The sequence below is a fragment of the Triturus cristatus genome, chromosome 6, assembly GCF_964204655.1.
Source record: "Triturus cristatus chromosome 6, aTriCri1.1, whole genome shotgun sequence".
Classification (NCBI taxonomy): domain Eukaryota; kingdom Metazoa; phylum Chordata; class Amphibia; order Caudata; family Salamandridae; genus Triturus; species Triturus cristatus.
The window spans coordinates 389,129,512-389,201,600 of NC_140589.1; the positions used below are offsets into that span (position 1 = coordinate 389,129,512).

The window sequence follows — 72,089 nt, forward strand, 5'->3', positions numbered from 1 at the left end:
ACACTGTGCATGCATGGAAAGGGTACCCCGCGCGCCCCATTCGGAGACCCCCGGGTGAATGGGGGGCCTGCGAAGGGCCCCTAAAGTCAGATTCTGACTGCCGATCCATGTCGGTACAACCGATTTGGAAAGGCTGTATGAATCCGACATCCTAATCGCTAAGTCGGAAACGAGGTCCGTAGACTGCTATAGTTCGGCTCCGACCGACTCAGTTACTCCGAATGCTGTTCGGAATCAAGTCAGAAAGTTAGAATGGTTTCCAACCATGGTAATCAGTCATTTGGAAAAGTGTCTGAGTCATTTGGAAAGGTGGTTTCTGAATCGGATTCTGACGAACCAGATGCGATCAGAGCCTTTCCGAACTACATTGTAATCGAACCCTTAGTTTAACTTTACTATAATACACTTTTTACTAATATATATTAAAAGCAAAAAGTTCCTGCTAATGACACAAAGGAATTTTTATTAAGTTGTGAAGTTTGAGTTTAGAACACAGACTATTGTTAATAACTTTAGAACACATTATTTAATCAGTTTGTGTGAATCACCAATAAGTTAAAACATGCCTTTAGTAATCGAAAGGTTACAACATTATAATTCAACAATAAGTGAGATACTGTGTGTTTTTGGTATCACTCCCTCATTTCCAAACAAAATTCCCCAAGATTCTAAATACAGTTGGTGTACTGTATGGATGTAGTCACAAAGCACTCTGGTGTTTCAAATCCTAAAGTTAAAAAGCCTTTTAGCAGGTTATAATACAATGTCCAAGTATGTCTTTGTAATAAATTGGGTTTTTGGTTGAATAGGCAGGACCCCTGTTCAAGCAGCAAACACAGTTCGTGTCAGGGTGAACCATAAAAGTCACTAAATGAACGTGTACTTAACCCTCTAGTGGCTTGGTACAAAACCAATTAGGCTTTACCTAGCGGCAATGTGAAAACTCCCACACCAATTTAGAAACATAGCATACATTTGAATAAATTATTCAACACCAAAACAACGTAGGCGGAAGGGAGCAAGGCGGCAGGCTAACGCCGGTCGCGAGAGCACCAGAGGCAAGGAGAGTGGCGCGGGCTGATCTATGGCGGATTTGCGGCCATGAGAGATCTTACTGATATACCGAGTAGGGCATCTGAAGTTCTTCTGCTTCTGGGTCCAGGACGGGCTAGTTTCAGGCACTGCTAGCACAGATGAGACTCGACGCGAGGCAGCATCGGGTCTCGTGGAGCTGGGCGTTGGCTCTCCTGCAGCAGTCTTGGGCTGCAGCGGCACGTGCTGACTTCCAGGTGGGCTCCAGTAGAGCCAGCACAGCATCCTGCAAGAAGGCAGCAACCCTGGGCAGAGGGGCAGAGGGAGCAAACGGAGTGCAGTGACCTCCCAAAGGACTTAGACTGCAGTGCATGGAAAAGAAAAGGATTGAGGGAAAAGGGAGCTGGCAACCCAAAAATACAGCAGGTGCAACAGCAAGTACGGATGGAAAGGAACCCTCCCCTGCAGGTAGTTTTAACCTATAAGGGATTGCTGGGGGGGCTTGAAGGGGGGGCGGCACTGGAACCTCTGGAGCTACAGCACAGAGCTTTGCCAAAATAGTAACATCTCAGGAACTGCAAGTAAAAAACAGATATCAGTTAAGATCTGACCCTGAGAAAAAGTCAAGGGTCTGAGGGACAGAGAGCGGACGGCCCACAAGGCAGTAATCATCTCCCCCATAAAAAAAACAGGGAAAAGTTATGGGAGACCTAAACGCTGCAGATTGAAAAAAGGGCACACATTTCCTAAACCCTAACCTTTGCTCAACTCTTATTTTAAAATCATGGAGCAGACAAAAGCTGGAGTCCCAGTCCAGGGGGAAGGTGGTGGGGAAAGTCAATTATGGACCATGTCAATAACGGAGAGATCAGTGGCAATTCCTATTGGCAACCATTTCTCCCCATTGGAAAACCTAACGGAAGGGGGGCTGGAATTGATCGGACAAGGTGCAGATCAAGCTTCCACAGACCAATTTACTGCAGCAAGTCCTGTTTTGTTGGAGGCTGAAAATTAGTTAGAAAACATCATTCTGAGCCTAAGGTCAGATACTCTTAAGAAATTTGAGATCTCAGAGGTCAATCAAAAGGGGATACAAGAAAAATATGTGGTGTTGGAGGAAAAGTTGGATAACATTGCAGAATGCACTGCATCTCTTGAGAAAGAGGTGAAAGTTCTGTGAGTGGGAGTGAGCGAGAATTCTCAGGACACTGAGGTATTGAAATTGAAAAATAAAACACTACAAGAACATCTGGAAACCCAATCCAAGTGGAATAATCAGAGGGTACTCAATATCCCGGAAGGTGTGGAAAACGGAGATATGAAAGGTTTCATATGTAAACTATCAGAGAAGGCATACTGCTAGGCAAGCCGGATCTCAACCTTGAGAATGAGATCCAGAGAGTGCACAGGGATCATTTCAATTTAAACCCCAATATAAAGTCCCTGAGGAAAATTCTGATCAAATTTTGTTACCTATGCAGTTAAAAAGCTGGTCCTGGGGTGTGCATTGAAGGAGAGAACCCTGAAGTTCATAGATGCAAACTACCAAATGAGGTCCGATATAGGGAAAAGAACGGCGCAGAGGCAATGGGAGTGTGGTTTCAGGATGAATGATCTACGTAGTAAAGGCACTCAGGTCCAGATTACATTTTCGGCCATGTTGAAAATCATGTGGAGGAACAAGATGTATAATATTAACGACCATGAGCGGGTGGATTCTTTCTTAGCCCAGATGGAGGAACCCACTGCTGCTACATCTAGCTCATTGGTGTCTATTTTTAGACTCGGTTGTCAAGTAGTGTTAAATGGTGTATTGATGAGACCAGCCCGATTACAGGTTTCATATATGTTTGTTTGAAAGATCTCCTCAGGGGGGGAGTTCGCAGAATGGCGTTCATCATTGCCTTAGGATAAAAGGGGGGGTTCCCCAGAGGTGCTGGGTGGAGGGGTGCACAGGGTGGTGGGAGCAGGGGGAAAAATAGAAAAAGTGTCTTCATCCTGCTGAATCTTCGTCAATATAAGACAGTTCCAGAGACCCATCAATCAACCATGTATACATGGTGCTTTAAAGGAAGAGGGCTTAATTTGACACTCGATAAGGACCAAATATGAGAAAAGTGGGAAAGATTAAATTTGTAGCCTGGACTGTAAATGTTCTTAGGTCTAAGAGGAAGTTAGCATTGATAGCAGAGTATCTTAAGAATAGCGGGGCTCACATTATAATGCTTCAAAACACTCATCTAGAATGGAAAGAGTGTAGGTCTTGTTTCAGCAAACTGTGCTGGCTACAAGAGGTAGTCACCTCAGATCAGAGAGGCAGCACTACAGGAGTAGCCCTGGTTATTAGAAATAATTCAGGGATAAAGCTATTGAAGTACGAATCTGATAGCTCAAGTAGATGGTTGGTGGCAAATATAGAGATTTGGGACAGGCCAATAGTGTGAGAAACTTATTATGGTCCAAATAATGACATGTATAAACAACAAAAGAGTGAAGCCAGAATGTCAAGGGCTATGGACAAAAATCACTCTTGTTTTTTAAAAAGGGTCCTCACTCACCAACCTGGTTGGTGACATGCTTCATCATTGGACCCCCAACAGAGAGGCCGAATGCCTCCCCGGTGTGCTTCAATGCCTGATTACATCGGAGCAGGATTTTTTGAGTGTTGAGTGCAAGTGATAGTGCAGAAAGTGATGTTAAAATAGTTTTTACTACTCCTTAAAAAAAACTGTAATGACAGGGTAGTAAGACTAGGTTAAAAATGTGTATGGTAGACGTTGTGACTGGTTAGATTGATCAGCCACATCCAAAATTAAAACATTAGGTCGACATGTTTCAGCCTCTGTGTGCCAATTCCTTTCCTCGGGACCAGGGACCATGGCGGTATGCACTCACTAAGGTGCACCCTAACCTATGGCCAATTAGAGAACCGGTTTACTCACGGTTCTGAAAGACATGCCTTCAGCATTTCTGAATGCGTAGCATATCTGCAAGGCAAAAGGAACAATAACATACAGATACTCAAGACAAGACACACATAGACAAATCGCCTCGTGCACAATTTTAACAAATGAGCAATACAGTACAATCGTAAATGCCCTTAAGAAAGCGTATGTGTGCTTTCTATGTTCAACAGATATCCAAATGGGCCCAGTAGGCGCGTGATCATACCTAGTCGTATCTCTCAAGTAGGATTCTAGGCATGATTATGCATGTGCAGCATTGAAATTGAGGTTACCGGGTGTGCCGACATATCAATTAGGTTTATCGTATGTGAAGAAACTCAACCGTCGTTGGGTAATTACCTATGACTAGAGTTGATTGTCAATGTTAGACTGGCCTCGAAAAAAAGTGCCTATACTGACAACGTGGAACAAAATGAAAAGGAGGCAGGAGGCTTACATTTCAGAATGAAGAGATTTGGCAGCATGGGTCCTGGCAGGGGGTGGTGACTCTAAATCACACGCTGGCGGGTGGGAGACAGAAAAAGCGTTAAATGCGATTTCATGCTGCAGGAGACATACTTCGTGTTGACCGGTACAACCTATGCCACTTACTGTATCAAAGCCAGCCGGCCGCGTTGCCTAGTTCTCTGCCCGTCTCCAGCACCCGAAGCTAAGAAATTCTCCTTCAACTCGAAAATATATACGGAAGTGCCGTCTCTGTCTCCGTGGCAGTGCGCAAAGCGACGGAATGACGTCTTCGCGCATGCGCGAGCCTCAATCCCGTTGAAAGAGTACACCGCTAACCCGGTGTCAGGGTAGCCAGCCATCCGGAAGTGGACACATTTGTATTTTATATTATGTTGGCACATCAGTCCAACCAGGGAAAATAACATGGTTGATTAGCAGACAGACTAGAGCACAAAAAGGAACAGCGCAAAGTACAAGCAGTGTGAGCAACCATCACTAATACTAAAGAAGATGGAACACGCTAAAAGATTATGGCACAGAATGTGCATATTAGAGTGAATGAAGGGCATCTTCCTGACCACTAAGTGAGTGAGCTGTTAGTCTACCATGACTGTGAGGTCATACCTGACATGGAGCTATTCAGAACTGACATGGAGTTATTCAGAATAGTTAATAACCCCATAGGTTCAGGACAAGCTTGTATACAGGAAGGTTCTTAAATAAGGTGCTCCCTGCTAAGGCCTATGGCGTGACACACCCGGTGGTATAAGAGTGCCTGAGAAATCAGAATTATGCCTCTTAGTGAATAGTAGCCACTCACGATGTTTAGGGCAAAGGGGTCCCTGAGTGCTGGTTAATCATTTTCTCAATACTGATCCCCATGGGATATTATCATTCATTCCCTGCTTGTAGGTGGCCAAACCATATATCCAGCGTTGCTCCTTATCAAAGAGGGAGCTTTGTACATTTTTTCTTTGCTTAAGTTGTTCAATTATTGTCCAATGCATGCCATTTGGTGTGTGGTTGGCCTGCAAGAAATGTTCAGTCAGTTTAGTCGTGTTCTTTTTACACCGGATGTTGCTCCGGTGTTCACAGATGCGCTGCTTCACTTTCCTGGTCGTCATACCCAAGTAACGTAAGCCGCAGGGACATGTGATAAGATAAACCACATTATTAGAATTACAGTTCATATGGGCTCTTTGGATCCATGTTTTATTAGGCTCGAGAGAAAGGGTCTTGGAAGCTGAAGTCAAGTGACAGACGCTGCATTGTCCACAGGGGAAATGTCCAACTATACTTGGCAGGCCCCAAGCATTCAGGACCGATGGATTGTCACTCAGCATTGCTTTTTTAGGGTGGGTATGGACCAAACAGTCCTTGAGGCTCCTTGCCCTTTTGAATGAGAATAGGGGTTTGTCCCATTTCATACTACCCGTTTCGAGGATCTTCCAATGTTTGTTGATGGTTTTTGTGACTGCATTGGAAGCTGTGCTGTACGTGGTCTCACAAGTCAGCGGTGCCTCTTCCGTGATCCTTGGGTTGTCTTCCAAGAGAGTGTCACGGTGATGGTTTCTCGCATGCTTGTAACTCTTCTTGAGGATGTGCTCCAGGTAGCCATGGGTCCGTAGCTTTTCTGACAGGTTAGTGGCCTGTGAGCGATAGTCATTAGTGTTGCTACAGTTTCTCCTGATCCTCAGATATTGTCCATATGGAAGATTTTCACGGAGCGCTCTGGGGTGAAAACTGGTGAATGCTAGTAGGTTATTTTTTGATGTTGGCTTGTAGTACGTTCTTGTAACTAGTCTCCCTTCCTCTCTCGTGATGGTAACGACCAGAAAAACCATTTCCTTCCTGTCGTGAGTATGCTCAATACAATGGTGATAGACGCGGGTGAGACAAGCATGGACGCGTGTGACACATCCTGACCGAGCCGGGCTGACAGATTGCATGCTCAATACAATGGTGTTAGACACGGGTGAGACAAGCATGGACGCGTGTAACACATCCTGACCGAGCCGGGCTGACAGATTGCATGCTCAATACGATGGTGTTAGACGCGGGTGAGACAAGCATGGACGCGTGTGACACATCTTGACCGAGCCGGGCTGACAGATTGCCTGCTCAATACAATGGTGTTAGACGTGGGTGAGACAAGCATGGACGCGTGAGACACATCCTGACCGAGTCGGGCTGACAGATGGCATGCTCAATACAATGGTGTTAGACGCGGGTGAGTATAGCATGGACGCCAGAAGCACACCCAGCCCGAGCTGTTCACATTCCTTAGCTGTTGGTCGTCATGCCAACAGACGTGCATTTTGCATCATGTACGAATCGTTGGTGGAAAAAAATCTGTTTACTTTTGCAACATATGTATAAAGGTTTATGTTGTGATGAAGAGAAGATTTTGAACGTCACGGTAGGCGTGTCCGAGGCGTGCAATGTGATGGATTGGACTAATTCATACGATGCAAACAACTCGGACCTATTGCTTTTGAGGCATGGAACTGAGTCTGCCTCTGCAGCACGGATATAAGTCAGTGTGTTAACAACATTTATCACTTGCCTGCACTAGCTGCTACTTACTGCAGATCTACAACTCTCTGCTGCAGTTTATGCATCCTATTGGAGTCACCATGACACGTACTGTGGAGAGGGCTTCGGCATTTACTGAAGAGGAGAACCAGGCCCTGCTGGACAGCCTATTCCTGAACTACAGCAAGCTGTATGGCACACCAGCGGAGCAGGTGAGTGTTGATTACACTGCATGTAAAAAATGACATGTCTAGAAACTGTCCCTCGAACACTGTGATCCCAAGGGCATACAGGCAGACATATTTGTAGTAAGTCTTACAGTGTGTAGGTAGATATGCACAGGAGAGGTAAAGTGATGTAGTAGTGTGTGTTGTGGCTCAGTCTTCCCATGTTTCTCAGGGAGGTATTCACACAGGACAACTGTCCATGATTATACTTGTCTTCCATTTAGACAGGGCATGCCAGTCTGACCATGACTCATATGTCCATGTGTGTGATGCTTAAGATGTTGCAGATGGAGTAATGAGTTATCGCCATGTCATCCTTACAGGTCAACTTCCATCAGAAGGCAGAGATTTGGCTGACCATCACCCGTGCCGTAAGATCAGTGGGGGCCTAACAACGCTGTCGCCGCCACTGCCAGAATAGGTGGCAGGACCTCCGTGGCTGGACCCGGAAGATCGCAAGGGTCCAGCTGAGACTGTCACCTCCTCGCCGGAGGGGTGGCCAACAGACACTGACTCCCCACATGCTGAGGATACTGCCGGTGGTCTTCCCTGACCTTGGATTTGTTTCCATCTTTTAAATCCAGCTGTGGGCGCAGAGTTTTTTGTGAAGGTGCTTGAACTGGAATTGAGGGCTGCTGTACATTTTCGGTTTGTTGTGATCTCCGCTGCAGTGCACGTGTTTGCCGAGGGGCTCGTGCTGAGGCAGCTCTGAAGGAGAAGCACAACAAAGTAATTAACAAAACAAAGTAATCAAAGTAATATAAATTAGGAAGGTTACACTAAATTCACCTTTCCGCGTCATGTACAATAGGGAGCAGGCACAAGCTAATTAGTGTCTGTGAGCAGAGAAACCAGCCAAGATTCGAGAGCTGAGGACATGGCTAAACTGGTTCTAAACGCATTGCTTCTGTGCAAAAACGTGCTAAGATGACAAATACGTCTATTAAAAAATCAACCTCTATTGAGGCAGATAATGATCGACCTGTCACTTTCATCACACTCAGAGGAGCCAGTAGACGTTATGGTGCTGATAAAGAATGGCAAAATGAAAACGTTGTTTTCGACACTTGCCTGAATATATTACAAGTTATGGAATAGAAAAAAGGTGGCTTACATTACAAAAACCTCTACCCGCTAAGAAACAACCTATTCTGTACAAGGCTAAGGTAAGAAGAGTTCAAAAAGAGATGTTGGATGAAGAGCATTGTATTTTTGTTGATTGTATTTTTGATCCACATGAGGACTTCCTGGGAAACGAAAGGAATGTGAATGGGAGTAAGAAAGGTGTAGTTCTGCCAGGGATGAGGAAGATGTGGTGAGAATTGCTTTATGTACTATTATGGTCAATGCAACGAAATACTTACTATCCCCGATCTAAAGTCTGGTGGGCCTCGTGGCAGCATATATACGTAACAATGAGAACACTACTTGCAGTGGATGAGTGGACCATTTTGTGCCCAGAGTCCTCTCGGCCTATTAATGTGGATGAAGTCAGTGCGACGTGGGATTTCGATCCTAAAGTAGTAAAATAATAGTTGGAAGTGGAAGCAGAAAATGTCAGATCCATGGGTCCTTAGAGCAGCTTCTGGGCATGTGGTAAAGTTCATCAGGTGGCCAGCTTAGGGAAGGTTACCAAGGGAGATGTACTTTTGCTGTCAGGAAAAGGACATTGTTTAAAAACAAACTATGAAACTAAAAAGAAAGGGAGCCATAGCATTGGCGTCTCCACGAGAGACAGCTTTCCCAAGGAATATATTTTAATCAATAAACAAAATGAGAGGAGGAGCCTAGCGCGCAACCAAGATGGCCGCGTAGGTGCGAGGCTCCCGAGGACCTCCGCGACCTCCTGAATAAATCCTGGAAATATCCTGTCCTTGTTAAGGGGACTGTGTCGGGGAACCCGAGCTGAGGCATTACCCGTTTTTTGGGCTCGAATCGGACCCCGAACACCGGTGGGAACATCGACTGAAGGTTGCGGCCTTCTCCTCGCCGGCCCCCCGGATTGGAGTAGTGGCGTGATCCGGGGACAAGGTGAATAACAGCGGCGAGCGGGGCTGGGCGACTCGCGTACCCCGCACTTTCACTTTCGCTTTTGCGCCCTCCTTGCTCTCTGGCGAGGTCGGGCTGCGGAGCGGGGTGCGGTGGTGTTGCCTTGTCCCGGTGCCCAGCTGACCCGCCTGCGGTGGATCGACCCGCAGCTCTGTGGTCGCCCCCTTGACACCCGTGATCTGGTGTGACGGCCCGTTTGGAGATCTTGGCACGACGGTGAAAGGGCCAGCATGGCCACCAAACAAGATGGCGACCGGGCGAAGGTGAAGACGACCCGCCGTGGTACGGCGCACCAGGCCAATAGTATGGACCGCTACACGCTCCAAAAGGGTTCTCCGGAGACAACGCGGTCATCCCCGGTGGGCCCGACGGAGGCACCCGCCCATCCAGTGGATCTAACCCTCCGGGACGTCATGGGCGCCATCGCTGAACTGAAGGCCTCAGTGGACCAGCGTTTTGACACCTTGTCGCAAAAAATTGACTCGGTCCTGGTGGATGTGGGACTTGTGAGGGCGGACTTGTCAAAAACGAACGACCGAGTCGACTCCCTGACCCACACCACAACGAGCCTCACGACTGACGTGGTGGCCCTCCAGAAGGAGGTGCGCCGGCTTGGCCAGGCGAGCGCCCTGATGGACCGGCGACTGGAGGATTCCGAGGGTCGCGCCCGGAGGAATAATATCCGCATTATTGGTGTGCCGGAGGGACGTGAGGCGGAGGCGGCGGACCTCTTCGTGGAAGACTTGATCCTGACCCACCTCCAGCCCCGGGGGCTGAGTAAGTTTTTTGCGGTGGAACGTGCCCACCGCGTCCCCGGGGGCCGCCCTAAGACCGGTGCCCCGCCACGGCCCCTTATTGCCCGAATCTTTAATTTTCGGGACCGAGATGCCATCCTCCAGACCTCCAGGCAACAGGGACCGGTCAGGTTGGACAACATGGACGTCAACTTCTACCCAGACTTTACCCCGGCGGTCCAGAAGCAGCGGCAGAGCTTTATTGGCGTCAAACGTCGTTTAAGGGACCTAAATCTTAAGTACTCAATGCTCTTCCCGGCTAAGCTGCGGGTGGAGGTGGATGGTCGCACGCACTTCTTCGACCGGCCCGAGGCGGCTGGGGACTGGTTGGACACCTTGCCTGGGGATCGGGGCCGGGGGGGTGGGGGGAGCGCGGCTGGCGAGGAGGGCCCGCTGGATCAGAATTGAGGGATGACTGTATTGCCTTGCTCGGGACATTGTTCCTTCACCACATACTGCTTCTGTAGGTTCCCCTCCCATGGAGGTCGTGTGGGGCCTGCTGGGGGCTTCCCTCCTCCTCTGGGGGACTAGTTAGTATTTAGCTATGGGGCGACAGGCACACTGCACTTTGGGGGGGCTGTCTGGGCTCATGCAGGGGTGCAGGGAGGGGGGAGTTTTGTTGGGACCGGGGGGTGGGGGGGGTGTGTTGTTTGTTTGTACCGCAAGGCAATCCTGCAGCTGTTTTGTTGTCTTTAGACTGCTCGGTGGGGGACGACCGATTGTTTCGACGTATGATGGGGGGTAGGGACTTGACGGTGTTGTCATGGAATGTTAACGGTCTGGGGGATAGGATTAAGCGTGGTGTGGTCCTGCAGTATTTAAAACGTATTTCACCAGATGTTGTCTTTCTGCAAGAGACGCACCTTATAGGTAACACCTTTCATGCAATGAATCGGAGGGGATATCGTTTGGCGGCCCACTCTGGCTTCACCTCGGGCTCGCGGGGGGTGGGTATTATGATTAGGAACTCGCTCCCGCTGGAGATTGATGAGGTGCACCACGATGAGAGGGGACGTTACACTGCTCTGGCGGGACGTATGGAGGGTAGAGTGTTCAGTTTTGTGTCGGTGTACGTCCCGCCTGGGCTACAGGCCACTACATTTGCGGACCTGGGGCGCCTCCTTCTGGAACTTCCGAGTGGCCTCTTGGTGGTGGGAGGGGACTTTAATGCGGTTGTTTCTGGATCTATGGATCGCCATCCCCCTAGGGACCTCCCTCGGGCACAGGCGTGGCTGCCTGGCCTTTTAGACACACTGGGCCTGGTGGATTGTTGGCGCCTAAAGCATCCCGTATTGCAACAATACACCTTCCACTCGGGGGCCCATGGCAGTCTCTCGCGGCTTGATTACATCCTTGTCCCAGCAGCCCATGCGGGGAGGGTGGGAGAGGTGCGCCATCTGGCACGGGGTATTTCAGACCACTCCCCATTGTTGTTGCATTTCGATGTCATCCCGAGGGGGGATGGCAGGGTGGCCCCGATTAACGCCTGGTATCTGCGCGACCCCTCCATTCGTGCAGACTTGATCACATCCTTGCAGCGCTATTTTGAGGAGAATGAGGGGTCGGTCCCATCTGCCCTCTCCCTATGGGAGGCTTTCAAAGTGGTTCTTAGAGGGGAGGCCCTCTCCTTTATTGCCAATGCCCGGCGGCGCGAGCGGGAGGAGGTGACCCGGGTGGAGGCCGAGATTGCGGAATTGGAGGGTGACCTGGGGAACGGGGTAACAGACGCCAAGTTACATGTGCTGCAGTTAAAGCAGGCGGCCTACCGGGCCCTCGTCACGGAGGCGGCCAGGGGCCTTGGTAGAGAGCAGCAGGGGCGCTTGTACGATGTGGGTGATAAGGCCGGTAAATTGATTGCGTGGTTGGATAAGAGAGAGAGAGCGAGCCGAGTGGTGCCTTTGATTGAGAGCGTGGATGGTGCGTGTGCCACGGAGCCGGAAGCCATTGTCTCCTGTTTCGCGGATTATTTCCGCGGAGTCTACTCCCCTGTTTCTCCCTGTTCGGAAGCGGACTCCTTTGCCCTGCTTCGGGATATTGCACTCCCCTCCCTTACGGCGGAAGACAGAGACTCGCTGGACGTCCCCCCCACCTCGGACGAAATTGCCTCAGCTATTCGCTCGATTTCATCTGGCAAGGCCATGGGCCCCAATGGCATTCCCATTGAGCTATATAAGCTACGCCCGGATGTGCTGGCGCCCCACCTGCGTGCGATGTTCCTCGCGGCTCACTCGCAGGGCTCCCTCCCGCCGGACCAGCGTCTGGCTACAATTGTGGTGATCCATAAGGAGGGAAAGCCCCGTGAACGGGTCACATCCTATCGGCCGATTTCGCTTTTGAACGCGGAGCCCAAAATCCTCGCCAAGGTGTTGGCTAACCGGTTGGTTGGCGTGGTGGGCGATTTGGTCCACCAAGACCAATCGGGCTTTATCCCGCACCGCAACACGGCGCTTAATCTACGGCGCTTGCACGGCGTGCTTGCGCGTGTTCCATTTGTGCGGGAGCCAGCCATCTTGGCGTCCTTGGACGCCACCATGGCGTTTGATACGCTCGAATGGCCATATCTCTGGGCGATGCTCGCGAAGTTTGGGTTCGGCCCGGGTTTCATCAGCTGGGTCAAATTACTATATTCGGGCCCAATGGCGCAGGTGGTGGTGAACGGGCGTGTGTCGACCCCGTTCGCGCTGGGACGGGGCACGCGACAGGGTTGTCCCCTGTCGCCTCTTCTGTTTGCCCTGGCCCTGGAGCCCCTGGCGGAGTGGCTGCGGTGGCACCCTTCCATCCGGGGTCTCCGCTGGACCCCCGAGCACGAGGACCGTGTGTCCCTCTACGCGGACGATATCCTTTTGTATCTCGCCTCCCCGCGCAAGTCCCTGATCGTCCTAGTTGATGTGTTGCGCTCCTTCGGTCGCAACTCAGGCCTAGTCATTAACTGGGCGAAATCCTGTGTCTACGTACTCTCCGGGGAGGCTCCGGTCCTGCCGCGGGACTGCCCGATCCAGATTGCCTCCCAGGGTTTCCGGTACTTGGGTATATATATCACTCTTGACCCGGAGGCCCGCTATGAGCGGAATCTGCTGCCCCCTCTCCAGCGTTTGAGGGAGGATGTGGTGCGCTGGCGGCGTCTCCCGCTCTCGCCGCTCGGTCGAGCGGCCTTGTTTAAAATGATGTCCTTGCCGCGCTTCCTCTATGCCCTCCAGAACACTATGGACATGGTCCCGGCAAGCTACTTTCGTGAGGTGGAGGGCCTTCAGCGGCGCCTGTTCTGGGACGGGAGGCCGCGTATTGCTCTGGCTAAACTGACGCTCCCGTGGTACGATGGAGGGGTCGCCCTCCCGGACATTAAACGGTATTACTGGGCCTCCCAGCTAGCTGCAATTAATCATGGCCTTTACGGGCCCGCCCTGAACCCGGCATTCGAGATGGACAAGATGCTCCTTCCCGGTGGCGATTACAATCGAGCACTGTACTCTGGCGCGCCCGACTCCCGTCTGACGGGACCGACGCGTGTCATGGTGCGGGTTTGGCACGCGGCTAATGCAGCTATGGGGTGGAAGGACCGTTTGACCCGGGCGTCTCCACTGTATGCCTCCGAGAGGCTGGGCTCCCTGTGGACATCAAAGGGCTTCGAGAAGTGGGACACGATCGGAATCAGCACGGTGGGGGATCTCTGGACGAGGGGGGGATTCAAAACTTTTGAGACGCTGCAGGCGGAGTTCCAGCTGCAGGGCAGTGAGTACTTTCGGTACCTACAGGTCCGCCATGCGCTGGGCTCCGTCTTCCCGGATGTTGCATCCATTCCGGAGTCTTCCCCCCTGGAGGACAGAGTGCTGGATGGCCATGTCCCGGACAGCACGATCTCCCTCATATATAAGAAGCTGATTAATGATAGATCGTGCCTGTTAACTAGTCTGCGCGAGGCTTGGGTGGCCGACGGGCTGGAGCTGGACGACGAGGATTGGATGTCCGCGGTGGCCTCTCCAAAAGAGGTGGCCATCCCGGCTCGCCTTCGTTTCGTCCAGCTCAAGATCCTTCACCGGGTCTACGTGACGGGGCCACGGCTTCTACGTATGGGTTTTGCCGTGGACGGACTGTGTAAGCGTGGCTGTGGTGCGTTGGCGACTTTTATGCATATACTGTGGGAGTGCCCGAAGGTGGAGCGATTCTGGCGTGGTGTGCATGAGGTCCTGCGTGTGGTCACGCGTGTAGCGCTGCTGCCTGAAGCGAGGAGGTGCTTGTTGAATGTATGGGAACCGAATGACTATTCGGCTCCGCAGACGCGGTGGGTGACTCTGGGATACATGATAGCGAAACGTGATATTGCTCAATTGTGGGGATCCCAGAGGCCCCCTGCGGTGTCGGCCTGGAAAGAGCACATGGATTGGTGTATGTTCCGTGAAAAGGTGGTGTATGTGGCGAGGGGTAAGCCTGGGGCGTGGGTGAAACTCTGGGGCCCCTGGAACGCCTACCGTGGGGGCATTTGTGAGCCGCCACAGCTGCCGGCTGCCTCGCCTGCTCCGTCTCCCTAGCTGGACCCCCTTGCTCGGCCGCGGGCACGCGGCCCCCCAGTCCCTGATCTCCTCCCATCCCCCTCTTCAGATCTTTCCTGTCACTCTGGATCCCCCACTATGGAGCAAGTGTTGTCACCTTGAATCTTGGGCTGCCTTGCGGTTGTGGTTTTTGTTGTTGTTGTTAGTCTTTAAAATGAAACCGTACTCTGTGGCAGGACGCCGTGAGGCCTGCACCGTTGATTACTCCTGTGTTTCTACTGTGCACCGCTGAGAGACTTTTACTGTCTGTATGTACTATATTTGTGATGCTCTAGCGGCCGGCCGTGCGGTTGTAGGCCCATAACTGTAACCTTTTTATGGATGTAATAAACGGTTTCAAAAAAAAAAAAAAAAAAATAAACAAAATGAAAGTTTATATGAGCAGAGTTTATGTTCATTGTGGCATTTTTGAGGGATGTATAATATTATTATTATCAGTAGCAGTAATAATATTATTATTAGTAATTAATTATCAATAATAACAATAATAATAATAATGATAATAACCATCCAAAGGTCCTATAGAGCAATTACATATATAATATATAATCATAGTAACACAAAATATTCCATCCTATGTGCTACAACATGTCACAGTTTAAAAAAAAACATTTTTAGCTCTGCCTTTAAAAATCTTTCTACTACTAAAATTACAGATAATTAATTATTCAAGACCAAGGGATTCATTTGCTAAAAGATATGCTGATCAGAGGCGTGTCTCAGTTTGAACTAAAACTATTTCACTGTTCCTTTAAATCAGGAACCTCGGAAGTTTCTTCAATTCTGATTGGAGGACATGGTTTGGCCGTCTTCTTGCCTACTGTGTGTATTATCTTCTGCTCCTTGGTACTTTACGAAGCTGGTTGGAGTTCTTTAAGCATACAATTGTGTACAGATACAATTTACGTATTTCTACAACTAGGCTCTTCCTTTATTTATTTATTTATTTATTCAAAACTTATATCTACATGTCATGGCAAATTCATCAGAGAAGAATACATTGAAGCTTTTACAATACAATGGTAAAATCAACAATAAAATGCATAACTTTCTGCCAAAACGAATGTATTATCGGGCAACTCCAAAACATGTGCACCTCATTTGCTTTTTCTTCTCCACATTTTGGACACTTTTTAATTTCTTGACTTCCCATTTTCGATAGTTTCTGGGGGTGTCCTGTAAGCTTTATGAACTGTGAAGAGGTGGGTTTTTTTTTAAAGGTGCAGCATTTACATTAGACCATAGTCTGCCCGGTAATACATTTGTTTTGGCAGAAAGTAGGTAAGACTATTTCAAATATTATGGGGTTTGAAATAAAATTAACGACGGAGGCTATAATATTTGGGATACTTCTGAGGGATTTAACCGGGGGCTTTTAAACAAAAAACATAGAGCATTGTTCTTCACTTTAGTACTGCTGGCTCGGAGAGTGTTGTGCATTAAATGGATTTCAGCTGGCTCTCTAACAGAAGAAGAGTGGATACATTCCATTCAGAGGGTATTGAAGTTGGATCAAGCTAGCACAAATTGGAAGAAAAACATTTTCTGGGAAATTTGGGATAAGTGGGTGAAGAGAAGTTCTTCGGTATAGATTTAAAAACTTTGGTCAGGGGTTTAACATAATTTAAGGACATGCCTTAAAATTTGTTGATATTTAGATTTTTGGTTTCCCCCTCTACAGATATGTCGGTCATGTTGCAGGGCTCTATCTTTCGTTTTTGTGCTCTCTGGTCCAATGATGTTACAATATGCTATAAATTGACCCCAATGGTTGGGGACGACATCAGAGTATTTCCATCTAAGAATCAAGATTGGGGTTGGTCCCATCACAACGAAGCCGAAGGGGTGGCTTTCTGGAGTCCTAGGGCATTTCATCTCTCCGTAAGGAGTGACCGGAATCCCCCCGAAACATCTGGCAATCTGTGATGGGCAGAAAACTTCCATCCTTGAATTTAAAGCATATTTAAAGATAAATAAGGACTACAAAAAAAAAATGCATAACATATCTTCATAGTCCAGACGCAAAAAAGAAAAGGAAAAAAAAAGGAGCATTTCACTACTATTCTTTTAGATTGTCTCATCCTGATTTACTCTATCCATCCTGCAAAATGAGCCCAGATTTTTTGCCCCAGTTCCCAGCTCCCGTCTCCTTTGTCCTCTTAGCCTATATACTGAAGATTCAATATTGTATACAGCCAATATCATAGACCGCCAATTAAAGAAAGTAGGAGAATCAGGACTTATCCATTGAGAGATAATGCATAGTCGCACAATAGCCATAACAATAAACACAAATCCAATCTCGGATCTCGGCCTCACATTTCCCCCTGTATTACACTCAATGCCCAAAACTACAAGGTCTGGTGTAATTATTAACGGGATCCCTAAAACCGTATTAAATTCAATATCCTGTAGAAACTTTGCTAAGCTAGGGCAGGAATAGAACATGTGTATGGTATCAGTAGCCTGCAACCCACATCTGCTACATTTACCTCCCCACGTTCCCCCCCATTTAGCTATCTTTGCAGGAGTATAGTAAAGGTCAAAGATGGACATATAATGTTGACTCCTAGGACTTACTGTTATTAAAATCTGATTGGATAATTCAAGTGAGTCTTTAATATGTATTCCTTCCCGAACTTTCTCTCCCATTTGGTATTCTGACTGCATATATCATTGGGGAGTGCTTCGAATACATTTTGATAGATTATCCCAATTCGAGATTTAGTTCGTAATATTTCCACCAAGGGTATCTTTTCAAAATGTACAACTGACCCTTGCACGTTCCTCCCCAAAAAGCTCTGAATCTGCAAATACTTAAAAAACCTTGTTTGCACAGACCAAACCTCTTGTAAAAACATAAATGAGGCAATTCGGCCTTCATTACATAAGTCCCCCAAAATATTAGTTCCAGTAATCCCCCATCTGAAAGTAGTTTGAGCTTAAAAAATTGATGGCAAGATACCACAAGCCGAGAATGGAGAATACACATTTATGTTTAAAATCTTCAATCTACGCCGTATCTGTCTCCAGATGTCGAATAAGCCGCCTTAATTATTTTAAATCTATCATTTTGTAGTAGCTGGGTTCTAGTATCCTAACTAAACACTGCTTTGCTTCATTCCCAAATCCTATTTCATATATAGTTGGTCTGACAGCTGCCGGAATTTCGGCCTTAGCCCCGACTAAGAGTATCACCATATGTTGCAGAATTGATGCCCAATAATAAAGAAGGAAGTTGGGTACAACCCCCCGCAGTCTTGGAAGTGTCATCCACTTAGCCGCCCTTATCGATCTATGACACCCCCATAAAAATCTAGAACACATCCTTTCTGCCCTTGCTAAACAAGATGTAGAAAACTCCAGGGGAACGGTCCTGAAGAGGTATAAAAATGTAGGGAAAGCCAACATTTTAATAATGTTACTTCATCCGTGTAGGGATAGGTGTAAATTATCTAACTTCTCCAGTGTCCTATTGACATTATCAATCATTGGCAGAATATTTAATTCAGGGATTCCGGTCTACCACTGCTGTAATTTTAATCCCCAAGAACGTTACTTCAGATGCGATTGGGAGATCTGCAGGGAACATAGTATCTGAATGAAGAATCTGAGTCTTGTCAATATTTAATTTGTACCCTGAAGAGACCCCAAATTGCTCTGCCATAGCCTTCAGTGCTGGGAAAGCCGAATGATATCACTAGTAAGTATCACAATATCATCAGCATAAGCCAGTGTCCTAAACTCCGTATCATTGACCTTCACTGGTTTAATATTCATACTCAATTAAAACATTTTAATAAAAGGGTCAATATATAGTGCAAGCAACAGGGGAGAACACGGATACCCCTGCCTAGTGCCTCTACTTATACTGAATGGTTCCAATTCCTGTCCCGATATACGGATCCCAGCTTCCGGTGTATGATAAAGTGCCTGTACTGCTTGAATAAATTCAGTGCACATCTCCTTCCATCGCAGGACAGACCACAGAAACCACCAGGAGGCCCTGTTGAATGCTTTCTCCGTGTCCAACAGGACTACCCCTAGCGGTGATTCCGTGGCCTGAGCCCAGTCGAGAAGGGCAATGACGCATCTAACGTGATCAGTCGTGTCCCTCTCTGAGATAAACCAATGTTGCCGTATGAAAACCAAAGGGGTGATAATCTTTCATAACCTAGAGACTATTATTTTGGAATAGATCTTGCTGTCAGAATTAAAAGTGAAATAGGTCTGTATGACGATGGGTTAAGTTCAGGTTTGTCTTTCTTTTTGAATTCAGGTTTGTCTTTCTTTTTGAATACTACTATGGTAGTCTTTCACCAGCAGTTAGGAGTACACCCCCTTTGAGCCAGCTGAAATAGAGACAAAATATCTAGCCGAAGTGATTGGCGAAATATCTTTAAAAATTCCAAAGGAATGCCATCCGGACCCACAGTCTTACTCATAGCTAAAGAAGTTATAGCACTTTCCACCTCTTCCCATGTAATCGGGGCTGCGAGAATCTCATTTTGATCACATGTTACCTTTGTTGTTTTGAGATCATTAAGAAACTTCCCTGGAGATTCTTCCCCTATCACATCTGCTTCCTCAGTATAAAGTTGCAGGTCAAAATGCTGAAATACATCCAGAACTCCTGTTGGAGAGTCCTGAATCTGGTCGAGATGATCTTTGATCCCACAGATTCTATTCAAAACTTCCCTCTGTTGTAAAGGCTTTGCCAGGACCCTTCCAGTATTTTCTCCAAGTTCATATATTTCAGCCCTATACTGCACATACTTAATAGTAAGCTCTTTCCTGAAATGCTGATGTGCTCTGGATTTAATAATAGTTATTGACTGTTGACACTCTTCTGTATCTTGACCCTCGCCTATTTTCCTCATAAACTTAATCTCAGCTGACCTGAGCTGTTCGGCCCATCCCCTGATCTTCTCCTGTACAGCCTTACGCCGGTGGATAGAGAAACTAAGAGTCTCACCACGTGCGGCTGCTTTAAACTAGGGGTGGGCGGAATTTGCGGAATTAACTTCCGCAAATTATCGCGAGAATGTAGAAAATCTCCGCAAACACGCCGGAAATATCGCGAAGACGCAGAAGTTTTTTTGCCGCCTGTTCGCGGTATTTTTTGCGTGTTCGCGGGTCGCCAACTTACCCATGCGGTTGTTCACGGGCGCGGCCATCTTGTTTTCACTTGTCCCGCCTTCTGGCGTTGTTTACTTCCTGTTCCGGGTCGCGCAATGCATGTTCGCGGTCGATATTTCCTGTTCGCGATCGCTTTTACTTGATCGCGTTGCTTTTTGCTTGCTCAGGGAGAAAATATCGCGCAAACTTGCGCACGTGGTCGCAATGGGCGCGGCCATCTTGTTTTCCACTCTATTGCATGGTTCTGGGGCCTGATTTTCAATCCTCCCTAAATCTTTTCAATCCTTTGTTTATAGCCACTCTTTTTGGATCTTTATTACTTATTATTTCTCTAACTATTTTCCTGCCTCTATATTTTTGGTTTTTGTGTACTTTTTTTTTGTTTTTTAGCTACTTTTTCTCTTTGTATTGCCCGCTATTTATTTCCTTTACTCCTTTATTTATTTTACCTTTTCTTTCCCGCCCCGTCCCCAGAACCATGTCCAAGGGCAGGGCTGTTCGCCGGCGCAGCCAGAGCCGCGACCGCCTTCCTTGCGGAAGGCGGCGCCCACAAGGGGTGCATGCACGGGCCTTATTTGGGGAGGCGGAGTTGGCTGCACTAATTTTCTTTGTGCAGCGCCACCTCCCCTCAACCCTGGCAGCAGGTGGCAGGCCTGGGTCCGGGTACGGCCTCCGGGAGCGTCGGCAGCGGTGGGGGAAGGTGCGCCGGGCAGTGTCGCGCATCTCTGGGGTCCGGCGCACCCAGGCACAGCTGACGCACCGGTGGTCCGACATCCTGGACCGTGAGCAGGACCTGCTGGACCTGCTAGGAGTGGAGGTCCCGGGGCTTGGTGAGTACCTATTTAATTATTACAACTTTGTGTCTGTTCTTTTGCTCTATGTTATATATTGCGAATATCTTTTTTTCCTTCCAACCAGCTAGAATGTTGCTGCTTGCAATACATTCCAGGTTAATAACGTTTAAAAGTCTTCTGTGATTATGACACAGGTGCTCCTCTGCGCTACTACTAATCTTACTTGTTTGCAGCTTTGCGATTACGCTTGCTTAGCGTGATTCTTTACGAGTTTATTTTAGAGAAATTAAGTTACGTAATGCTACAGTGACTCACGTCCACTCCTTACTTTCTCCTGTCACTAATAGATAGGGGCGGAATGATACATAGGTTTAGGTACTTTGTATGAGCTTCTAATTGGTTAGTGGTATGCGTGATGCCCCCCTCACTCAGTTACGTGACGTGCTGCTAGTACGGCAGTCTTTAGAACCTTTCTAGTTTGTTCAATGAGTGGAGGTAGGCTTTGCAGTTACTTAGCAGTAGCAGATCAGCATCAATCAAACCAAAATTTGGTGTATACAAAAAATGTAGTCATGTTCATGTGTCCTCCATGATTGGATCATACACATTGTTGAGGAATACAGTGGAAATGCATACTTAATGTACAATTGGCATGCCTGGAATAGGTGGGCTAGGTTGGGTGGTACGTTGTACTAATACTTAGGCTTACTTGTAACTTAGTTTTCTGGAATCAGAATGGAAGAATGGATTACTGTTGATAAATAGTAACTTAAGTAGTCGAACTGCGAATCCCCCGATATTACATGTTGACCAGATGAGATCGGTCAATGTAGTTATTGCAATTGTTTACATAAGTGTTTTTTGACCGTTGTTGAAAAATATTGTATTTGTTTGACACCATCCATCAATGTTTGTCTCTTTCTTATATCTTTCCTGTTCATCAGCACCCAGGGGCAGACGGGCAGGGACTGGGCAGTCGGCAGGACAGGAACACCACCAGGAGGACACCGCTGAGGGCTCCTCTGCTGGCCCCAGTAAGTCTTCTTGTTTTTAATAATATTTCTTATTCCATAACTTTTACTGCCCCATTTCTCCCGAACTATAGTGTGTTTCCAAATGCTATTTTTTTACCACCAATTATCCTTCGATCTGTACGGTTTCAAAAAGCTTATCCCTGCCTCCGCTATGATGACTGAGTACTACTACATACTATCAGTCTGTCTGTCTGTACTGTAGTAGCTAGTCTTGCCCAGTTGGCCAGTGCCACTCTTTGTGAAAGGTTGTAATATAAAACTCATATTCACCAGTAGCTCGTACAATCCGTTGGGTCGTTGTCTTGTACTACTTTTTACTCTTATTGATGTTTAGGCTTTGAAAATTCACAGCAACAACAGCCCTACCAGATTTCTTAATATTTTGATATGATACCCTATAGGACATACCACTGTTGTAGGGATCTTGCACATACATTTGCACCAGAAAATAGGATGTTGGTGATGGTAGGTTGGACCTTCCTTGCACACCTCAATCAGAAATTCCGCACCCACCACAATTGCACTGCTTGACTATAGTACTGTCTTGTCATACCTATTAGGTCTCGGAACCCTCCCCCCAAGATAACCAACAAGTAGACAACCCAGAACATAACACACCCAACCTCTGTCGTGGAAGCAATTCACATGCACACCCTTACTTTAATTTGCTCACTCGTGTAAGTTAGTCCACTCCACACCAGATACCACAAAGTCTATGTAAGTTTAAAATTTGTATTTCAATTTGAGAAGGTCTGACTCTGTACACTGTTTTCTTAGCAGCACCAACCGGCAAATCAATAACATTAAAACAATATACATTGTTACACTTATACAGTTGGGAATTAAATCATGATAACTGAAGTGGTGGAAGGCAGCACCACCATCCCATAGCAATTTAGTTTATATACATTTATAAATGAAGATGTGAGTGAAGGGACCCCTCACCTCAGAAGAACCTAGTACTGGTAGTTGGTGCATCGTTCAGAAGCTCTGGTTCGTAGAAGGGAATCTTGCGTCTGTAATGCGAAAAAAGAAATGGTGTGCTTTAGTATATTGCAACTTGCAAGCATTTCTCAGCCGTGCCAAAAAGTGTAGCATCTATGGATAAGCAATATGGACTAACAGTAACAGTAGTACACCAGTTCTTCCTAAAAAAGTGGCTTGTTAATGTTTGTTGACCGCTTGTACGCAGCGCGTAGACTAGACAGTAGCAGTGTGAGGCAGGTCATGTGGGCTCAAAGGTGTCTTAAGAAGCTGCAAGGTAAAGGTAACGTCACATGTGCATGGCTAGGGCTAATCAAGCAAATGCTACAATGATCATATAACTTAGTGTCTACTCTACTACTACCTGATTTGTACTAGTGATGTATGTTAGTATTAACTCATTTTTCAACCTTGCTACTGATCAATAGGGGGGAGGTGTATATGTCGCCTAATAAATGTGTAATGTTTTCTAGGCGCACTACCGACCACCATTGCTGGGGCCAGCGAAGGCGACGCCGAGGGCGAGGATGCGGCAGTTGCAGATAGCAACGGAGGGGGAGTGGCAGCACCAGTGGCAGGCGGTGGTAAGTTAGATTCATAATCTTTAACTATTGTTGAACTTGACAGCACACTCACTGCAAAGGTGTACTGTATGTATATGTATACTGTACAGTTGTGAATTAGGGCCCCATTAGGATGGTGGGCGTATTGCCCCCGCCGGGCTGGCTGGAATTCACTGCCGTCACAGCAGGGGCAAACCTCCCGCCATCCCTGTAGAAAATATTCAGACATGTCCAGGCGGAAAAGGGTTCAATATGGCGGTGGTGTCTCTCTCACCACACCGGCAGCCATATAATCTGCATTTTGGAATGCCTTTGCGTGGCGGCATTGCCGTCCGCCACGGAAAGGCATGCACACATTGCAGAGTATGCTTGGGGGCCCCCATGGAGGGTACCTACCGATGCTATGGTACCCCCCCCGACTTTCAAAGCAAAACGTGACAGGCTCCGTGCGAGGCCCATCCTGTTGTGCTTGGAAAAGCAGCACAACATTTTAGCATTGCTTTCAGCAAAGCCAACCAGAATTTAAATTTAAAAAAACAGGGTGCGCCCGCCACTGTGCCGGGCGCATCATCCTAATTAATTGTCCCCACGGGACCCCCACCCTTTTTAGCAGTCGGATGGCGGGCGGACAAAGTCCGCCCGCTATCCGATGTCGTAAGTAAGTATGAGTTCTTGGGGACGTTTGAAGAGTGAACTAGAAGACTAGAATTCCCTTTAATTGGTATAGGACTAGGAGCCGGAGTATTGAGTAACCAATGTCCTCATCTATCTGATTTCAACTCCGCTTTGAAAGTTTTATGGAGAAGAGCACCTGGTGCACTGTTCAACTAAAAAGTGTAAGACAGGTGGAAGGAAGAAGGACGGGCGACATTTAAAATGTTATGTACTACTGTGCTTTATTTTATAGTGCAACTCTACCATGCCACTATGTGTATAAATAATTACCTTGTCCTACTGTTTTATTAAGACTATATTTTACAATTGTCTTGTTTTTTTCTTTTTGATACACAGCAACTCCGAAACTCAACCGTAAGGAGTTGGCCGCCAAGGCACGGCGCCGGAAGCTGGAGGCAATCCAGCAGGAATACCGGCGGCTGGTGGTCCTAGCCGAGGAGGAGGAGGAGGCTGCTGCAGCTATTGAAGGCTCCTCCAGTGCCCCGGGCCCCAGCCACCGCCCTCCAGCGGTACGGCGCCACCGCCGGACGGCTGCCCGCCGCAACCGTGTCATCTCCGGTGCCCCCCCACTGTGGCTGCAACTGCCGCGGCCTTAGACGCCGCGTCGCCCATTTAGAGGACCAGATGCGTGTCCTCCTCCAGTCCCGCCCCACCAGTTAGTCCCTGTCACTGCCCCTTTTTTAATTCCTGTTCGTTCTTCACTCGTTTGGGCGTTCTCTACTTCTATGGACAGTCGTTGGGGTTAGGGAGGTGGGTGGGTCAGCTTTTGTGGGTTTAGTTTATTTGTTAGGGTCAATTAAATATATTTTTCTATGTTACATGCAATGTTGTTAATGTTTTGTAGGTGGGGTAACTGTTTTACATCACACTGTTTCTTTGCTGGTGCATGGCCGCCCATAGCGTGTGTTTGATTTCAATAATTTGCTGACTGTATAAGACACAAACAGATAGATGCGACACACCTCACTCATTGACTGGTCCTACTATGCATTCTTTGGAGTGGTGTTTGAAACTGAAATCAATGACAACATGTCCATTATTGATTCTGCCTCCCCCAAACTTCTCTCTTACCGGTGCATGATGTTTATGTCCAACTGTGGCACAGCACTGGCTGCATGGTGAAGATGGTTTCCTTTTTCATACATGCCATGATTGGGGTGGTGGTGGTAGTATAGTAGTAGTAGTATACACTGGCAGGGTGGCAGCATTTCCAAAAAAAGAAAAGGAGATAGTCAATCGCCTTTGAGAGACTGTTAGAGGAGTAGTTGAATGAAGTACATCACAGAATTTACCGAGCAACAATTATATGCTCAAATATTTGACAAAAAAACTGAATGCTGGTTATTATGAGGATAGCCTACTAGACAGAGTTACAAACTATAGTTTTGTCGACTTGACTATGCCTACAGTCTAACAGTTAGTGCTGTATATGAGGAATGACAACAAACAAATCCAATCAATGCCGGCAATTCATGCTGAGGTATATGTTCCTTTGTTAAATAAAATAACCTCTGAAATATCCTATTCATGGGTGGGCAAGCAGAAGAAGATCATCGCTCTGCATTGAAATTGAAGTAGTGTTGCTTTCACCACATCCGCCCCAGCAAGTGTGTGATTAAGTATTGGTGTACATTTAATTTAGTTACACCTCGACAATAAGTCACACAGCCCAGGGGAAGAGGGTTAGGGTCCGTTGATTGGATGGGAAGGGGGATTTTGGGAAAGGTTTGACATAGAAAAACAGTATGCATACATAGACAAACAAACGACAATCATTGAAGACTACCATACCATATCCATTCCATATGTTAAGGTATAAAAAGGAAATGCATGCATGATGAGACCCGGATTACATACACTTCTATTTCTTGTTCTGTTCCGGCCTTAATACTTTAACAGATAGCAAATAGAAATTTTAAATATTGGTAGTGAAGAATCGTAAACACAGAGCAAACGTAATGATGATTGATAATAACAACTCCAAGAACACACTGTTGTAAAGAATGTATACAAGATATTAATCAAATTATTTAAAAGAAGTGAAAAGTGGATACTGTTACTGTCTTATCCTGGTCAAAAATGTGGACTGGTTTTTTGCATCTCGGCATTCCTCTTGCTCCTCTCGTCCATCAATCTTGGGTGTGTCGCCTCACCACTCGCCACTGCCCGGCTGGAATAAAAAGGTGATTGATTGGTAAGGTAATTAATATGCATTGTAATGTTTTACAAAGTTTTGGACAAGGCCCGGCCTGTAATTTTAGATTGAAAACCAAAGGGGATATTCAGAAAGAAAGTGAAAACAAATGCACAAGTGATGGTGTAGTGCAACAAGAACACTTTCCGAGGTGGCATGTATGCATATGCATCATCTCTACTGTAGTCTGTTTCCAGCATAGACCTTCAACAGTAACAGGAGAGATCAGGCCCACAGTGCTTACCATTAGCACATCCTACGTTAACACTTTAGAGTCCTTTTTTTTTCTCTCAAAGAGTTGGACAAACGCAAAGCACATTATCCATTCCAGACATAGCATTTTACAGTTAAAGTTAGTAAAATCAATGCACTGCAGTCATCCCACCGCTACACTCTATTCAACTTCTACACAGACATTTGGGTGTGCTGTGGTTGTTGTTCACGTGTTTACCTTTAGGCTTTTCCGTTTTATGCCACTCATGAAACATCCTCCTGACTTCATCATCAGCTCTGATACTTCTACTGACTGAAGATCGGCCTGCAGTACAAGTGTAATTTTTATAACACAACAAGAGTAGAAATATAAATATTACTGACTTGAGTCATTCTTTATTGTGTACAGAAAGATAGATTACCACTAGTACACTTTGACATCACTTTGTGCACAACAAACAACGCAAACACAAAGACCAATAGCTCAGAGTCAGGTGTCCAATGCATGCCATTAATTATCATCATTTATTACCTGTTCCTTCTCATCTTAAGTTAACGGGCCGTCTCTTTCGCCATCATCATGACGGACGGTGCTGTTAAGTCACAGTCATTTGCATTGCGCAGATTGAGTGAGTCCCCTTCCTGTATTGAATTAAAAGCAATGTATCACCAAGATGCAGGAGAAGTACACATTTCTTGTTTGCCAGAAGGGGAAAATTAGTAATTACTAGTGTGTTCTGTAGAAAGTTGATTAGTGGCAGTGCACAATTACATCAATTCATGCGCAACACACACCACAAAATCTACATCATTCAGTCTGCTATTCTGCGGCCAATGCATGGCATCAATCATTACCTGTTGCATCTCATCTCGTTAACGCTGCAGGCCGTCTCTTTCGCCATCATCATGATGGACGGTGCTGTTAAGTCACAGTCATTTGCATTGCGCAGATTGAGTGAGTCCCCTTCCTGTATTGAATTAAAAGCAATGTATCACCAAGATGCAGGAGAAGTACACATTTCTTGTTTGCCAGAAGGGGAAAATTAGTAATTACTAGTGTGTTCTGTAGAAAGTTGATTAGTGGCAGTGCACAATTACATCAATTCATGCGCAACACACACCACAAAATCTACATCATTCAGTCTGCTATTCTGCGGCCAATGCATGGTATCAATCATTACCTGTTGCATCTCATCTCGTTAACGCTGCAGGCCGTCTCTTTCGCCATCATCATGATGGACGGTGCTGTTAAGTCACAGTCATTTACATTGCGCAGATTGAGTGAGTCCCCTTCCTGTATTGAATTAAAAGCAATATATCACCAAGATGCATGAGAAGTACACATTTCTTGTTTGCCAGAAGGGGAAAATTAGTAATTACTAGTGTGTTCTGTAGAAAGTTGATTAGTGGCAGTGCACAATTACATCAATTCATGCGCAACACACACCACAAAATCTACATCATTCAGTCTGCCATTCTGCGGCCAATGCATGGCATCAATCATTACCTGTTGCATCTCATCTCGTTAACGCTGCAGGCCGTCTCTTTCGCCATCATCATGATGGACGGTGCTGTTAAGTCACAGTCATTTGCATTGCGCAGATTGAGTGAGTCCCCTTCCTGTATTGAATTAAAAGCAATGTATCACCAAGATGCAGGAGAAGTACACATTTCTTGTTTGCCAGAAGGGGAAAATTAGTGTGTTCTGTAGAATGTTGATTAGTGGCAGTGCACAATTACATCAATTCATTCATGCGCAACACACACAACAAAATCTACATCATTCAGTCTGCTATTCTACGGCCAATGCATGGCATCAATCATTACCTGTTGCATCTTATTTTCAGTTAATGGCCAGTCTCTCTCGGCTCTGAAGGAGGATAGCTATAGAAGTCATCAGATTCATGGTCCACTTGTTTTGGAAGGACGAGGAAAGTTTGAATTTGTTGTTACCATCATCCAATCATCATTCATGAGGGAAATGGAATTGACCAGGAGATGCAGTATGATCGAGCGGAGGAGCTGGATTTCTGAGGACTGTAGTGTCAAATGGCAGACACCTGAAACTTGTATCTTAAATTAGAAGATTAGAAGACGGTGATAATGCATTGGTTGCGATTCACAAGTTTATAACCGGAACAACAGACACAAACAAAGGGGGAAAAAAGGGAGGAAGACAGTAAGTGCGAGCCTAATTGTCAGGGAAGTATAGCTCGTCCTCAAACTCTGGGGGATCTTCCAGTAGTAGGTAATCATCTGACACAATACTTCCGTAACCTGAGCCGCTGTCCTCATCTTCCTCTGTTGATTCATGCATTGTGTAATTCGGTGGTATGAAGTGCTGATTCATTTTGATCATTGTTAACCTCTCCACGTTTTTGGGAGATAGACTGGTCCTTCTCAAGGTTACAATGGAACCAGCAGCACTGAAAACACGTTCGGAAGAGACACTTGCGACAGGGCAAGCCAGATAGCTTATCGCCAGCCTGCTGAGCTGTGGCCATTCAGACCTTTTCCTATACCAATACTGCACTGGGTTTTGATCAACGTACACCTCTGTTGGGTCGTCCAGATAGGCCTGGACCATCCGCTCAATGTTCAGGGTTGCTGCTGGTAAGCTTTTGTGCTGTTTTTTCTGTGCATCAGCACTGTGCTTACGGCCCATCTTTACATACCAATCTGATAATGATTGTACTCGGCTGAATGATCCAGTTATTGTTTTTGTAGTCGATGGTGATGGTGAGTGTTGCGATTGTGAGCCAACCGCACTGCCCTCAGCCGACATAGTTGCACTTGATTCTGCATGGCCTGCTTCAGTATCAGTACTTGTTGTGGGTTGATGTGGCGGGCTTTTAATTAGCAGCCCTTCGTTTTCAAACTTGATGGCTGCTTCAGCTATACAACTTTTGTAGCGGGCAACATCAGTGTCGGAAAAAGAAAGGAATAGTCCTAATTTTGCATGTGGATCCAGAATTGTGGCACAAATGTAATGTTCTTGTGACAAAATTTTATTTTGTATCCTTACATTTTCTGATAAGCGCCTGGATAAGCTCTCCACCAAGTCATGGGCTTGCCTTCTGTCCTCTACACCTTTGTAGGATTCAGACACATTATTCAGCTCATGCTCTAGCATTTGCAACAATGGGATAGCTTGGCCCATTGTACAGTCCTCCTTGCTGACTTCACGTGTGAAGACCTCAAAAGGAGACAGCATCTCAGTCAGGCATTGAATTAGGGTCCATTGCTCCCTCTGAAGGGTCATGCCTTTAACACTAGCATCACTGCTTCTGTACCAGACATAATCATTGAGTGACCTCTGCTGTTCGCACAGACGATCAAGCATGTAATACGTTGAGTTCCAACGTGTTGCCACGTCCTGGATGAGTGCCTTGACTGGCATCCTACGCTCACGTTGGAGGATCCTCAGCTGCTTCCGAGCTTTAAAAGAATGGCTGAAATGAGTGCATATTCTTCGGCAGATGGACAGTAAATTGCTTACTATGGGTTCTTTTTTCAGAAAGTCTTGCACTATAATGTTTATGCAGTGTGCCAAACACGGAACCCTGAAATAGGAACCAAGTTCCATGGCCTTAAGTACATTACTGCCATTGTCTGTGGCAACAAAACCAATACCAAGCCCTCTGGGCCGCAGCCATTCCAAAACCTTGGTGCGAAACTCTTCTAAAATGTTTTCAGCTGTATGAGATTTCTCCATGGCGAACATGGCTACAGTTGCATGTTTCCGAGTACGTTCAAAAATCGCAGCTGTGTCAACAACACCTCGTGCAGATAGCTGATCTTTAACCCCCACAAAAGAGATCCAGTGTGCAGTGATGCACATGTAATCTGTGGCTTGGCAACTGGTCCACATGTCTGTTGTCAGGTGGATATTGTGCACAGCACTCTGCTGCAAACCATGACCAACCAATTCCAGCACATCATGATGTAGTGCCGGAACAGCAATTCTTGCGAAATAGGACCGGCTGGGAACTTTCCATTTCGGGCAGATGGCAGACACAAATTCAAGGAAACCCACCCCTTCCACAAATGAAAAAGGAAGAAGGTCCAGCGCTAACATTTTAGCCAGCTTCGCATTGTACAATCGTGCCGTTGGGTGGTTGCGTTGGAACTGCCCCTCCAACCTAAACATGCTGTCAATGGTAGGCTGGCTTACTTTCCTTAGTGGTGCCATTAACCCACTAAGGCTCAACGACACAGATTGTCTCATTGAGGTACTCGCCGGTCGCCTTGGTGTCTCACCCACACTCTGAGTATGGCTCTTACTGCAGTTTCACTCTGATGTTACTGAGGAGGATGTGGGCGTTACCACTGCAGTGACTGCACTACTGGAGACAGGGCTAGAAATGCCTCCCTGTTCTTCACCTGCCACCACAATAATATCGCTCCCCGATTCCTGACCAACTTCAAAGGGTTTAGTTTTCCTACTTTCTTTTAACTTAAGTAGGTGATCCTCCCACACAATAGTGTGGTGTATTCTGAGATGACTTGCTTGTCCTCCGGTACCATAGTTTGTACCAAGCTTACCACGCCGAACACCTTGCTGACAAATTGCGCATATAGCAACGTTCTCCTCCTTGGCGCTAACAGAAAAGAAGTCCCAAACTGGGGAGGAGAACTTTCTGGCACTGCTGGATGTGCCACTTTCAACACCAGATGAACTTGAGGGGGTGCTTGGAAATATGTGACCCTGTCCACCTACACTGTGACTTTTACTACCACTTCCTACTGAGATGGTTGAGCTGGATGTAGGTCCCTGCCGGGCCTTGGAAAATATGGCATCTGGAGGTAGTGGTGGTGTAACCTGTGTTGGTGAGATCCGTGCTACATCCCGCTCAGTAGCAGCCTTTCTGGATAGGGTGAGAATGTCGGTCTACAATCCCTTTGGGGCGGGAGTAATGTGCGTGATGACTGGCTCGTCTTCATCAACATCATCACCCCCCTCTTCTACATCTACCTCCATAACTCTAAGTTTTTCTGGGACCTTCCTTTTCAGAAGCAATGTCTTGTGGCGTACTTCACTCTCAGACCGAGCTGGTGGGACCCAAGTGTCATCACGATCATCAGAAGCGGGGCTTGAAGAAGAAGATGATGGACTAAGCCTCCTTTTCCTTGCTGGTGGTCTGGAAGACAATAGATGTTCTGAAACAGTGGTTTGACTTCGCTCCGCTTTGTCTGCAGGAAGCTCGATTTCCTGAAATGCCCCTACGTCAGGAGCAACAACTACTATGGTGGGCTGTTGCGGCGGCTGCTGCTGTTCTGGTTGCGGCGGCTGCTGCTGTTCTGGTTGCGGCGGCTGCTGCTGTTCTGGTTGCGGCGGCTGCTGCTCTTGTTGCGGCGGCTGCTGCTGCTGCTCTTGTTGCGGCGGCTGCTGCTGCTGCTCTTGTTGCGGCGGCTGCTTTGTGGCGGCTGCTGCTCTTGTTGCGGCGGCTGCTGCTGTTCTTGTTGCGGCGGCTGCTGCTGCTGCTGCTGTTCTTGTTGCGGCGGCTGCTGCTGTTCTTGTTGCGGCGGCTTGACACTGATATGCTTTTTGCGCCTGCGTTGAACTTGATTGTGTACTACTTTGCGGTAATGACATTTCTTCAACATCGCTGCCCGTTAGTAGACTGGCTACCTCTGCAACTGTAAAGCCCTTGGGCCTAGGTTGGTGGGGTTGCTGGACCGCTGTGCTGGTCCCAGCTTGGTTCCCGGACAACGCTTTGGTGCCAAAAAAAACCTTGGCCGGCACACCACCAGTCGTGGTTAATGGCACTTCCTTTTTCTGTTCCTTCTTCTCACCAGCAACTTTCTTGGTACTGGACCTGGTACCTTTCTTTGGGGCCATCTTCTTCCGATGTCAGGCAGGAGGCAGATGCACAACAAGTTCTGGTCACACGTGGGCGTGATGCGCAGCAGGACTTCTGTCTGGCTGGCAGAACAACGGGTAGCCAGGTGATGCCGATGACACCTCCTACTCTGTCTTTTGTGCACCTAAAAGCAAAGAAGACAGGAGAAGAACATCAGTGAAATGTTGCATTTGTTTTTGTGGTTCAGTTACTTAGTACTGTACTAGTGCAAACAAAAGATAGTCTAGCCATTTATGACTTTTTTTTAACTAGAGCTATGTTATACTACTAGTACTGTGTACAGCCACACACTACACTCTCAGGAAGGTGATGTCTAAAAATTCAACAGATCACATAGAAAACACTTGATCAATAAAGCTGTGGCTACCTGCTCTGATCCTAGTGGATGAAAAAGCAGGCCTGTTGGCAGACAAGGCCAGGCAAGCTTGCAGGCCTAGGCCTCAAAATGGCCACCAGCCACATGTCCAGGCCCAACAACATCAGCAAGGCCACCCCAAAAACCACACTTCCCCAACTCAATCCAATGCCATCCATGCCCTAAATGATGTCTAAATTCAACAGAGCACACAGAAAACAGTAGATTACTAAAGCTGTGGCTACCTGCTCTGGTAGCAGTGGATGAAAGCAGGCCTGTTGGCAGACAAGGCCAGGCAAGCTTGCAGGCCTAGGCCTCAAAATGGCCACAAGCCACATGGCCAGGCCCAACAACATCAGCAAGGCCACCCCAAAAAACACACTTCCCCAACTCAATCCAATGCCATCCATGCCCTAAATGATGTCTAAATTCAACAGAGCACACAGAAAACAGTAGATTACTAAAGCTGTGGCTACCTGCTCTGGTAGCAGTGGATGAAAGCAGGCCTGTTGGCAGACAAGGCCAGGCAAGCTTGCAGGCCTAGGCCTCAAAATGGCCACCAGCCACATGGCCAGGCCCAACAACATCAGCAAGGCCACCCCAAAAAACACACTTCCCCAACTCAATCCAATGCCATCCATGCCCAAAATGATGTCTAAATTCAACAGAGCACACAGAAAACAGTAGATTACTAAAGCTGTGGCTACCTGCTCTGGTAGCAGTGGATGAAAGCAGGCCTGTTGGCAGACAAGGCCAGGCAAGCTTGCAGGCCTAGGCCTCAAAATGGCCACCAGCCACATGGCCAGGCCCAACAACATCAGCAAGGCCACCCCAAAAAACACACTTCCCCAACTCAATCCAATGCCATCCATGCCCTAAATGATGTCTAAATTCAACAGAGCACACAGAAAACAGTAGATTACTAAAGCTGTGGCTACCAACTCTGGTAGCAGTGGATGAAAGCAGGCCTGTTGGTAGACAAGGCCAGGCAAGCTTGCAGGCCTAGGCCTCAAAATGGCCACCAGCCACATGGCCAGGCCCAACAACATCAGCAAGGCCACCCCAAAAAACACACTTCCCCAACTCAATCCAATGCCATCCATGCCCAAAATGATGTCTAAATTCAACAGAGCAAACAGAAAACAGTAGATTACTAAAGCTGTGGCTACCTGCTCTGGTAGCAGTGGATGAAAGCAGGCCTGTTGGCAGACAAGGCCAGGCAAGCTTGCAGGCCTAGGCCTCAAAATGGCCACCAGCCACATGGCCAGGCCCAACAACATCAGCAAGGCCACCCCAAAAAACACACTTCCCCAACTCAATCCAATGCCATCCATGCCCTAAATGATGTCTAAATTCAACAGAGCACACAGAAAACAGTAGATTACTAAAGCTGTGGCTACCTGCTCTGGTAGCAGTGGATGAAAGCAGGCCTGTTGGCAGACAAGGCCAGGCAAGCTTGCAGGCCTAGGCCTCAAAATGGCCACCAGCCACATGGCCAGGCCCAACAACATCAGCAAGGCCACCCCAAAAAACACACTTCCCCAACTCAATCCAATGCCATCCATGCCCAAAATGATGTCTAAATTCAACAGAGCACACAGAAAACAGTATATTACTAAAGCTGTGGCTACCTGCTCTGGTAGCAGTGGATGAAAGCAGGCCTGTTGGCAGACAAGGCCAGGCAAGCTTGCAGGCCTAGGCCTCAAAATGGCTACCAGCCACATGGCCAGGCCCAACAACATCAGCAAGGCCACCCCAAAAAACACACTTCCCCAACTCAATCCAATGCCATCCATGCCCTAAATGATGTCTAAATTCAACAGAGCACACAGAAAACAGTATATTACTAAAGCTGTGGCTACCTGCTCTGGTAGCAGTGGATGAAAGCAGGCCTGTTGGCAGACAAGGCCAGGCAAGCTTGCAGGCCTAGGCCTCAAAATGGCCACCAGCCACATGGCCAGGCCCAACAACATCAGCAAGGCCACCCCAAAAAACACACTTCCCCAACTCAATCCAATGCCATCCATGCCCTAAATGATGTCTAAATTCAACAGAGCACACAGAAAACAGTAGATTACTAAAGCTGTGGCTACCTACTCTGGTAGCAGTGGATGAAAGCAGGCCTGTTGGCAGACAAGGCCAGGCAAGCTTGCAGACCTAGGCCTCAAAATGGCCACCAGCCACATGGCCAGGCCCAACAACATCAGCAAGGCCACCCCAAAAAACACACTTCCCCAACTCAATCCAATGCCATCCATGCCCTAAATGTGATTGAAAATGAAATATATTCAAAAAACAAAAGGAACAGTTGCTTCATCATGCACACACACACCCATGAGGCCATGCCCATGGCTAGCTCGGGCCTACTACTACAACCCACAAAATTAAAAAAAAATTTTTTTAAAAAAAGGAATGATGATAATTAATTATCAAAAATAAATTGTAGTTACACAACAACTGCAATGCCCACAATCAAACACAACAACCACTTACTTGTAAAATATCCTATTCCAAAAATCCTGAAATCCAATTGCAATGATGCAGCAGACAAAAAGAGTGATCTTTCCAGCTCCAAATCCAAAGGCAGAATGAGCAGGAGATGGACAAAGCACTGGGAGGAGCCTGCTGGACAGGAACAGGAAGTTGGAAAATCTGTGTCACTTCCTCCCTCTCTCCACCTTGTAAAAAAATGACTCCTTGCACAAAAAAGGAAAGCCAAATGTGAATGTAAGGAGTTCTTTTCATCCAAAATCAGTATTTGCAGATGGTTTCATGCTGCTAGAGCCGATATTCCTCTCCAAATTGTAAATTTTACGTTGTTGAGTTCTCGAGCTTCACATTACTTCCGCCGGCGTGTCGAAAACGATATGATCGCGTTCTCTTCTTTGTCCCTGTCGCGTTGGATATGACGTGTTCGCGGTCTCTTTCTCCTGTTCGCGTTCGATTTCATGTGCCCGCGTCCTCATTCTCTGGCTCGCGATGTAGAATGACATGTTCGAGATCTCAATCTTCTCATACTCGCGCGGTGCATGATCGCGAGAAGAAAGACGTGATCGCGCGACAAATGACGTGATCGCGTGAAAAATGACTTGAATGCGGCCGCGAACTCTCGCGAGACAGCGCAAAATGGCTACCAAAATCCAACATCTCGTGGAGAACGCGACCGGGTCAAGAAAACTTGTCGGAGAACGCAGGGATTCAGGTAAGGCGATCGCGCGCGCGCGCGAGAATGTATTGTTTTACAGCGCGAGCAAGAAAAAAATTATCGCTAAGCTGCGGAATGCGGAAATTTTGACATTTTCGCGCTTTCCGCGGAACGCGAAAATGCCAAAATATCGCAATTTCCGCGAACGGAACGGAATTTTGGCCCAGGCCTACTTTAAACGCATCCCAGACTATAATTTCGGAAGCTGTGTTCCTATTCATATTAAAGAGTTCCACAATCCATTTAGCCATATGTTCACAGTATGACTGCTCAAGCAGCAATTTCCTTTCAAAAGTGCACGACCTCTGAATTCTTAAAATGGCACTTAATGGGAATTCTACTACTCATGGGTTGTGATCTGAAATGACCCTAAGGGAGATCTCAATGCTGACTCTCTCAGCCATTTGACGTGAAATAAAAAAATAAACCAGACAGAATAATTTCTTATGAGGAGCCAAATAAAAAGTGACCCCTAGATCCTCTTGTCTATGCCTATACCAGGCATCAACCAACCGTAAAAATAATCCTTGGAGAGCCTTAAAAATTCTGACGTTTCTTCCTTGACTTGGAGAATTACTGAAAAGGTTAAAATTACTATCCAAATGAATATTGAAATCTCCACAGAAGATTAGCAGATGCGACTATAGAACCAGTTCTACGCTTAAATTGATTCAAAACTTCCTGATCGTACATGTTCGATCCATATATCGAGTAGATTGAGAGAGGGGCATCGTTAATTATGAATTCCACAATCACCCACCTTCCCAATCTTTCCTCCTTAACTCTCTTACACATTCCAACACCTCGCTATGCTAAAATAGTCACCCCCCTAGTTGTATTACCTTGACGAGTACACACCAGTAAATCAAGGCCCAAATCCTTCAGCCAACCATGTTTACTCCAAGGTATATTGGTCTCTTGCAGACATAGCACACCTATCTGCATGAATTGTATAACCTTGGCCGATAAGCCTCTTTTATTCCTCTCGTTCTAGCCACATATATTCAGTGAATAGATACGCATTCTACCCCTTCTACCCATCATCCTTATGGGATACACACTCATTATCAGGACTAGCCAGACAGTGCAGACAGTGCAGATATGCTTTACAGGTTATAACAGGAATACTTTCATTCTTACATAGAGACAAATGCTATGACAATATATGAAAAACAGCAGCAATGCTATGCGCCAAACCGCCCTAACCCACCCGACACTCCACCACACCCCTACCTACCCTCCACCATAGAACCCCCCTCCCACCTACGTCCCTACCACCCACCTCATGAGGCATAAGGACCAACGGTCCTTGGTGATGAAGAGCTGGGCCACCATTCCTTTCCCCCGGGCTACCTCCCCCCCCAATAGAGTGACGAATGGGAAAAGAGAAAGCATGCACAGAAGATAAAAGAAAATAGACCCGATTCTAGCACCTAGACATGCATAGAATAGGCATCACCCAGCCAACATAAGTCGCCAAAACCATTATATTTGCATGTCCACCCTAGAATGATTGCAAGAATTCTTTTGCTAAAACTTCAGAAGAAAAGAATTGTGCCTGACCCTGTAATACCACTTTCAATTTAGCAGGATTGAGCAAAAACACCTGCGCTCCCTTTGCCTGAAGCAACTGGCATGTTGCTCCACTGTCACCTGACAAAAATCGGGTCTCACAAAAAATTCACAACCCTTTCCCACCCTTTTCCTGTCCGGTCTGGCCAGATCAGACAATGCCTCTTGGGCCCAAAAATTGTTGAGACACATAAGGATAGCCCGCGGCCTATCAATAGCTTGTCCCCCTTTTTTACATTGGTTAAAAGGAAACCTAAGAGCCCTTTGTAGTTCGACTTTCCAGTCCCATTGCCCGAGTTCAGGGAATGATTCCACAAAGAGTTCAACCACAAATTGCCGAACGTCAGTGCCCTCTTTGCCCTCGGGAATGCAAAATATCCACAGATTATTCCTCTTTGATCGATTCTCAAGATCAGTCAATTTCCAAAGCGTGTCTTCCTTCTGGGCTTTCAGGGAGTCGGTAAGAGTTTTTTACATGGCCAGCTTGTCCTCAGGCGTAGATTTTCTAGCTTCAGCTTCATTAATCCTGACTGCAAAGTCAGAGCAAGTCTTTGCGACCCTGCGTATTGAATTCTGTAATTTGCCGCACGCACCCTGAGTACGTGAGCTCTCCAACCGGGTCTACTCCCGATGAGCCATGATACTCTGATAGATAGTGGAAAGTGTAATTTGCTCAGGATCACCTAGATTTACACTCGAGGCTTTTATGGGCACCCCTTCCGCAACTGCTTCACTCCTATCCAGTTTAGGTGGAAAAGAGTATTCCCATGTCATTGAGCCGGTTGAGCCTAAAGCCTTATCCCTTTGCTTGCGAACCGTTCCAGGAGTGTGTGGAGAATTATCTCCTGTCTCTTCCTCTTCCAATCGCAGACTACTTGTATCACTTTCATCTTCAGCCCAGTCTTTTCCAAGACTATCATGCCCCGAGGAATTGGAGTGATGCAACCTGGAATAAAACGTATCCCCTGAATCCCCCTCCTTTACAAAGCCTGAAGCTGAATGTTCTTCTTGCAGTCCCTGCTGAGAGTCCATTTCCAATATTTCAGCCCTCTTGCTAAGAATAGTCTTTTCCTTCTGGCCAACCATCGCTTTTTCCTGGCTAATATCTTGAGAAACTACAGTTCCCATAAAGCTTATTTCTTGCTGTTTATCTGATATTCCATCTCCTGCACCAGATGGCCCTGTAGCAATAATCAGAGTATCTTGGTTTCCTTCAGACCCACTAATGCCGGGGGATCGGCTTGAGCCTTCCATTGTCTCCCCTTCCCGCACTCTCCACACTCAGCTCGTTCACATCCACCAAAGATGAAGATACAGTACCTTGAATAAGCCCTTCCCGAGGTGGTTTGGGTGTCTCAGATGTAACTGGTGCGTTGTAATTTGTATTGTGGCATTACCTCTAACAGATGAATCCCCGTATTTTTGATTTTTTCAGCCTGTGCCTTAAATAGCGCGTGGACCGTCTGATGCCCTGCGACCCGGGACACCCCCTTTGCCTACTCGCTCCCCAGTTCCTGAAGGTCCAGTAGGTACCCCCACAGCTGACCGGCGTACTCCCGCATCTACCCATCACCATCCAAAGCGGTTTTCCCGGGGCTCCCAGAGCCTGCAAGTGGCCCCCGGGTCCTAGTGCCTCTGGCAGAAGTCTCAGGCGGCATCGGGAGGATCAGGCAGGTGAAAGCAGCAGTAACCGCAGCGGGAAAGAAAGGACCCGCGTGAACCAGTCTCGAAGGTGCAGGCAATTCCCAAAGCCACGAGCGCCAAATCATGCTGAGATGCCAAAACAATTATTCTTTTCCTCTACTGCATTGCTTCAGGACCGGGTAAGGGGGGGGGAGAAGTTAGCCAGGAGAAGGTCAGAGAACCAGCTCACTCGGCCGACAGCGCGGCCGCCATCTTGCCCCACAGGAACTTCTAGGCTCTCCCTTACCTATAATTTTTGAAAAATATTCCTAAATACTGCAGAAAAAAATGTTGAGAGATTTTTACAGAGACCATTAAAAATTGTAATTTTAATTGTATTTATACAGTGCTCACTACCCCTGGCGAGAAGTTAAAGTGCTTTCCAGTGAGTAGCATGCTTCTCCGGACCCCAAAATAGATTAGTGGTGGATTAGTATAGGGAAATTTAAGTTGTTAATTCGAGCGGTTGACATTTTAGTCTGTTAGTGGGTTTTAATAGGATAGAGGAGGGAAGAGTCTAGAAAGTTTTATTTGGGAGATCACAGCAGTAAAATGAGATTTGGGATGAGTCAAATGAGGTATGGATGAGGAAAGAGTCTAGAAATGGTTTATTTGGGGAATTATAGTAGTAAAAGGAGGTATGGGATGTGTCAAAGAAGGTAAGAGTCTAGAAAGGGTTATTAGGGAGATCATAGTAGTAAAATTATGTTTAGGATGAGTCACAGTGGAGGTAGAAGATATATTGAGAAATGTATGGTATGCGATATAGGGCAGCGCTTTTGAGAGATTTGAATTTTTTTTTAATTTCTACATTAGGAGTAAAATAGTAACAATATAGACACATGTATACAGAAAATAATAATGAGATATAAAGTTGTATAAGAGACCAAGTGTCATGAAAAAAGCACAGACTACTCTGCACTACGACTATCTGGCAGAGCTTAATTAACTGTCAATACTACAACAAAGTGTTCTGTTGTGGCGTTCTGTAACACCTTTTCAAATTCTTTTTTAATTTTTTTTAAGGAGGGATTGGTTGCTGAAGGGCTCTCTGAAAGTGTACAGGAAAGTTAAGGAGCTACATTTTGTTTATGTTAAATATACGACAGCAGAGAAGCTGCTGCACTTGTTTTGCATAAGAAGGTGTCTGCACACCCTTACAGTGACAAAAACAGATTCAGCAGAGATGTGAGGTAGAAGAGATTTGTATTGTAATTACATTCATAGTGCTTAACACCATCAAAAAGGCAAGGAAGAGTTTTACACTGAGTAACAAGCCTCTTCATATAGGCCTCCCTGTTTCATCACACAGTAGTAGTCAGTCAGTGGGGGTCACTGGAAAAGCCAAGAAAACTTTGCAAGTACTCTCGCAGCAGCTGTTTAGTTTTAACCGAATAAATGTTTATTATTCCATAAATAAGTTGTCTGTCCCTACAGTTTCTAACAAAAGCTTGGGCTGCTATTTGGGAGAGAGAAAAACATGTGTTGCTGCATTCCATTAACAGTACAAGTTACTGTGTTATAAAGGATTGGTTTGATAACCAACATTTTTATTTCCCCTGGAAAACTGCAAATAAAACCAGTAAATAAAAACTACAAAAATCAAAAAAGTAAGACGACGGGTGCAATCAGTTCTCATGGCATCCAATCCACGAAGCCGTCATACATTCACCTTCTATTGCTTAGAGTCAAATAGGCCCAAAAGAGCTTGAGGCAATGCAACAGGGTTCACTAATAGCGGCCAACACAGCACCTACTGTTTATATGGTCATTGTGTGCCGAGAGGGCAGCCCTCTTCTCTTTCCATCTAAACAACATGATGGTGAGGACAGGCCACATCAGAGCAGCGACAGCTAATTTTAAAATATAAAACTAGATGCAAGTATGGGGGGAAATGGACCTGTTTAAATAAAGTTAGTGTATGCAGGTACAACAATTTTCTATTTAAATTCTACATCCACGAAATGCAGTGTTCTGATACAAGTGTGGACGGACAGCCCTGTCAGCCACTGCCGAAGGCCAGATGAAGCACATTATAAATAACTTTCAAGGGGTTGTCCAAAAAAATCTTTCTGTGTATTTATCTGTACGTATGCTGTATACGGTGTGCATTGGTGACAGCTAAAGCTGTATGAAGCAAGAATTGAAAATAACTTTCAACATTGCTGCTTATATTATTTTTTACAAAAGACTCCCAGGCTGCTGGCCAGGAATAGTTAAATGAATTTTAGATTCCAAAACTTCTACATTATGCGTTCAAGCAAAATATAAAAAGAAAGAAGAACAGCATATCATTGTAAAGTGAACACACAAACATGATTCTCTGCTTTGCGAAACAAAGGCCACTGTGAACGCATAAGAGTGATACTGCATTGTAACACAAGTAAAGTCCCATGCATCTTCAAATTTGTACACCAATAGCACAATCCTAAGTACACATAACAAAATACAGCCTCTCAGAAAAAAGTTTTTCGTAGTGTATATCACTTGCTCTTGGGAAGTGAGTGTAGCTAACTGTCTCATACAGAAAGCAGCATTTGCATCACCTTTCCAATACTGAATAATTACATTTTTTCCCATAATAGTTGCCTTTTCCAGTCCATAGTTTTTCAAGCGTGTTCCCTGCTTCATACTTGAAGCATGGTTGAGCATGACGAAGATATAGTGGAAGACAAAAACGCCCTTATACAAGAGGTAAATGGGGTCTCTCAAGATACCGGGCATTTGCCGATCATTAACACAACCCCTTCTGCACCTAACTTGGATTAATCCAACCCCATCATAAATATCTCCAGTCACACTCTCACACACGCAGAAGACTCAATCCTGGCGAAAAGTCTCTCCTTTATACCTATTATACCATCTGATTAATTCAATACAAAACTTGAGTTAAAAAATTCTTCAGAAAGGTTTGACTCAAACAATATTTCCAGAACCACAATTCAACCACAAAGCAATCTACCCCCACTGACTTCAAACCACCCTCCACCTTCACTCCTACGGCATACATGATGAGCCGGAAGATACTGGCATTTGAACAGATCGTATTGGCAGAGGTCATGTCCCTCTGGGAAAATAGAAAGTACATTCACCACAATATAACCAAAGAAGAAAAACAAGGCCTGAGTTCCTTGATAAATAATACATCAATTGTTATAAAGGCAGCAGACAAAGGAGGTGCGGTGATTGTACAGAACACAGTGGACTATGTTGCAGAGATACAATGTCAGTTGGAATGCCAGGATAGTTACACCAAACTCAACAAAGACCCAACCAAGGAAATACAAGATCTGATCCATCAGCTCACCTTGAAGGGCGTGGAAGATGGTTATTTGAGTGAACCTGAGTAGAAATTTCTTAACAAAAAACACCCCAGAACACCCACCATTTATACTCTTCCTAAAATTCATAAAAACTTGAATCATCCTCCAGGAAGACCCATTATATCCGGATGTGGTTCTATCCTTGAACCACTGAACCAATTCATCAACAGGTTTTTACAACTCTGGGTTACAGAGACCAGATCCTACGTACTTGATACAATGCATATTATCCAGATCTTGGAAAACCAGCCTTTTGATACATCAACACAGCTTCTAGTTACTCTTGATGTATCTTCCCTTTACACCAGCATTCCTCAGGAAGAAGCAATAACCTGCATACGTGAGGTTTTAAACCAGAGACTTACCTCACATTGGATACCGACTGAGTTTTTGGTAAACCTCCTGGAGATTGCTTTGAGGCGGAACATCTTCCAGAAAACCTTCTGTTTGCAATGTAAGGGAGTAGCCATGGGAGCCGGCTTTGCTCCCAGCTTGGCAAATTTATATATGGCTCTATATCAGAACAAGCACATCTTCAACATCAATAATCCTTACATCGATAACATCACGCTTTGGAAATGTTATATTGATGACGTGATCATGGTTTGGAAAGGAATCATTTCTGCAATTGGCTCAATGAAAAATCGCCTGATATTCAATTCACTGTGAATCACAGAAGAGAATCTATCTGTTTCCTGGACCTTCTCATCAAGGTTGATGCACGGTTGATCTACACCACCCTCTATAGAAAGGAAACAGAGTATAACACTCTACCTAAAAACACTTCACACCACCCAAGAAGCCTACGGGACAACTTACCATACGGACAGTTCCTCAGGTTGAGGAGGAACTGCTCGCGCAAGATTGACTTCATCATAGAGACAGACATCTTGATCACACGGATGAGAGAGAGGCGCTACCCCAAAGGCCAGCTGAACCACGCAAGGAAGAGGTGTTATACAGGGTTTGTAGTCTGTCTTCTCCCATTACCACTCGTGTCATGTCTGTGTGGAATGTGGGTACTATGACATAGCGAGTGTTCTCTATCAGTTGGGGAAGATGGTCAGTTGGTGTCTGTGCCCCTGGCATGGGGTTCCTCTACTTCAATAAACTCTCCTGCAGTTGGTGTCTTCATTGAATGAAAGTGTCTTCTAGATTTTAACGACAGGATGGGATGCGCCACAGACACCAAACACCATCCGATTTTCAGCTGTATTTACATGGAGTCTTCCGATATCTACATGGAGCCTGCTAACGGAACCCTGTGCCCTGCCAATGTTGTCCATCAACAGTCCTTGGTGCGGTAGGATCGTTGTTTATTGACCTCGTAATTAGTTCTGCCCTGCTCATTTTCTTTGATTATTTCAATCTCAAGACTACGTGAGTTTTTTCTTCAGCGAGCGCTGCCTCACGGCGCCTACCTCGCGCTCATCGTACTTTCACAATCTTAGCCTGCGTCACCTGCATTGTTGCCTAGTTCGCACTCAGCCAGACCTGTCATCAGCCAGTGCAACTTCCTTCATGCGTGCCTCCTCATGCATCCTTAGTCTCCTACGAGGGCAACAATCCTTCATGTGCTGTTTCCCCGCGCATCCATTGACTGTATAACAATTGCCTCCTCGCGCCTTGTTTGCTTACTCACCACTCGCCGCTCACCAGCGCTTCTCCACATGTTGTCAGTCTTACTGGTGTGTTTCTGGCTTTTCTCTTCGTCTGTTGGCCACTTTTTCCACTCCTCCTACGTGCCCCATAATACAACCATAGAGCCCAGGACTCCAGTAAGGGCTTGGTTGTCAACGGTAGCACTGCTATCTTTTGGCCATTTTTGGAACTCCAGAAATATTACTCGAATAAATCTATTGGGTTTTTTTCTCTTGTTTTTGTGTGAATTCATACTTTATTACACACCACAAGCATCAACCAAGCTGCGGTTCCTCCCCCATCTTTTCTTATGCTACAGGGGGATCCTCCCATTGAATGGGAGGACTGGATTGAGACATTTGGGAATTACATTGTGGCATTAGGGGGGTCAAATTTGTCGCCTGTTAGAAAGAAAGCGCTTTTAATTGGATGTCTTGGCACTGAGGGGCAACATGTATTTAAATACTTACCTCAAGTTTACGAAGAAAATGGTGATGTTATGGAGGATGTGTACAAGGAGGCAAAATTACTCATCCATAAGCGTTTTGCCAAAACATTGAATATTGTTATGCAACACCACCAGTTCTACACCCAACCACAAAAGCATACTGAGTCTATAGATTAATTTGTAGCAAGACTTCGAGAACTGGCTATTAAGTGCAAATTTGGTCCCATGACTGAGGAACTCATATGTGACAAATTAATTGTTCAGTGTAGTAACAAGAAAATGCAGGAATGTCTGTTAGCGGCTGCAGATCCCACTCTAAAGGAGGCCATTAAAATTGCCAAAGTTGAGGAGTAATCACAAAAGTGCATGAAGGAGATGAAGAAAATGAGCAAAAGGGAGCACATTGGGGTCTCTGAGGTTGATTGTGAATCAGACTCAATACATTTTGCAGAGAGGAAAACTGCTACTACATCATTTACCTGCAATTCTTCTCAAAGATCTACAACTTTTTCCCAGACCCAGCACACGTTATTGCTTTCGATGTGGCAGCAATTTCCATATTGCCAATTCAAAATCTTGTTTTGCGCAGGGTAAAGACTGTGGTAGGAAAAGCCATTTTGCCCGCATGTGTAAATCTAACAAATCAAAAGTAGCCTTGGTGGAGGAATATGAGGAGTTCTTGCAACACACAATTCTTATGGTTGACTCTGACACTTCAGCTGTACTGGAACAAGAACAGTTGGATGACTCTAGGAGACATTCTCGTCCCAAAGCGGATTTTGTGATTGATGGGAAATTGGTGACTTTGATGGTTGACTCTGGTTCTTTATACACTATCATCTCCAAGAACCTGTTTGAGATGCTATGGCAGAAATTTGAGAGGGGAATTTCTCAAGAAAATGCTTACTCTGCCATTAAGAATGAGATTTCCAATGCAAAAATATTGGCCCCATTCCAGTTCAATTTAAAGACTGTACTCACCGTGGAAGCCAGTGCTGTTTGGTGCTGTTCTGTCCCAAGCCCATGCTGGTATTGAAAAGACAGTAGTCTTTTCGTCCTGCTCTCTCTCAAGTACTGAGAGGAAGTATTCTGTCATCGAGCGGGAGGCATTGGCAGCTGTTTGGGCCACTTCTCACTTCTGTACATTTATTTGGGGTTCTGGAGTTATCTTAATAACAGATCATAAGCCCCTGTTGAAAGTCCTTGCACCCAATGGATTCAAAATGTGTTCAGCTCGTCTTGCTAGACTGGCTGTCAAGCTTCAGGAATGTGACTTCAGCATTTAATACTTTCCTGGTTGGAAAAACAAAGTAGCTGACTGTCTTTCTAGGCTACCTGACAAGATGTGTGAGGGTGGTGAGGTGTCCACGGAAGAAGTTGTAGCAATCATTGATGAAATCTTTGCAGGTGTACATGGTGCCATCTTCAAACGTGAATGGTTGGAATCTTCTGACAAGGACCTTGAGCTCCTAGCTGTCCACAAGATGATTAATGAGGGTGCCCAAAGAGAGAGCATGTAGTCTGATAATGTCAGACCTTATTCTAAAGTAGTCGAGGAATTGTCTGTTAGCCGAGATCGCATTATTGTCAGGGGTGAGCGTTTTGTTCCACCTGTCACTTTGACATCAAAACTCATTGCCTTGGTGCATGAGGGCCACATGGGACAAACCGTTTCTCTTAAAAGAGTCAAGGAGAATTTCTGGTGGCCCAGGATGGATTCTGATGTCAGGAGGTGGGTCGCAAACTGCATTGCTTACAATAACTCAGAGAAAAGATTGAGATTAGGTGGTTCTGTTAAGGACACCTTTCATATGGCTGAAGAGGATTCAGTTTGGGAGAAGGTCAGCCTTGATTTCATTGGTCCTTTCACGTTTTTGCCTGAGCATGGACCCTTTGCCGCTGCCTTGGTGGATGCCAAGTCACGCGGGTTTTAAGTTGTTTTTTTGAGAAATATCAGCACAAAAACCACCATTGCTTTGTTGGAGGAAATATTTAGAAGAGAGGGTGTTCCTTTTAAGCTCATCACTGATAATGGTACACAACTTACTTCCTGTGATATGGAGTCCTTTTTGTCTAATGTGGATGTGAAACATGTCTGTACATCCTTGCACAACCCACAAAGCAATGGTCAAGTTTAAAGAATCAAAATGTTAGTGATGTGTACCATGGAATTAGCCAACAGTGTTGGGGAGAATGTGCAAAGTGCCGTCAAGGACATGCTGTGGGCATACCGCACTACAACTAATCCAGCCACCGGTAAAACACCCTTTGAAATGATGAAAGGCAGGAAACCTTCCTCTAAGTTGCGCCCTTCTTAGATGTGGAAGTGTGGTAATCGAGCTACCTCCAGGGACTCCGTTTTGTCTCCCAAGAAAGATTTCTTTAAAGTTGGAGATGTGGTTAAAGTCAAACCAGGTGGTGTCAAACCTGGTCTTTCTAAATTTCGTGGTCCTTTCAAAGGTATTCAGGTGGGTCACAATTGGTTGAAGTTAGACAATATGCAAGTTTGGAGCATGAGAAGGGTGGCTCTCTTCCAAAAGGGGGATGATAGTTCTCCATCCTGAGCTGTCATTTCTGATTTGCCTTTGTTAGATGTGAGGTCTAAATCCTCTAAAGTGTCTCCCCTTGGCTTTAAAGGCGGTGATAATAGTGTTATGTTGAATGATAATGGTGCTGTGTTGCCTTGTCCTAGACCAGAGAGAGGCAGGCGGTCCATTGTTCCTCCAATGAGGCTCAAAGATTTTGTCACTTATTGATCTTGTTTGAAACTCAGTTTTTTCTCCATTTATTGTTTGTTGGGTGTGGGTGGTGTCCTGTGTGGGGTTCCTTTTGTGTTTGCTCAGTTGTCTTCGTTCCGCCATTGAAAGAAGGGGGATGTGTAAATCTTGGTTTATAGTCTGTCATTGGATGAAAGTGTCTACTACAGGAGGGCTTGGTAAGAAACAAAACAGACATGGAAGAAAAACTATTCTGCATGACCACTTTCAACACTCGAAGCCAAGAAATTAAGAAAATCATCAAAAAATACTGGAACGTGGTGGCCTCTGAAATCAACACCACCCGTGATCCGGTCTTTACTTTCATAAAAGTGAAACATATATGTGACCACGTTGTAAGTGCATATTTGGCACCACCTGATACTCCTGACATCAGGACTCAACTACAACAACCTGCACTAAGAGGTCATTTTAAATGCACTAGATGCAAGGCATGTAAACTCACAGTTGAAGGCGCCACCTTCGCCTAGCAAGGACGTGTATTTCAACTCCAACACCTAACCAACTGCAATAGCAACAATGTAATCTATGCCGTCAAGTGTCCCTGTGACAAACTCTACATTGGGCAGACTACACAAAAAATCAAGAGCAGAATCCTACAGCATTGTAGCAGATTGCGCTGCAAGACCCAGGGAGCACCCCTGGTAGAACACTTTATTGAAAAGAACCATTCAGCAGAGGACCTCAGGTGGTGGGTACTTGAAAGGGTCCTCCCACAACCGAGGGGCGGTGACCTAGCTTTGTCACTTAATTTCAAAGAAAGTAGATGGACCTACCTACTTGATACTGTGAACAATGGTCTGATCGTACTGGAAGAGACCAGTAGACAACTTGGCCTTCTAGATAGAAGATAACTACTCCATAGGATATCACTATACTGGCCCTTATGCACATCATAGTCCTTTCAGCCATACAATTGAACATCACAACACATCTCTCTATAGGGGAAGGCTACTGCACATAGGTGCCCGCACCTACAATGACATGTTTCACACACTTTTATGTCAAATTAACACTCCTGACATGAGTCAATACATTGCTGTGGCATCACCAATTCCTAATTCACATTATGAATCATAATGTATGGTTTGAAAGTGTTTATCAATGAATGTCTAAACTGAAATGCATGCATCTAATTGTAATCATAATTGTTTAAACACAGAACAGGGCTGCACTGTACTCTTTACATCGCAATTGCCACAAATATTTATTGACATATATAACAGCTTTGTTTCCGTCCAAAACATTATTCCATGCAATTGTTTGAAGAACCCATGTAATACGTTTACTCCAAACTATTACTTTTGTAATTATGTCACATCACTACCATTATGATTTTCACTACTAATTTCTCATTGTTCACAACACAAGAATGAAATTCTGTTGGCGTTTTTTTATTTCTGTGCTCATGTTGAGGAGCTGATACTGTATGTACATTGTTCAAATTGTTAAAGTATCTAGTCACACCCCTTGCACAACAATTTGAGAGCTCCAATAGTATGAGCGCTGTACTTCTTTGTGATCTAGCTCGAATTTTATCTAACCCGTGAAACACACTTCCAACTTGATGCTTCCTTTGCTTTTTGCCTAATTGAGATGCAGTCGGTTTTTTGATGTATCTTTTAACATCAATTGTAAGGCATAATATATTAAGGGCTCTAATGAACATGAGCCTGAACATCAGCCTGTCAGCACTCAGCGACTGCACACCAACGTGCACGTAGGCATCCAATGATTCACAAATTCTGCCACGTCAGTTCCCCTTCATCATAGCGGCATTTCTTTCCACGTTCGACACTGACAGGACACTCACGGCCTCCAGTTAGGGTGAGAGGCTGCCCGGCGGTGTGGCGCTCTACATTTTCCAAAAGCGATCCGTTAGAACCATTTTGACATAACTATCCCTGATTTTTCATTCTTCTCTCCTTTCATAAACTCTAACTTAATGGAATTTATTTTCATGCAAGATCACAACCGGATGGTGGATCTTTTCTACTGTATTTGAGGTGAGAGGCTGCCCTGTGCTGCGGCACATGAATTCTCCTGTATACAAAAATTAAGTTTCACTGTTACATGGAGCTTTCTTTCTTTTCTCATTTTAGACTCCCATTGCCAGTTTAATGAATTATTTATTATTAATACTCATACAAGGTAAGAGGCACAAGTGAACCGTTCATGGCTTGCCATTTTTGCCACAATCAGGGCTGCATATACAGTTTCCGCTCTTACTTCAGATCCTGACCTGATGGTGGATCTTTACCCTCATACTACTACCGTGATATAAGGTAGGCCCATCTCTCCTTTTTTTAGAATCACCCCGGATTGTGTATCTCCTCTGTGTCCGAACAGTTCATACAATTGGGCTATGGACTCATGTGCAAACTCTTTTCAGTGAGCTTCTATATCACCGCTATTCCTCACTGTTAGAATTACACTGGGTGGTGTAATTACTCTCACACTATTGAGGCACAAATGCATGTACAAACTCATTTGTAGCAAGCCTAGGTTTGACCTCTCAGCTAGTTTCTTTACCACCATTACATCTGAGTCCCCAGATCCTTTTTGCATGCCTTTGCGAACTCACAGGTTGCAGACCTTTTCGCCCAATGGTTATTCGATCCCTTCACTAAAGAGTGTTTTAAAAGATCTCAATCCAACCTCGGAACACACCTGAACTCTTCCCATTAATTTGTAGGCTGTTCACATTCACTTCCCCAGTCCTGAAGAAGACCCACCGTGATGCACAATCCGTGCTTACACCTGGGTCGAAACGTCGACACGCTTGTGACAATCCTGACCCTACTCTTACGGCTCCATGCCAAAAGGAAACCTAAACCCCAAGTTTTGTGGAGATCTATGTACCTAGGGATGGATGTCTTCTTAAGGTTTGTTTTTAACCGGCAATGCATCACTGTATATAATATTTTCACAAACTAGCACTTTCTTGCACCTTGTCACTTCAGCACTTAGGCCGTTTTGTTTGTTTATTACTTGTGACAGCTCAGTAGTGCCATCTATACACTATATAATGTTAAAAAAGGGAAAAAAGTAGTTATTATTATTATTTCAATACATTCCTTGATTCACTCAAGATTTGTGTGTTCCTTTGTTTTTGATTTAGTTTTTTCCTCTTCATTAATTAATAACAGCTGGCAAGGATAAATTTTAACACCAATATACAAAGGGGGACAAAGAACAAATCCATCTCACTACAGACTTATAGCATTATTGGATGTTGATTGAATCAAAATACCTTGCTTCCCTTATGATCTAGTCATCTGGTCCGATGAACTTAACCTGATCCCTACAAACCAGACGGGCGTTAGAAAGGAGATAGGAACCATGTCCAACATCTTATCCATCTACCTAATAGCAGAGGAATGTAAGAAAAACAAACAGAGTTTTCATCTCTGATTTATGGATCTGAAAGCTATGTTTGATAGTGTGGACCGGAAACTTCTGTGGGTCAAATTACGAGAATGGAACATCCCAGAAAGAATTTTAAAAGGATAAATGTTATTTTATATTGATATATGGGTAAGAGTGAAACTTGGGGATGGCTCAAGAGTCTCAAGAAAACCATACACAAATAAGGGTCTAAAGCAGGGATGTGACCTGGCCCCACATTTATTTATTCTGTTCAAATCCGACCTGTCAGTAAACCGTAATACTATCAACTCCCATTCTCCGCATCTAAGACAGACAGAAGATCTACTGCAGTTCAGAAAGATACTTAAAAGATGGCTCATTCCAAAGGAGTAAACCAGATTGCTTGATGATACTTAGCAATTGATACTTGCCTAGGAATATGTGTCAGTAGGGGTAATCACATAACACAGTGCCAGGATACCCGTGGGGTGACAGTGTGCTTTACAAATAGATGTAACATAACATAACGTAACATTGGTACTTTAGTTCTTTTGCACCTTGCCTATGCCAACAACATAACTTTACTCAGTTTAACCAAGATCGGTCTAACCAGATGATTAACTGAACTTGTAGAATTTTTAACAGCAAACAAGTTAGAAATCAACACAACAAAAACAAAAACTATGCTTATTAGTAATAGCCAGCCCATCTGTACAACATCTGGCTAGAAGGAAAATCTCTGGAAAATGTGTCTAGCTATAAATATTTGGGATTTTGCATTGATAATAAACTAACTCATCGTGAACAGAAGAACTTCATGGCTCAATGGGCAAGCGCAATAACTTTTGCTTACAAGTCATTGGCAAAGAAACTGGAGGGCCCATCATTCAGTCCAATGATGTCGGTAATAACAGCCAAAAAACGTCAAACTTTAACATATGTGAGCGCAGCCCATCATGGAAAAGATTCAACTCTTCTTAATAACTTAGCTACTAGCATTTTTAAAAAGGTTTTTCAATTCCTCTAACCGCTTCACCAGCACAAATGCACCTGGAATTTGGCCTTAATAACGAAACAGTGGGCAGACTCTACATATCAATAAAAGTTTGGTATCGCATAAAACAAAACACGGAGAACTCTAGCCTTAACAAGGCACTGTGGTTAGAACTTGAGAAAGGGAAGAAATCACAATACACTGTCTTTTTGCACAATACATTTAAATCTACTCGCACTTTGGATCTTTGGTATAAAAACCTGCCCTTTCTAACATTTAAGTAAGCGCTAATCAAAGCCAAAAAACTCCATTCTCTATTATTGGACAAAAGGATTCTTAGCCAAAGATCTCATTCCTGGACAGTACTCAACAACTATAAAGTCCTCAAACTGGCAGTTTACCTAGATCTAACTTTTTCGGTCCACTTAAAAACACTGCTAATGGCACTGCTCTTTGGAAAATATCTCTCACTTTCAGACGCTTCAAGGTGGAAAAACACTGGGCCAAAAATGTGTCACTTGGGTGGCAGTCAAAAAGAAGACCTTATCCACCTGATATGTATCTGTCAGACACGCCATCCAGCACATGTCACTTTATTAAGGAAAGCCTTCCTAGATAGAGGAATATGATCCTGCAGGTCCGCTATTATTAAAGGTCTTGATCCATTTGACCCTCAGATGAACTGCAAACTGGTTAAGTTCCTTCACATACAAGACAGGCTGTGAAGTCTAAACCCCTACGTGAGGGTCAACTCACTAAAGGAACCACGCCTGCCGTAACTGATCTGCTCGACTGTCATCTTGATGCCCGAACAGAGCGCAGCTTATTGCAACATTCGCCAGACAGGAAACAAGCACGACCCGCACAGGGTCAATGATTGTTTAAACCCAGTTATATAGGAGACTTAGAGACTCCAATATTTAATTTACAACCTATTCCTGCCAGAAATTAAGCTAATAAGTTTGCTACATGTTAATTGATGGTTTTGCACCTTTCAGTTCCAAACAAATCAATGGTCTTACACGTCTTAGATACCACTTTACAGGATCTTAGAGAGTTTTTACTGACAATTGAAGATTGTTTTTAGAACTGTGGGATATTACATTGTGATATATTGGGTTAAAGAATTGATTTTAAATGTCTGTTTTAAATCAAAGTTGACATATGCAGTAACATTATTATGGTTTTATTTAACTAAACAATAAATTAAACTTACAGTCAAGTAAGTAAATTAATACAAGCCATGAGAGACAAAGCTGGTTTAATTTTAGTCACTGCTATATGGTTAATTCAATCAAAGTTCCCAATGGAGTTGGATGTTCTGTTTCTGATACCATCATTTCCTGAAATGTCATTAAGTCTTAGTCGGTATGTGCTTGACATGATTCTTTCAGATCAATTTAAATGCATGATGTGGAAAATGTGAGGGTATGTAAGCAAATCGATGATCTTTAATAGATTGATTCAAGTGTTATCAGAGAGTTAAGATCCCCTGGAACAGAGAAAGGAAAAAGAAATACATGATTAGTATACATTTGTTTACAAAAGGGTTTGGTAGGTGATTAGTGTTTCCAGATTATCTATAACAAATGGGCATATTTTGAAGGATAATGAATGTGGGAGTTTGTAGGGCCGCTTAATTTGTCGTGAGTAAAGAAGCGATACTAGTAATCAGAGACCGAATCTATATGAAAGGACATCCTGTGTAATTCAATTTAATGGAAAAACTGGCCTGGTTTTTCAGTAATCTAAAAACATCCTTCTTGCCATATAATTGCAACTCCTTACTTTTTATGAATAAAAACAACTGTTCTAAATTATTTTTAACACTATTCTTAATGCACCACTGGCCTCATCACAGTCTTAAATATTTGATTGAAGACTGCCTGTTCTCTATATTTTCCTAGATGACCTCTGACATTAACCCAGTTTTGTTCATATACTGTTGTATGACTAAAGCTTAAACCAGGGGTACAGATTAATTTAGTGGAGTGTATTTTGGGGATTTCTGTAAAAAAAAAACATCCTGTCACGCAGCTTCTCACTCCCGCATCCAAAGTTTTAAAATGTGCTGTTCTGAATGACAGAGAAGCCATCATATTTATGAGGGAAAGCATTTGGCAGTTGTGACGACAGTGTATAGTGTTGGGTCAAATCCTTAGCATACCCTAGTAGCTACTATTTCCAATCGAAGCACCATTGAGCAAGAATGCTTTGTAAATCATGGTGGTCTAACACAGCCAAAGATTTTGACATTATTGAAAATTGGCCTGTCTATGCGCTGTGGCTCTGAAAGTTAGGTGAATAATCCATGCTGGAAGATTGGTGACCTGACTGCAGAACACCACAGTCTCTCTTTAATCTTGTTTTGTTAACTTAACTGCGGGTCCTATTGAATGGCAATCAATGCTTAATTTGAGCAGGTGGTTGCCGGTGGGGGCCACTGGCACTTCTTTTTAGAGACAGCATTTATTTTTCCACATCAGTTATTTATCAAGAGCAAGAGTGGAAGAACACACAGTTCGGAAAGATGGAGGAAGACGTCCCAAAGGGAGAAAGCAAGAACCTGCAAGAGTGAGATTAAAGGGGCAGAGAGTGTCTGGCAATGAATTAAAGAAACACTAGGAGTATTTAATAATACTAGCTTTTGTATTTGGCACGCTGATATTTGATTGCACCAGCCATGGGCTTTGAGCAGAGCTTCAGGCACCAACACTCTTTCTTTCACAAATTAAGCATTGGTGGTAACCTCTCTAGCCATAAATTATCCACATTTAAATCAATAGTTATTAAAGCTATTGCTTGTTCACATGTTCTGTTGCAATGCTCAGATCTATATTAGATACAATATATCTATATTTATATTGGTTCTTTATTGGTTTTATTTCACTGGCCCTCCATGTTTTGCCTTTTAACTGGCATAGATCTTCCTCGTCTTTGTTATGTTGCATTAAAATACTGTACTAGTCTTGCTGTAAATTAAGCCAGTTAATGAAAAACCCTTTCCTTATTATTAGCTTACCACAGTATGTTATTCTTAAAAATTAAAATGCTATATTGATTGTGCAAAGCAAAATTTACTTACAGAACTTTTATAAAACAGTAGCTTTGTAAACAACTGTATTTCTCTTATCTAATTAAAAGTCAAATAATATTGTTTATATTATGTATTTAATATGGAAATGAATGAATATGTATGATCTAACTGAATCCAGTAGCATACGCCAAGCTTTTACAAAAATGTTATCTGTAATTGCTCTTCGCCTTTAGCAAATTTGCCATCTACGACAAGCCGTCTTCTGAATTTATGGTTTTATGTATGTGTTATGTTATATGTTTATATGTAATGGGTTTTGGGGAGAAAAAACAAAATCTTAATAAAAATCTACTGAAATTAAAAAAAAACATGCACACATTGCAGTTGTATCCTTTTAAAAATGTAGGATGTGAAATGCATATCAGAGAAATTGGAATGTTGTTTTCCAGTGTTTACTTTCAACTGACCCAATGGCCAAAATCGAGTTTCTACTTTGTAGTGGAAATATAATTAGAGGGAAGGAAAACTCGTTTAGTGGGTGACCTTTAAAACCATCAGTTAAACATGATCTTCCCTAGGCATAGAGAAAACAGTTCTTTCTTCAAGCGATAATAAAGTGTCCACTCTAATACCCCCAGGTACAGAGACCGGGACCTATAAATGGGGAGCAATTACGCTTCCTAGCTTATCTTACTTTCCTGTTATTATCCGAAGAAGCTGTGCCACAAAGCGCCTCACAGAGCAATGATATTCTTTGAAAGATGCCGGAAGCTTTATCTCCTAGAATGCTTCATTCAAGCATTATGATAAAAAATATACCTTTTTCATGATGACATGTGAAAGTAATGTTGCTATGGTGATTACAGACCCAACAATTCTCTGGGTATCTTTTAAAATGCCAGTGCTAAATTGATTTTAATGTATAGTCTTATTTGAGAATTAGAGCTTTAAAACGGGTTGTAAATATAAAATTAAAGGAGATTACACAGAGTTGCTTCAAAGAACTGTTTTTGGAAACTAAAACGCTATGGAGCCCGAAATGTATGACTGAAACAAGTAATGTCTGCTAAAATATATGTGGCTGTCCTTTGCAAAATTGAACATTTATTTTTGTATGCTCTTCTCCTGGCTTCACAAGAATGAGAACTATGATGTTTTAGCGCTGTAGATTTATCCTAAAATGTAACAACTAAATTGCAAAAGGACGAAGGAAATTTAGAATGTCAAAATAAACTTTAGATAGATAATGGAATAAGACAATCGTGTTGGTGATTAGTTTCCTATTTACTGCATATCATCATACGGCCCATGCGTTACTGAGTATTGTTGATTTGTGTCTCCTTTAGTCCTATATGCTTAACTTAGTGATGGTATTGTCTTGTAAAAAGAGTACATGGATTGTGTGTTAAGGATTCTACTAGGGACAGTTAGAAAGGCTCAATTGGTGATAAGATGAGCCGGTGACTCAATCAAGTCTACTTTTAGTCTCTCCCTTCGGTGGCTGCTATTTATGGTATTGCCTTGCGCCGGGTTATGGAGGGCCCTGAACGTTGTGCACAATTAAAGTTCGCACACGACAGCTGAAGTATGAACTCATACCATGAGAGGACTGATGTGTATTTGTTTACAGCTATGGTTACGCCTGGCCTTTAGTTGAGTGCAACATCAGAACAATATCATCATGCCCACTTTAGTTTCTTATTGACAGTCTTCCAATGTACTAGTCCCCTTTTCTGGCTATTCACACCAGGCGTTGATGACCTCAGGCAAGACACAAAGCAATTACTCACCCATTGGCCTGGTGGGAAATTTGGCCAGAGATGACATAGCTGACTCCATCCAACGTGCTGGTTTTCTTTCAACTTCCATGGAGGTCTGTTCCCTTGATGGTGGGCCAGTCATTTCACAGGGTGGATTAGAGGAGATCGCCACAGGTGGTGGATGGGTGGCCAGTAACAGTAATGAAGCCCACACTAGACTGTCCACCTCTTTCCACTCCCCACTCCCCACTTCAAGTTGTCTTTTCTGATGTGATTCTACTTGTTGACTCAGGGTTCTGGGGGACCTAATTCGACCAAGACGCATTGCGAATGATCCTTTCAGTGCCCTTTTGGCTGGTGATCATTCGTCCCTTTACAGATACCACAGCACGTGTGTCTCTTTCACAAGGGGCAACTAATTTCCATCTGAGCTACCAGCCCTTGAGCATCACTTGACCTCCACTGCTCAAAATATGATGGTACGCCCTCCTGCACTTTGAGAGGTCATTATTATTCTTCGTCCTCCTTTGATGGCTAGTTCCTACATTGACACTGTTTGGATGCCACTGTGGTGCCGCAGGAATGGCTTCTTTCACTGCTCTGCTAAACCTAAGTGAGGCTTGAGTGCAATGGGTCACACAGTGTGGGTATTCTGTAGGCTCTTAGGAAACTGTGGTGTCTCTGCTTGGGCCACTCTGATTCATAAAGTTATGTTTAGCTTTCTCATAAACCTCTCCATGTCCCAGGTAGCTTGATGCCATTGGGTGTGATCTGCCAGTGATAGTTTTATAGGCGGTGCAGGTAAGTCTGAAAACCATGCCCTTGAAACGACAAGCCTTTGCTCATCCTTAGTGAAGTGAGTAGCCCAAACGTGGCACAAACCTTCTCCAATTTAGGCTTTACATGTGTTAATGCCCTGGTCTCTACAAGCTCCACTACCGGGAACCGAGTGGACACATTACCTTCATGACCTGCATCACATAATCTTTGGTGTTGTCAGTTTGGCAGCCCGCTACTTTGGTATTAGATTTCTTTTCTTTTGTATTAAAAGAAAGTTTGCCAAGTTGTCTGCTCCCGGTATATATATGATGTCTAGCAAGTATTGCTGCAGCTGCACCACCCACTTCATGATTCTCGATTGTGGGTAGTGTGAGGTGCCTTTAAATAAATTTACCCCGGGGATTGTGATCAGCAATGACTTTAACATTCTTACTATAGAGGCATAAGTGCAAGTGCTTGCACCTCCACTTCATGACCAGAGCCTCCCTCTCAACCTAGGTGTAGCGAGTCTCAACATCAGTGAGTACTTGGCTAGTGGAGGCTACTGGCTTCCTTAGGCCTTGTGTTTTTCTTGCACAAGAATGGCACCAAGCGACACTGGGCTGGCATCCACTATTAATTCAGTCTTCCCCTGGGGGTCAAAATAACTCATTGTGGTATCAGGGAATAATGCTGCCTTGATCTTCTTAAACACGATGTCCTCGATTTTGCCCAACTCCCATTTAGTGTGAGCCTTCGTAAGCTCAGACAGTTTCATAAGATTCAAAATGAAATGGTTTCAATAATTAGCCATCCCTAAAAATCTCTTTACCTTTGTTGCGGATCTGGTTGCTGGAGAAGACATACCCAAAAAATTCCGCCTGGCACTAAACAAGAAACTTGCACTTGTCTTGATGTAGCATGAGGTTATACTCTGAGATCCTCTGCAGTTCAGCTTTCACTTCTGATCATGTTCAACTGAAGTCTTCATGTAAATGCATATGTGGTCGCTTGTATTTAGGACTCAGACAGGGTTTTTCACAGAGCCTTCTGGGAAACATTTGCCATGGAGAACCTATCAAAGTTAAATACATAGTACCCCTTAGTCCCATGTGAGGCCATGTGGTAATGTATGGGCTGGCAGAGTCCAGAGACCCAGCATTTGAGTCACCTGATACCGCTGCAGTTGTTGCTGCTTGTTGGTCTCTGGGTCCGTTGGGAGACTCAAAGCCCCAGAAGTCATCATTCCCTGGAGGGAGGGCGACATCTTAAGCACTGCTGTCCTCCCGCGGTGCTGGACGCTGATACCGCAGCGGTTGCTGCTGCTTGTTGGGCTGTGGGTCTGTTGGGGGACTCAAATCCCCAGTATATATCATTCCCTAGAGGGAGTGGCTACATTCACGCTCTTAAGCGCTGAGGTCATCGTACGGCGTAGGATGCTGTTACCGTTGGGGGACTCAAAGCCCCAGAAGTCATCACTCCATAGGGAGAGGGGCTACATCTGTGCTCTTAAGAGCTGCTGTCATCCCACGGCACAGGACGAGCCCGGGCAGAGCCCAGGCCAAGGGCGGGCCCATCCTGCGCCCGTCAGTGCCAGGAAGAGGCAGGGAACAGCCACCCCCTTAGCTTTAAACTGTAAGTACTGTATGTTAACTTGGAGTGCTGTGTCCTACACTATTTTTCAAGCTCTCTGATTTTATTCCTGCGCTGGGCATGGCCAGGCTTTGCCCCAAGCACGCAAATGTGATGAAGTCAGGGGCAAAAGAAAGGCTTCTGACAAAATCCAGGGACTATGTAATGCAAAGAAAATCCCAAGACATGCGGCTGATAACTGTACCCTCGCTGAAATTGATGAACTTATCGAGGAAGTGGAGGACCTGCTTGCCCCCAACCGAGCTTAAAAATACCAAACCGGTAAGGGAAGGCCTCAATTGGGCTTGGGAAGCCTAAGGGGGTGACCCAAAACACCAAAAAGTATTCTCACTAATCTTGACAAATTGCCAGCATCCTCTCCAGCTAGAAGTACAACCATAAGCTCGAGTCCCGGGGATCGCCATCTGCATCTGTCCCTTCTCCCATGTTACCAGAAGCACAATCAAAGGGGACTGATGAGTGTATATAATTGCAAATGTGGAATGCTCGAACCACTACACCGTGCTAGGAAATCTCAAGACTATGGATAATAACCTCTCCCAATTACCAGGGGACCACAATATTGTGAAGACCTGTTTAACTAAAGATTCTGTGTCCATAAATGAGCCACTAGTAGCATTAAGGAATGAAATCAATTCACTAAGGTAGTCTATGGAAACGATGGCAGTCAGTCTCTTAACAGCTAAACTGGACACCCTTACTGAGTTAGCCACACAGAAGCAATCCATCGAGTTTGGGTCCAGGCAAGGTCCCCTTCTGAGACCAAAGTCCATGACTGACCTTCAAATTGGAGAGCGGCCTAATCTTATGAACTATAACTCCCATAATTTGACCACATGGGAAAGACTGCTGGGTCATTCTCCTCTAGCCCCAGTTGGTCCTCTGTCACTTGAACCAAATCATGATCTAACTAGAGTGGCTGATATGTCTTCTGGACTATATCCAATACCTACTGGGTATCGCAAACCTTATGTGCGGGACCAGAATCACAGTCATCCAAAGAGGTTTCCCATGGAAAGGAGGCGGGTGGCTCCTATTCCCTCTAGGCCAGATAAATTCCCCTGGCGAGAGCAGCCATATTTAAACCCTTACTTGGTAGATGCAAACCTTAGCCTCTTTGTAACAATCAAAGAAAGTGTATCCAAAAGGGCACTCACTGATCCTAGACGTGGCAAAACTTTTGACCTTTATTTGTTTAAGACACGTAAAAATCAAAGCTCGCACCAGGAAAGTTATGACTCATTAGTAAATAAGGTTATACATTGGATTCATTTTAAAAGAGGTTGCAGATCCATTATTTGGGAGGACATATGAAATGAAATGAAATTGAAATTGTGTACTTGTATAGCGCACTGCTGCCCCAGCGACGGGGCGTCCTGGCGCTGTACTCATACCTCTGCGGAACCCTTCCTGGCTTTTCCCTGTGAAATGTCCACTCCTGGGCACCCACAAGGTGAAGCCAGGCATTCCAGCGCTGTTGGGGCCGTTGTGGAGATTAAGCAAGCTATTGCCCAGAGTTGGACCCATGATTAGAGTAGGCACCGAAGCGAGAAATATCAGGTCCGAGTAAATTGAACCCAAGACCCGCCGAGGCGGGAATTGAACCCTGATCCCGGGCCAGATCTCTGCATCAGGGTCTGCCGCTCTAACCATTGAGCCACACTTCTCCAAAACAGTTTTTCACTGTCAACGATCAGTGGGACCACATTGGTGTAACCTTTAAGGATAAGGACCTGGCAGATGGGCTGCTTGCACTAGAAGTGCGTTTAAATTCCCCAGTGACACCTGCATTAGACTCAAGCTCAATTCCCCGATCACCACTAATGTACAGTTAACAGGTGATAATCAAAACCCATCCACAAAAGAAGGGCAACACAAGCATAGCAATTCTGTCACCTCTGACATTGATTGACTCAGAAATGACACCTTGGATTCCCGAGTAGTGCTTGAATCACAGCACTCGCCCACTGACGAAAGGGATTTTTCTATTAAATTTCCTATTGATAATCTCAGAGAGAGTGAAAGGGTCATTGCCACTAAAAACAACAGAGCCACTCTTTTGAAATACCATGGCAAACAAACAAGGCTCACCTCGAGGTCAATCATAACCTCTAACACATGTAGCCTAAAACTGCTTTCCTGGAACATTGCGGGGATTAAATCTTAACTTAAGGATCCAGAGTGGAATACTTTCATTGACAGACACCGTATCATACTTTTGCAAGAGACTTGGGCCACTAATTCTATTTCTTGACCAGGTTTCCAAACGTTTAGTGAGAATGCAATCCCGTCCTAGGCTGGACGCCCATCTGGGGGGCTATTAATATGGCTACGCCTTGACTTGTTTCCTGTTGTGAGACTAGTTGCAGCTAGCTCTAGTGACATACTAGCGATCGAAATCCAACTTTAACCCAAATAGGCCCAAGATACATAGCTTTAGTCATCGTATATATCAGGTCTGTTCCCCCTAATTCCCAATCCCCTATTGTGGTGAAGGTAGAAGCTCTGATGGCACAGTTTAACTGGAAGGCTCTAGTGATTGTAGCAGCTGATATTAACACCCGAATACCAACAAATGCCGGGCAGAATCTTACAGAAAAAATAAGTGGGATGATTACACGAACTCCCACATCGCAGCTGTAAACTTCTAGTGAAGGAGCCAATATCACTAAAGTGGGAGCCCAAAATGTTGAGTTGATATTAGATCATGGCCTAAGAGTGGTTAACAGGAATACTAAGTCAGACTGTCCCCCCTGTACAACTTTTAAAAGAAGCTTTAGTATTTCTTGAATAGATTATATTTTCCTGGACACGGAGCTAAGGGCTGACTTATATGATATGAAGGTGACCCCCAGACCGGATAGCGACCACCAAGTCCTAAGTGCATCATTCTCCATGGCTGTGTTTGCTGACACAATATTAAACTAAGTGGTGACCTTTTCACCTATGGTCCCTACATCAAACCTAAGAAATATTAGATGAGCAGCATGGATATGGATATAAAGTGAATGACACACCGATATAATCTCTTTGTGTGGAAACTCTCGCAGGTAGACCTTACAGACACAGATAGTATCAACTTTGCCCTTATCCACTCAGAATTGATGGGCACACTGAGACTGTGCTTTGTTAAGAAGCAAAAAAGAGAAGCTTCCCAAAAGAAAATCTCCTCCTGGTATTCAAAATCTTGCCATTTAGACAAATCCCTTTTATTATGTGCAATCAAAAAGGGACAAAGAGCTGAAATCACACAGGATAGGAAAAAGTACAAATCTACATTAGAGAAGGACAAAAGAGACTGGGATCAGTGGTTACTTGTAGCAGAAGCCTTAGAGATGGGAGACCACAAGACCTTCCGGAAATTCATTTCTGTTAACTCCTCCAGAGCTAACCATCTGGAGCTAACTGTAAAACCTGATCTGTGGGTCTCACACTTTAGTGGTCTGTACTAAGGCAAATGGAACCAGAACAATACAACAAGTTGCGCGCCAGGAGTTGTGAGTGGACCGATGGGAAACCCAGCTCAAGACGAGTATAGTAGATCTAACACATCAAAAGCTAATCTTACCTTTACCATTGATGAAACACACCTAGCAGTCAAGCAAATGAAAAAAGAAAAGGCGTCTGGGATGGATGGTATACCAGGTGATCTCTTCCTGTCTAAACTGGACATCTGGGTACCATAACTGAATGCTGTATGTAATAGTATTCTAAAAGGTAATGTCATTTCGCCTACATGGCATGGAGCAATTATCATACCCATATTTAAAAAGGGAGATAGATTCAGCCCCTCAAAGTATAGACCCATTAGCCTCTTGGATAACACCCAAACATTTTTTTGTAGGCAGGTGTTGTTCAAACTTAACGACTGGATGGACGAGAACTGCATCCTAGAAGAGGCACAGGCTGGGTTTAGACCCAAGATTAGTACATTGAACCAGGTCCTCTGCTTTAAGGTGATAACCTGGAAATATGTTGCATTGAAGCGTGACCATCTATATGTCGCCTTTATAGACCTAAGGACGGCATTCAACCTGCTCCCAAGGGAAACTCTATGGGAGGTACTGGATGGATATGGTATTTCTCCAGACCTAGTTAGGATTCTGAGAGTCTTACACACAAGTACCTATGCTAAGGTCAGGTGGAATACTGCTGGCGATCTGTCAGACAGGATTGAGATCAATCAAGTGTTAGACAAGTGTCTGTTCTCACCCAGACCCTATTTAGCCTCAACATAAATGGAGCAGTAAGTAGACTGATGAATTGTACTCACGATTCCCCCAAATTAGCAGGTGTGCCGACACCTACCTTGATGTTTGCGGACGACAGCCTGCTAATTTCACGCACTCCAATGGGGCTGCAAGCACAACTAAGTGCTTTTGTCTCTTTTTGCAAGGAAAGAGGTCTTGAGCTTAATTCCTCAAAGTCCAAAGTCATGACCATTAACCCTCACAGAACATATAGAGGCAGTGTGCACAGGGGGACTGCCTCGAAAAAGTGCAATATTTTGATTACTTGGGAGTTAGGTTGAGTGAGAATCAGACATGGGGCCCTCAATTGGAGAAAAGTAAAGCCACCCACCAATTGAAAACCTCTGCCATAGGGAAACAATTTAGGGCTGCCTCTGGAGGCACTCTGTCTCTGGTTCTTGCCATGTACAATGCAACAGTTGTAGCATCAGTGACCTATGGAGCTGAACTTTGGGGTCAAGTCCAAGCAGAAATCTCGACAAGAACTGAAAGTAAGTTTAAAAGGGGTCTTTTTAATCTTCCTCCAAGTTTTCCTATTACCCCACTAATATTTGATCTAGCTCTTACACCTAAACATCTAGTGGCCCAACTTAAAACCCTATTTTTCTGAATAAGACTTTGGACTACTAGGGAACTAGTAACGTACTGGGACTGTCTAAAAGAGTTGGTGTCCCTCGACTAGGACTTAAATACACCCTGGCTGAAGGCAATAAAAGTGTTACCTCAAAGGCATGGCCAACTTATGGAATAGCAGCCACACAAGATTTGATATTTCCCTGGGGAATAAGAGTGGAAGCTGCGACTTCCCTCTTCTTTCCTTCCTTTCTCTCTTTCTGTTTATATACAACTTATTGAATACCCCGTAGCAGGTCACCAAAGGTGACGCCCCCTGAAGTTAAAAGCCGGTTCTGGAAAGAAATTGTACTGCAAACATGGAAAGTACACCCGGAAAATACCATCACTGGCCAGTTCCTTCTCCATAAGTATTCCCCTAGCACAGAGCCCTATATGGACCGCATGTATCCATGCAGCTCAGAGTGTTTATATGTACAATTTAGGTGTGGCATGCTGCCATTGAGAACTCACACTGCGAAATGGGACAGGATGCCCTCAAACATTAAATTCTGCCCAAATTTCTCTACTATCGCGAAAACAGTTGAACACTTTATGTTCTTCTGCCCACAGTATAGAATTACGCAGATGAAATGGCTGAAAGCAGCTTTAAACATTAAGGGTGTGAGACAACGGAACGCAATAAGGCTTCTTAAGAGCCGTTGGAAAGTGGGTTATTGGTAGGGGCAAATGTAGGTCTGCCACTGGCAATAAGGCCACTAACACATGGTAGGACTCAGCATAGGTCTTAGAAAATTATTCCTATACTCAGCCCTTGGTAACGTGGCCGTGAGCAGACAGGCTTAACTTCAAAGACAGGTATGTAAAGCATTCAAAAACACCATTTCAGTAAATAATCAAGACACAACACATAATAAAAATCCAACACCAATTTCTAAAAATAGGAGCGGCTACAGCTCCCGGCAGGTCCCGGTCTCAGTTTCTACCTTCACACTTAGAAACTTTTCTGGACCTTTTCTTCCAGAGGGTCCTCAAAGCTTCCAGCCTGTCCGGATCCAGTGAGGGTTCACCGGCTTGACATGTGACGAGGGCCCGGTCTACTTCCCTGGAGCAGACTTAGAAAATATTTCAAGATTGCTTCAGTGGGACAACCCAGGAATCCAGGCCGACACGCGATTGAAGGCAGGCGGCTTGTTCCTCGCGGTTGCTCCCGGTCACCTTTCTATGAGATGACCTAGACACTTTTCTGAAGCTTTTTCTTGTGGGTTCTCTCGATGCTCCTTATGTAGCCGGATCCGGTGACGGTTCGCAGGCTTCAGATTTTTTCCTAGTCCCGGTCAATCTCTGGAAGTTGAAGCTATGGAGCTTCTAGCGGGACGAACATGGTTAGCTTGGCCGGCTCGCGGTTGAAGGCAGGCGGCCTGGCTGGCCAGGTTGAGTCGGTTCCTCTATGGAGCTGTTTTTTCAAAGTTGCTCCAAAGTTCTCCAAACTTCTTGAACTTCTTCCTGATGTTCCTCAAGGGGTCCCAAAGTGTCTCAAACTTACTCTAAGGGTCTGGAAGCTCCAAGATGGTCCTTGAAAGTTGAGTACGCCAGTTCCCACAATCCGCTGGTACAAAACCCTTACACATCCACTGATGGTTCTCCAAGGTGTAGATTTAGTTGGTGATGTTCCAGTTGAGCTCTTTTACCCTGTAGCTTTCAGGGAGTGCACTCTTTAGTTCTTTTTCAGCAAAATAATCCACAGGGCTGTAGTTTCAGATGGTGCAGTTTTCAGAAGTCAGGCCTTAGAAATCTTTGTACAGCAAAACTTCCCAGCAGGGCACTTCTTGCTTCAGTAAGTTTCAAGCAGCAGATCTGGAGGGCTCTGCCCCTCTCAGATACTTATTCCAAGTTTTCTGGGTCATGCAGGAGATCACGTCTGACCAATGGGAGCAGGGTAACGCCTCAAAGTTATGACCACATCCTGTAGAGTGTGGCATTATTTTGTCCCAGAGTGCAACAAATCTTCCAAATCCATAATGGCTGATTTTCCAGCAAGGAGGTGGCTAAACACACCCCTAGGATGGCTAATTTACTTAGACTCTCCCCCCTGCATCTGCTCATACCTTCCTTAATCCTACCATCTGCCTGAGGTGGTAAGTTCAGAGCCATAAATGAAACTGGTCTCTGCTCTCCTCTTTGAAGACCATGGTTTACGACTCCTCCCCCTGGCCTGGCATTCCTATGGAACAGCACACTGCCCTCCCAGCAGAGCTGGTCAACCCCAGGGGCTCTTTATAACCTCTACAAGGCAGCCTGGCTAATCCACTTAACTCTGACCAATCAGGGCAGACCACTGGAAGGCTGATTTGGACTTACAAACAAGAAAGTCTTATAACTTCTTGTATGTTCAACAATATGATATTGTTGGATTTAATAATACCATTCTGGGAAGTCTTTGAATGGCATGCATAGCCCTCTCATATGCATAGTTATTAATCAATACCTTCCTACCATGTTAACCCATGTAACTGGGGATGCAATGGTAAAAATGACTTGGAACATTTTTCCAGCACCAGGACTTACAAAAATATAGTTCATAAGTACTTGTCTTATATCTACAGGAACCCCACCCCATGTGCAACTAGGGGAGACTTTAGGGGTTCTGAATCTGTAGAAATATTGCAGATCCTCCCTCCACAGTGTTCCTAGCATCAAAGTCGACTTTGAGTAGTAATGTACCACAATGTGGGGAGTGAAATGTGAAATTTCACTTTACCCAGGCATGTAAAAACTCATTTTATAAGGGTGTACCTTATAAATACCTGCCCCCACCCCTGGGAGGCCTAGGGGAGACCCTGGGGGTCCCTAATATGCCAAAACATGGTAGGCTATCAATTTTTAAGTGCCCCAAACACCAAAGTCAAGTTTACACACAATTTACTTTTTAAAAGCAGTCCTGGCATCCAGTGCTGCTTTTAAACAGACCTCAGGCTTCAGCAGTGCACACATGCAAGTGCAAAAAGAGCTGCTGGCCTTTAAACTGCCATGCCCCAGGGTACTAGGGACTTCTAGGTAGTTTCAATCCCCCTGCCCTATTATATACTAGGGGCTTATAGGGTAGGTCATGTCAATCACAGAGCAGAGCCAAGAGTCAATCAGAGTCAGTTACCACCACAAGCATCAGTCAGCAAAAAGTTGGGGGGTGCCCAAGGCACAGGATGACTTTGCAACATAGCCCCCCCAAACGAAAGATGATGGGTTACTAACCTACACCCTGGGAGTCCTCATCAGCTAAGTAGAAAAACCTGGTAAGTCCATCCGCATTTGCATGGGCAACCCCAGGTCTGTGTTCCACTGTAAAGCCCATCCCTTGTAGGGAATTGGACCACCTTAACAGCTTGGGATTCTCCCCTCTCATCTGCATGAGCCATCTGAGAGGTCTGTGGTCAGTTTGAACACGAAAGTGAGTCCCAAACAAATATGGTCTCAACTTTTTCAGGGACCACACCACAGCAAAAGCCTCTCTCTCAATGGCGCTCAACCTCTGCTCTCCTGCTAATAAAGGCAACTGGCTGATCAAGGCCCCCTTCATTTAGCTGTGACAACACTGCCCCAATCCCTTGCTCTGAAGCATCTGTCTGAACCACAAATTATTTTGTGTAGTCAGGGGCCAGTAGCACTGGTGCTTAACACATGGCAGCTTTCAGAGTGTCAAAAGCCTTCTGACACTCTGGGGTCCAAATCACCTTCTTGGGCCTCTTCTTAGTAGTCAGTTCCGTTAGGGGCCCCACAATGGTCCCACAATTTTGAACAAACCTTCTATAGTACCCTGTCAGTCCAAGGAATGCCCTGACCTGAGTCTGGGTAACAGGAGCTATCCAATCCAAAACAGTTTGGACTTTAGCTTGGAGAGGCTGTACATAGCCCCCACCTACCAGGTGGCCCAGGTACACCACAGAACTCTGCCCTATTTGGCACGTGGTTGCCTTAATAGTCAGGCCTGCCTGCTGCATGGCATGAAGCACTTCCCTTAGGTGGCTTAAAGTGATCCCCCCAGGTAGAACTGTATACAGCTATATCATCCAGGTAAGCTGCAATGAACTGTTCCAACGCAGACAAGACCCCGTTCACCAACCTTTGGAAGGTGGCAGGTGCATTCTTTAATCCAAAGGGCATTACCTTGAACTGATAATGTCCCTCTGGTGTGGAGAATGCTGACCTCTCCTTTGTTCCATCAGTGAGGGCAATCTGCCAGAAACCTGAAGTCAAATCAAATGTACTAAGGTACTTAGCAGCCCCTAACCTATCAATGATCTCATCAGCTCTAGGTATAGGGTGAGCATCAGTCTTTGTGACTGCAATCAAACCTCTGTAGTCCACACAAAATCTCAACTCCTTGGGTCCCCCCTGAGGATTAGGTTTGGGTACCAGCGCCACTGGACTGGCCCATGGACTCTCAGACGTTTCAATTACCCCCAGTTCCAGCATCTTAGAAACCTCAGCTTTAATGCTGGCTCTGACATGGTCAGACAACCTGTACAGTTTATTTTTGACAGGTAGGCTGTCACCAGTGTCAATGTGGTGCACACACCCCTCAGTGATGCCTGGGGTCAAAGAGAACAGGCCAGAAAACTGCTGCAGCACTTGCGTACAGTCTCTGTGCTGCTGGTCTGACAATTTGGGAGAGAGTACAACTCCCTCCTCTGACCCATCTTGTACATTAGTGGAGAGGAGGCCGGGCACAGGCTCAGTTTTCTCCTCCACACCCTCATCAATGACCAGTAACATGGTCATATCTGCCCTGTCATGGTGGGGTTTCAATCTAATCATATGCAGGACCCTATGAGGGTTCCTGGAAGTGCCAAGGTCAACAAAATAGGTAACCTCACCCTTCTTTTCTAAGATTGGATAGGGTCCATTCCACTTGTCATGGAGGGCCCTGGGAGCCACAGGCTCCAACACCCACACCAATTGTCCTGGAGTATACTCAGGCATAGTAGCCTTTTGATCATACTAGGGTTTCATGAGCTCCTGGCTGGCCTCCAGTTTCCTGTTTGCCTTGTACATGTACTCTGCCATTCTAGATCTCAGGCCTAGCACATAGTCAAGCACATTGTTCTTACCTTCTTTAAGAGGCTTCTCTAAATACTCTCTTAGCAGGCTCAATGGCCCCCTCACAGGGTGTCCAAACAACAACTAAAAGGGACTGAAACCAACCCCTTTCTGTGGCACCTCCCGGTAGGCAAACAGTAAGCATGGGAGGAGAACATCCCATCTCCTCCTGAGTTTCTCTGACAACCCATTTATCATGCCCTTCAGGGTTTTGTTGACTCTCTCAACAAGACCATTTGCTTGTGGGTGATAGGGAATGGTGAACTTGTAGTTGACACCATACTCATCCCACATAGCAGTCAGATAGCTGGACAGGAAGATTGTGCCCCTATCTGACACCACCTCTTTTGGAAAACCCACTCTGGTGAACACACCAAGTAGCGCTCCAGTCACCGCAGGAGCATCAATTGTTCTAAGAGGTATGGCTTCACGGTACCTAGTGGCATGGTCAACTAAGATATACCTATTCCCTGATGCAGTAGTTGGGTCCAGGGGACCAACAATGTCCATCCCAACCCTTTCAAAAGGAACCCCAACTACTGGCAGTGGTATGAGGGGAGCCTTAGTCTTGTCCCCTGCCTTGCCACTGGCCTGACAGGTGAAACAGGAGCTGCAAAACTCCTTTACCTTTTCAGACATATGGGGCCAGTAGAAATGGCTTACCAACCTGTTCCATGTCTTTGTCTGTCCCAAATGTCCTGCCAAGGTGATATCATGATCCAAAGTCAGGATGAACTCTCTGTACTTTTGGGGCACCACCAACCTCCTGGTGGCCCCCTCCTTGAGGTTTCTGGCCTCAGTATAAAGCAGTCCATCTTCCCAGTAGAGTTTGTGAAACCCACTGTGATCCCCCTCTTCCTGCTTAGAAGCAATCTGCCTCAAGCTCTCAAGGGTGGGACAGTCACACTGTCCCTGACTGAACTCCTCTCTGGAGGGTCTACCTGCTCCTGTCAGTTCTGCCAAATCTGACAGCTCTGGCAGGGATGGGGTCCCTCCCTCAGAGGCCAGATCCTCCCCATCAGGGTTAGATTCTTCCTGCACCTTTGGAGTTCCCTGGGCTGGCCAACCAGGCCCAGTACCCTTGTCCTTGGATGCTTGGCCCTTTGTTCCAGGGTCCAAGTGTCCAGCACCTCCCTTCTGGCTAGTCTGCGACCTAGTCACAGCACATACCCACTCAGGGAACTCCAATATTTACATATGGGATCCTCTCTCCACCTCTGACCACACAGAGGCTTCAAGATCATTGCCCAGTAAACACTGGACTGGGAGTACCTTTGACACAGCTACCTTCATAGGGCCCGTCACACCTCCCCATTCCAAATACACCACAGCCATAGGATGGAGTTTGGAAGTGCTCTCTGCATAAGTCACCTGGTGAAACTCACCAGGTAATAACCTCTCTGGAGGCACCAGTTCATCCAGGACCGTAGTTACACTAGCCCCAGTGTCTCTGATAGCCTCAACCTCTGTCCCATTCACTTTAGGCCTCTGCCTGTACTTGTCCATGTTTGGAGGTAAGTCAGCAAGGGTGGCAATATTCACCCCACCCAGGGACACTAAGGTTGCTTCCACCACCTGACTACCCCTCTCTGGGGCACCACTCTCCACCCCTACACTTACACTGTCAATTCCTGTGGATGGCCCCTTAGGGGAGAGCTTCTTGGTGCAGACAGCATCTCCCTGCTTATGCCCGGGTTGGTTACAGTCAAAGCACTTACCCACCTTTGAGGGATCAAAGAACTACCAGGCTTTCCCTGAAAAGCCCCTCCCTTTGAATTTGGGTTGACTCGGCCCCCCCTCCTTGTGCAGATTTTTGTGGGTCTTTGGAGGACTGCTTAGGTTTTTGACCTTCATTTCCCTGGGCTTTCCCTTGGGAAGGGACCTGTCCTCCTTTCTTCTGGTCACCCCACTGAATGGAAGCCCGGGTTCTCACCCACTCATCAGCTGATTCCCCCAACTCTCTGGGGTCTGTCAGCTTAGAGTCCACTGGATATTGGCGTAACTTCTCTTCTGCGCAATGAGCCAAAATATGTTCCTTCAAAAACAAATTATACAATACCTCATATGTGTCAGCTTTGTTACCAACAATCCAGTCTTCCAGTGCCTTTACTGAAACGTCCACAAAGTCTACCCAAGACTTTGAACTCAATTTCTGGGTGCCTCTAAACTTCACCCTGTACTGTTCTGGAGTCAGACCAAATCTCTTGACTAAGCATGCTTTCATCTGCTGGTATGATTCTGCATCCTCTCCCGTCAGGGTCAGGAGCCTATCCCTCCCAGCTACTGAAATCAACTCCCCCCGGAGTGCACCCCAATACCTAGAGTGGACCCTACTCATTTTAAGGGCCCTCTCAAAAGCTGCTAGCCACCTATCAATGTCATCTCCCTCAGTGTACTTGGGCACTATGCCCTTGGGAGGTTTAGGTTCAAATCTACCACCCCTGGACATCTCAACATCTTCTTCACTTTTGCTGCCACCATTCCTCTTCTCCTCCTCCCTCTCCCACTTTCTCTTATCCAATTCGAATTTCCCCTTCTCCAAGGCAATCAACTCTAATTGAGCCTGAAGCTGTCTCTCTGCAAGGGACAGTAGTGGTACCTGAGTAATGGACCCTTCCCCACTCCCACCACCACCTTGATTCACCTGACTAACACTAGTCTTAATGGAAGAGGTCTCATCCTCACCCCTGTCCTGGGTGAGGTTGGGGGGGACATCTTCCCACCCCCTGGGTTTTCCTCAGCTGCCCCGGCCCAGGCCTTTAGGGACTTAAGCAATCCTGCCTTCCTCATCTTCTTGGCAGCAGGCAGCCCCCTAAGCCTACACTGTTCCCTAAGCTCAGAGAGCTTGAACTGGGATAGTTTAGCCAGGTTCATCTCAATGGATCCCTAATTTTGGATCACAAATACAAGGCACAACAGACTTAGAACAATTTGTTAAAATCAAAACAGTGGATTAAAAACAGTTTAGTCCAAATTCCAAAAATCAAACTCAAAAGTTTTGTCAATTTACAGCAAAAAGTTGGGGGGTGCCCAGGTCACAGGATGACTTTGCAACAAGAGCGATACCAGGGAATTATTTGCACTGGCAGTATTGCATTATCTGCTTTGTACCAGGATCCAGAGGACGAAAGTTATAGACAACGTGCCACCTCGGTTAGCCATCTCATAGCAAAAGGCATAGTAGGCTTAGGTAGCGTCCTACCTCTGCATATGTGCTATTTCACTAACACTGCAACCGGGGTTATTGCTTTTTAATGGCCCGTTCACTAACTTATTTTAACAACATATGAATATTTATTTCTATGAAGAATACCTGTCTATAGATCTATCTTCATGGTGATGGGTCTAGCAGGTCTGTTTTATTTACGATATACTAATTCTATAAAGTGATGATTTTTTTAATCAAATGCAAATAGGATGTTGTATGATGCACTTTATTGAATGTGATTTGAAATGTATATTTTAGTGATTGTAACTTTTTATGGCTCTAAGCCTAAATAAAAGGTTTGATGATGAAATCATCTTTGGAAAACCAC

The 72,089-nt window shown here is 45.2% G+C and overlaps 1 long non-coding RNA gene across 1 annotated transcript; it reads left to right on the top strand.

Annotated features, from left to right (window-relative positions):
• The first annotated feature begins 21,477 nt into the window (after positions 1-21,477).
• Positions 21,478-24,267, top strand: LOC146817202 (uncharacterized). Its single transcript, XR_014962507.1, has 3 exons — positions 21,478-21,564; positions 23,022-23,132; positions 24,123-24,267. It is a non-coding gene; the product is annotated as an uncharacterized LOC146817202 (long non-coding RNA).
• The last annotated feature ends 47,822 nt before the right edge of the window (positions 24,268-72,089 follow it).